Source organism: Alligator mississippiensis, chromosome 3 (assembly GCF_030867095.1).
Source record: "Alligator mississippiensis isolate rAllMis1 chromosome 3, rAllMis1, whole genome shotgun sequence".
Taxonomy (NCBI): domain Eukaryota; kingdom Metazoa; phylum Chordata; order Crocodylia; family Alligatoridae; genus Alligator; species Alligator mississippiensis.
In genome coordinates this window covers 2926641-2998729 of record NC_081826.1, presented here as the reverse complement: position 1 = coordinate 2998729, position 72089 = coordinate 2926641, and positions in this window count along the sequence as shown.

Below are 72089 nucleotides of genomic sequence, written 5' to 3'. Positions count from 1 at the left end.
GCATACACACCCCTCTGCGGAGGCATGCCCATGCCCACGTACACGGCGCATACGTTCCCACATACGGGCATGCAATAAAGTGATATGTGTGTTTGCTTCGGTCTTAAACAGAATAATCCAGCCCTAGTGTATTGGTCAAGCTTCTGGTTTCTTCTTGCTTGGAGAAAAATATATGTCTGTGCTAGGGGATGATCCGCACCAAAACCCTGGATCTGCCCATGCCGAGACACATAGGTGGGAGACGTTAATCTTTGGACAGACCACCCCGATGCCAGCCACTGCCTCTTGGCTTTAGGCTCGTCTCCTTACCGGAGTCACAGCCGAATCAGGGGACCTGCCGGAGGGCGCAGAGGAGGGCCCGGGGATGGCTGCTCGGGGCAGCGGGTGACCGCTGCGTGGACTGGCAACAAAGGGGAGCCCGTCTGCATGCTTCAGGGCACCTGCGGTGGTCAGGAAGGATGTCACTGGGAAGCTCACTGGCTGCTTTCTAGTCCAGCCTGGTCCAGTCCCGACTGGGCATGGCTGGGCTAGCAGTAACCCCGCAAGCATCCCTACCCATGAACTATGTCTTGCTTCCCATCGGAAAGGAAGACCCTCGCCGCGAACTCATGCATCTGCCCACACTCATCTTCCAGAGCTTGAGCCATCCCTTGCTGCCTTGCCATTAAACAACAGGTCTTTCCTACCAGCACCACCTGTGCATAGGTTCCTGGGGCCTGAGACGGACCTTGCATGATTGATAGATGGATGGAGAGACACCATAGATTGACAGATAAATGGCACAGAGAGGCTCAGATTAAATAGCGAGAGACAGAGGTAGAGGGAAGACGGGCATGGGTGGACGGACGGACGGATGCTTGCAACAAATACATGGTGGGGGGGGGGGAAGAGATTGATGGATGGGCCAACGAATAAATGTAACTACAACACTACAGTCTGTCTGTCTGTCTATCTATTGATCTCTCTATCCCTCCATCCATTATCTATCTGTCTATCCATCCATCCATCCATTATCCATCCACCCATTCATTATCTAGCTCCCTACCCGTTCCTCCGTCCTCCCTACCTGGAAGGGTGTTTTGACCCTGTTTCTCCCAGTCGGGGAAAAGTCCCCTGGCTTTTCCCACCGTCATTAAGGGGCTGCCTCCTCCGGAGCCCGGTCTTTAATGGAAGGGACAGATCAGAGCCGCAAGGAAATGGCTTCTGAATCTTTAATAAAGAAAACATCGGCTGGGCCATAAACATACGATGACAGCAGCCGAGGCTCTCAGCCTTATTACCTCGCCGCTAGTTCTTTACTTAACTCTGCCATAATGGCTTTAATAGCCCGAGAGGGAGCTGAGGTGAAAGTCCTATTAAAAAATGTATTTCCGAATTTAATTGAGGCTCCATCTGTGGGGAGAGATGGAGGAGAGGAGAGGTCACCCCACAGGAGAGCCATGAAAGCATCTCTCTCTCCTCCTTCCCCTCCTCCTGCCTGGGGAGGAGAATATCCTCCCCGGTAAAGCCAGGTCCAGTCCAGGCTGGGAGATGCTCAGCTTTTAGCCAAGGGCGCCCGAAGAACTGCTTGTTTCAAGGTGATAAAACAGTGCCACAAAAGGAAAGGGGAAATGCCCGTGTTGTTGAGATGGAGCAATGCTCTGGATATGGCCTGGCATTGCTCCTCGGACCCAGGGTAGGTGAGCGCCAGGTGCAATGGGTGTTGTTTGTGGCCAGGGACCAGCTTCTCTATCCATCCATCCATCATCCATCGTCCTATTCATGATACCCAGTCATTGTCTCTCCATCCGGCCACCCACGCACCCCGAGATCTGAAGCCCCCCATGTCTCTCCCCACCTGGGAAGAGGGCTCTGATCCTGTTTCTTCTGGAGTTTCCTAGTGCGAGGTAGGTGGATTGAGTGTTGGGGAGGGCTGGGGAGTTTTTCTGTAGAAGGAACCGCTCCAGCAATGTTCTTCAATACCCGATCTTGGTGTAATATGGTCCAGGCCAGTTGCAGAAGTAATTAGTCTTCTTGGGGCAGATTCTCAGCGTGTGCAAATCAATGTCGCTCCATTGATTCCAAGGGCATCGATCCATCACGCTCCAAATGGATGGGAAGTGATCTGTCTATCCACCAGCTCGGTGCCACCCTCAGTCTGCCTCTCCCAGCTCCAGTAAGGCCTGTCCCACTTCCAATGAGTTCCTGGCGGCACTGAAATCCCACTTCACCCACCACCCTCCAGCGGAGCAATTCACGGCAGGTCCTCGACGTCAACGAGACCCAAAGTGAAGTTCTCACAGACTGAAGTCACGCTCAGGAAAGCGGCTGTGGGTGCCAAGTGTCTGGCTGGGAAAAGTTGGCCCTGAATCAAGCTAGCAGGGTGGGGACTGAAGGTTAGATACTTCTTTTTGTGGCTGCAAGGTGGGGATGGATGCGTATGTAGGTAGGCAGATGGATGCATGCATGCATGCATGCACGTATGAGTAGGGAGGTGGATGGATGCATGCATGCATGTGTAGGTAGATAGGCAGATGGATGGATGTGTAGGTAGGTAGGCAGGTAGACAATGGATGCATGCATGCATGCATGCATGCATGTATGGGTAGGTAGGTAGGCAGGTACATGGATGGATGGATGGATGGATGGATGGATGGATGGATGTGTAGGTAGGTAGGCAGGTAGACAATGGATGCACGCATGCATGCATGCATGCATGTATGGGTAGGTTGGTAGGCAGGTACATGGATGGATGGATGGATGGATGGATGGATGGATGGATGGATGGATGTGTAGGTAGGTAGGCAGGTAGACAATGGATGCACGCATGCATGCATGCATGCATGTATGGGTAGGTAGGTAGGCAGGTACATGGATGGATGGATGGATGGATGTGTAGGTAGGTAGGCAGGTAGACAATGGATGCACGCATGCATGCATGCATGCATGTATGGGTAGGTAGGTAGGCAGGTAGATGGATGGATGGATGTGTAGGTAGGTAGGCAGGTAGACGATGGATGCATGCATGTATGGGTAAGTAGGTAGGCAGGTAGATGATGGATGCGTGCATGCAAGCATGTACATGTAGGTAGGTAGGCAGGTAGATGGATGCATGCATGCATGGGTAAAGAGAGAGAAAAATCCGTGTCTGGGTACGGAGATGAGAGACAGAGACAAAGGCACTGAGAGTAGCACGAGGGGAAGCAAGATCTCCTCTGAACCACTCGTACTCCTGTGCTGCTGACTATTACAGTCTGGTGGTGCGTGGGAGCCCCAGCAGCGGGCCAGGAGCCCTGGTGCAGGGTGCTGCTCACGTACACAGCAAACGCCCCGCCTCTGCCCCAGAGAGCTCACAAGCAAGCATGGAAGAGGTCGGACATGAACGCAAGCCGCCGGGCGAGCCCCAGGCCCAGCTCTGGGCAGCAGCGATAGCCACAGCTGCCCCAGCCTAGCAGAGGTGTCTGTAGCCGGCCCACAGGACAGGGCCCTGGTCCCAGCACCCATTGGCCCAGTTGAACTGGGAGAGTCCTGCACTCATGCGTGCACTCGCAGACACTGGCTGCTTTCCCAAGCGCCGGCTGCAGCGCGGTTGTGCAAGGCTGGACAGGCCCCCGAGGGGGGGAAGCGTGAGGGCTCCCGGGGGGCACACATGCGGGGGGGTTGTTTGTAAACAACCATTTTAATTAGCAGTAGGCGGGGGGGGGGGTGTGCACGGAGGAAGGAGCACACCCCCTCCCCGCACCCCTCCCTCCTGGCAAGATTCACCCTGAGTCAGCAGATCCGCCGAGGTCACGCCACCCGTTATATTAATTGGATTAATAAAGATGTACGTCATTGAGGTAATTACCCACTAATTGGGGATGACAAGGTTGTCAGGGTTTGTCCCTCCAAGGGACAATTTCCCGTCCCCAGCCCTCCCCTTTCCCAACACACGCGCGTCAATCGCATTAATTAAAAATCGGCGAGTACATAACCCGGCTCTGCTGGGACGCGGCGAAGCTGCTGGCTCCCAGCCGCACGCCGGAGGGGTGGGGAGGTGGGATCCCTCTCGCCGGCCCTCTGGACTCAGCCTCGCTCCAGGGGTGCTGAGGACCAGGCCTTCTCTATTCATCCCAGCGGTCATGCTCATGCCGGATGCCCAGATTGGTGCTGTGCAAGGCGCTGCACAGACACAGAGCCCCCTGCAAGGGAGGAAAGCAAATGCTATGCTTAAGACCCCAAGCCAGCTTTACCCCCCAGCAGTTAGACCCCCAGCTTCGCCCCATCGGGTGCAGGGATCCCAGGGCCCGCAGAGCTGAAGCCTTTGCAGGTGCTGGCTCTGCTGAGGTCCATAAAGGGCCTGGAGATCCTCCCAGGGGCAGGGTGCTCTGGGAGAGGCAGGGGATGCTAGTCATGCTCACGCCAAGCCCAGAGGGATGCATGGCTCAGCTGACTCCTGGGTCCCCTGGTGCCACCTTGCTCCTTTGCAACCACAGTGCCAGCCGTCCGAGGAGCCCCGCGGCCACCCACCTCCACCTGCGTTCCCGGGGCGGAGTGAGGCTCGCACCCACGTGTCAGCCCCCAGGACGTGGGAGCCAGGCAGAAGAGAGGGAGCGCGTCTTAACAGGCAGTGACAAGCCCCCCGCTGCAGCCGCACACCGGAGAGGGTGCTCCTCGCTTGTGCAAACTTCTGTGTCAGCAGGATCCCTGCCGCCGCGGGGAGGGAGGCGGTGGGGGGAGCTGGGCCCAGCACAGGGCATGTGACAGGGAGGGATGAGGAGAGAAGGTGGCATCTCTCCCACCAGCTCATCCTCACCTTGCACTCCTTCCCCTGCGAGACCACCCTCCCGCGTGCCCCCCAGAGCATCTCTGCACCCAAATCCCTCTCATCTCCCAACATCCAGGCTCTTCCTCCCACCCCGTCTGCCCTCAGGGTTCCCGGCTCCTTGGAGCATGAACTCAAGGCTGAATGCAAAGTGCTGTCGATGCAGAGACTGGCAGCACCGTGGGGTAGGGCTGGTCCTATGGGGGTGTACATGTGCATGTCTGCATGTGTGCGTATGTGGGTGTGCATGTGAGTATGTGTGTGTGCATGGCTCATGTTGGTGAGCATGTGAGTATGTGTGTATGTGTGTGTGCACGGCTGCATGTGTGTGTGCATGTGTGTATGTGGGTGTGTGTGTGTGTGCATGGCTGCATGTGTGTGTACATGTGGGTATGTGTGTGTGCATGGCTGCAGGGGTATGTGCATGTGAGTATATGTGTATGTGTGCGTGCATGGCTGCGTGTGTGTGTGTGTGTGTATGTGGGGGTGTGGGGGTGGGTGTGCATGGCTGCATGTGTGTGTGCATGTGAGTATGTGTGTATGTGTGTGTGCATGGCTGCATGTGGGTGAGTATGTGTGTATGTGTCTGTGCATGGCTGCATGTGTGTGTGCATGTGAGTATGTGTGTGTAGCCCCAGGAACACAGAAGCCAAGCAACAACCAACAGGAGTTGGAGTAGAAGGAGCCAGTTAGACACACGGTCCCCTTTGTGGGGACTCTGGCTCACGTGTTGCATGCTCCAGGCACACATGTTGCATACTCCAGGCCCACATGGCATTTGCACCTGCTGACCTGCATGCATTCAGCCCTGTGTGGCACTGGGTAGAGAAGAAGGTGCTGATTTTAACCGATAAAGACACACACTGCCTGTGACTTGGGACAGAAGACCTCCAGGACCTCCCTGGGCACAGGCAGCCACTGCCCAAAGTGTCCCGCCGCTGGTCCATGCCAGCCCCTCGGACCCAGCAGCCACGTAGCACCTTGCAGCACGCCACAGGTAAAGAGCAGGGCACTGCCAAGGCCCTGCCACCACAGCACCAGGGGACACACTGCGTTAAAGTGAGCTGAGCTGATCTAAGATCCAGGCAAATCGTAGCTCGATATAGAAGCTGACCCAATATGTGGACCAGAAAGAAAAATACCTACTCTGATTGCCGCCAGATGGATCTTTTTTCAGGGAAAAAATGTCTTGAGTGTTGTCCTGAAGTGTGTTGTTGGGCTGTTCTAGAGTCCTAGAGAAGTGGGGTTGGGAGGTCACATCTAGTCCAACCCCTGGGATCAACCCTGTCCAAACCAGCCCAGACAAACCCATCATCTAAACTTACATCAGACTAACATCAGACCTCAACACTAACCCTAAACTCTACGTCAGACCTCAACCCTAAGACAACACAGACCTAACACCCTGCCACAGGTAAAGCGGGGAGACCGTGGCAGCCCATGACTGTCCTGTTCCTATGCAATGCTGTCAATATAGGCTCAAGAAATCCCAAGTTATTTAAACTTTTTCTTTTTCCCCTTGGCCTTCTCCAAAATCAGGTCAGGTCTGAAACAAAAAACACCTTGGTCAGACTGGTGTAGACGGGGGGTTATTTTTTGCCCAACTCCGTAGCAGGTGCACGGCCCTCTGCCTTGGATCTCTCCAGCTGATTTTAATAACCTTTGCAGCAGCCAGGTATTGCCCCCTGTTTCCCCCCCTGCGGGTTTGGGTGTCATGTCAGGGCTGACTGGCATTTTGCTAAGAGATTGGACAATGGATTTGGACGGGATGGTTCACATAGGGATGCCTCGAGTCCAGAGGGTTGGACTAGACGTGACCTCTGGAGCTCCCTTCCAGCCTGACTTCTCCATGCTTTTGAAATATCAGTGCTGAAAACAATCCCCCCAAACAAAATGCCCCGGTTTTTCCCATTGCATTTAGAAAATGTCGATGCAAAATGTTCCAAAAATATCTTCCCTTGGGGTTTGTTTGTTTTTTTGGCTGAAGCAATTTGCTGAATTTTGTTCCAAATTCAAGACGAGGCTTGCCTCCTAAAACTGCCTTTTGGTGCTGAATTTGTGACTTGGCCCCCTCTGCTCACAAGGGCAGCCCGCTCTGTGCATCCTGCAAGCGGGACGGAGAGTCCCTAGGTAGGGATACAGCGGGATCGCCGCCCAAAGCTGAATCCTGGTCCACAAGCCACATGCAGGATTGTAGTAGGAGGGAGGTGGAGCATCCTGGCACCCCTCGCCAGCTCCCCTGCACGCACCCCAGCCCAGGCAGCTCCCTGCAGCGTCCGTCACCAAGGCAGGGCATGCTTGCAGCTGGGCGGCGTGGACCGCTCCTCTGTTCCCAGTGCCTGTTGCTGTCCGTGTGGTAGCAGAGCAGTGGTCATGTCGCCTGCAGACCAAGCTGGGATACAAAGCTGTAGTGACTGCAACTCAGACAACAGGGGTTTGATTCCTGGCCCTGCTACTGCATGCCCGTGCGACCTTGGGTGCTTTGCTTAACCCACCCTGTGCCTCCGTTTCCCATCTATAAAGCAGAAAGAGCAATCACCTCTCTAACCTCATGCGTGCCTGAGAGCATTATCCTCAAAACAAATGCAGCTGGGGGCTTCATTAATAGAGGCTTCGTAGATGTGGGAGGTGATAGTGCCGGAGTGAGTGGTGCGTGCCGTTCTGGGTTGTACACGTAAAGGATGTAGGGAAAGGATGCAGAGGGGAGTGACGAAGACTGTAAGGAGGTTGGATTTGTCAAGTCACAGAAAGAAAGGTTGAGAAAGCCAGGTGCATTCTGCTTAGAGAGAAACGAAGGGGGACATGTGAGCTGTTTGCAAATCTGAGAAGCGAGGTAGTGGGCATGACCTGCAGCAAATCTAGCGGAGATTGAATCTCAGGAAGAAACGTCCTGACTCCCAAAGCAGCAGGGCAGTGAACACCCTGGGCTGGGCTGGGCTGGGCTGGGCTGGGCTGGCGTCCACCTGGGATGGGTTAGGGACAGTGCATCCTGCATCCATGAAGGGGGCTGAACGAGTTGACCCCGAAGATCATTTCAACCCAACGACTCTACGATTAAATGACAAGGTGTTCAGATAGGAGCATAGTGGGAGACAGATCGATTCGCACGCTGAGCTCTGGCTGCCCACGCCCAGCCCTTGGACCTTGGCTGACCCGAAACATTGAACATAATGCAAAGAAATCGGTTAGGATTGCCCCCAAAATGGATTTTTTCCAGGAAAAATAAAACATCTTGTGCATTGGTCTAAAATACCTTGCTCCTTGGTTTTCTTGGTGGTTATTTAAACCTTGGCTGGGGATGGATCAGAACTGTCTGGCCAGCCGGCTTCACATACAACAAGACCCTAATCTTAGTCCCAAATCAGTCCACATGCAGCATTAACGCGCTTTAACACCTGCACATGTAGATGCCAGCCTATTTCCGCTTACTGCTCACTAAATTACTGTGTATTAAATTTAAGCTGGTGTAAATGCACATAAATGCATGTGTAGACATGCCCAGTGAGTCCCTGGGGTGAAGGATTAGGGTCTTAGATTCATAGATTCATATGAATTCATAGATATCTATGAGGGTCATATGTCATATCTATGATTCATATGAATTCATAGATATCTATGAATCTAAGACCCTAATCCTTCGCCCCAGGGACTCACTGGGCATGTCTACACATGCATTTACACCGGCTTAAATTTACTACACAGTAATTTAGTGAGCAGTAAGCGGAAATAGGCCGGCATCTACAAGTGCAGGTATTAAAGCGCATTAATGCTGCATGTGGACTGACTTGGGACTAAATTTAGTCCCAAGTTAGCCCACACACACAGCGTTACTGCACAGTAAGGTGTCCACATGTGCGTTACTGCGCAGTAACTCATCGGGCATAAATGTGATACCTGTATAATGCAGGTATCAAATTTACACTCAAGTCAGCCATATTTACTGTGCAGTATGTGTGTGCATGTGTAGATGCATGCCTGTACTGTGGCGTAACGTTGGTTTCTGTGCAGTAAATTTGCACATACAGATGCACCCACTGTCTACAAAAATAGTCCACAATCAATGAGATGAGCTTCAACAAGGACAAAGTCCTGCGCTCGGGACAGAATAGCTGCATGCACAAATACAGGTCGGGGAAAGCCTGGCCAGGCTGCAGGGCTGCAGGGAAGGAGCCTGGTGACAGTGGACTAGCAGCTGACGACGAACCAGCAGCGTGCTCTTGTTGGAGGTTTAGGCAGGGATGATCCTGCCTTGAGCAGGGTTGGACTCTGCAAGGTCCCTTCCAGCTCTATGATCCTACGGGGATGCAGCAGTTGAACGGCATGTGGTGACGGTGCTAACAAAAGACAGAGCCATTGCACTGCAAATGCAAGAGATACCTGGAGGCACAGCAGAGCCGGAGGGGTGGTTGGGAGCCAGAGCTGCTTTGCTCTTCTTTTGCTGGTGTCCATCCATGCTATGAAGGGGGCTAATGAAGGGTTGGACTGGCTGCAGTGTTTCCCACCTCCCTGAAGGCTGCACAGGGGTTTGCTGCCTTGGGCCAAAGGCGTGGGAGCTTGCAATGCATCTCTCGAAAGGGCGAGACACTGGGGCAAGGAAGGAGCTGCCGAGGAGCATCTCCTTGTTGCTTTGCGGTGCTCTGCTCCTGACAGGAGCTCCTGTATTGCACCTGTAGGATTTGGGAAAAGGCAGGTTTTCATGCTGAATGGCCCCTGCAAGAAGCCTTCGATCGGAGGGCAACGCTCCTCCCAATGCAGCGCAGGATGCCGGTAGCCTTCTTGGCACCAAGGGCACACTGCTGACCCTAATATACCCATTATGCCACTGCCATTAAAGCAGTCGTACTCTTTTTTTCCCCCAGAAAAATGGATGTCATCACCTACAAAACAGTCCCGAATGCCTCAAAAAAGGGAAATGACACTCCTTTAGAAAAGCAAAGAACTTCAAACTCATACGGCTCCTTTGTTTCCCGTTATGAACACCCCCCTCGAGTGCACATGCTTTGAGCAGACGTGTCCCACAGGCAGGGAGCGTCTCAAGCAGCTCCGCTAAGGTTTTTGCAAGCCTCTTTTGTGTAATTCGGCATCGTCTCCTCCTCAAAGTCGGGAGCCTGGGGGAGGATTCGGGAAGGGATCGGTTGTTCATACAGAAAATGAGGAGACTTAGAATGAAGTCTGCAAGGTTTCGAAGCACAGTTTGGAGGGATAAAAGCCTTCACGGTCCAGGGTGCAAACCAGCCTTGCTGGTTTAAGACGACATTTCCCCTTTGGGTGGTTTATGCCTTTGTTGCATCGTCTTTCCCCGTCATCTGGAGTAGCTGGTAGCTGGTCTGGCAATTCCTACGTGTTGCTCAGATGCAAAGAGAGGTGGAAGCTGAAAACATTTCCCAAGGCAGAGGCTCGTGGGCCTGCCTCCTCCCGGCCGACCCAACTTCCAAAGCCCTGAGCTCAGCGATAACACGTGGTGTACTTCCTTCAAGGGCGTCGCAGCGCTTTCTTCCCCAGATGGCTTTATTGGACGGGTGCCCTTGAGATGATGCACGGTGGCGGAAGGAAAAGAGCCTCGCGGGGAAAGAAACTGGGAAACTTGGGGGATGGCTAATGGAGCCAGGAACCCGTCTCCACCAGGTCCCTGCTTCCACACCCCACCGCAGAGGTGGCAAAAGTGGATGCTGGCTTGCGGGAAAGGGCTTGCAGTGCTGCTTTCTGAAAATCGAAGACTCTCGGGGATCTTGAGGGTCATCTAATCCAACCCATCCCAGACGGGCCCCCGTCCAGGGAAGGAGAAGCCACAAGTTTGCATTCAACATGTCCCACTGTCCTGCTGCAAGGAAAACGTCCCTGTGCTTTGAGCCAAATCTGCTTGGCTTTTCCGTCCTCTGGGAAATGAGGAATGCTTCTTCTCCCAGTTGCAGACAAGTAAGTTTAGACTGGATATCCAGGGCGAAAAAAACCCCTTCTTCCCTGTTAGTATAGCAAGGTAGATGCCTAAGGAAGGTGTGGACTCTCCATCACGGGAGGTGTTCATGAAGAGGTTGGACAGACATGGGACAGGGATGATCTCTCTCAGCCTTTCCTGCATTGACTCCCTTATCATCTTGGCCTCTGGACCTCCCTGTTTCCCTGCCAGAGGGATGTTCCCATTGCCTCCCAGCTGCTTTCCTTCTAAAGGACCATACAAAATAGGAGAGCGGTATCACCCCCGTGGCAATGCAGAGGAAACTCAAGCGACCTACTCAAGTCCGTGGGGCAAGAAGGGACACAACTCGATTGCTATTTCTGCAAAGCTCCTGAGATGTGGAGAATGAAAGAAAAATGCACGTGGCACCGAGCTGAGAATGAAAGAGCGGCGATCCGGCAATTGATGTCCCAAAATCTAACTTCCCTCCCACTTGTCACAACGATCCTTAAATGAACAGGAAATAAATGCTCCAGGTGCTGGTAGGGTAATGCACCGTGACCTGTGGGGCTAGATGGGACCTCCTGAGGTCCCTTCGCTCCCCCATGTCCTATGAACTATCAACAGCACTGAGGAGTTTGTGCAGAATAAATCTTACTAAACAGATCATCGCTTTGCTGTTGTTATTACTAAAGAAACAAAAAATGCATGCTTTATTTATTACTAAAGTAACAAAATCAGTGCCTGAATGGCGAGCGCTGCCTCTGATCTAGTCTCTTCCTATCTGACTGAAAACGCGATGTGGTACCCGACCGAACCTGATTCAGAGAAATGAATGACAGGTGTCCTGGACTGGTGGGACGCTATGCGGCTGAAAATAGACTCAAAGGCAAAATAAAGGGTCGTTTTTCACATAAATAGATCAGATGACAGACCTGCACCTGCACCTGTTCTGATTGCTCATCCATTTAGTTTCCTCTTTCAGGTCACTACGTCTTATATTAATGCAATCCAGAGACCGCGGTATTTGCAGCCCCTGCCCTGTTCCCGTGAGGAAGACGCCGTGTTTGGAAAATGGTGCAAAAGCTTTGAGGGCAGCGAGGAATATTTGGGGGGCGCAAGGGTTCAAGCGTGGATCCTGATGGAGACTTGGAGGGAGGCTAGGGAGGGCAGACAAAGTGCTTCTGCAAGGCACGGCGGGACTTGAAAAGCCAGGGCAATTTGGGGATGACATGGCAGAGTGCATGAACCCTCTTTGTGCGGTTGCGGTGTGTATTTGCAGCTTCACCACCCTCCAAGTGAGTTTTTCCTAATATCCAACCTCAACTTTCCTTGCTGCAGCTTGAGCCCATTGCTCCTTGTCCTGTATCTGCCCCCACTGAGACCAGCCCAGCTCCATCCTCTGTGCACCCCCCTGCACGGAGTTGGAGTCTGCAATTAAATCAGTGGCTCTCTCTTGCACCACGTGCGCCGGTCAAGCCGAGATGGGATGACTAGGTTGTGCTTTTCCCATCTTTCCTGCTACTGTTTGCTGGAATGAAGTGAGCCCAAATAACTAGCTGTGTGGTTCAGTCATGGTACAAGTACTGTTTGTCGCTACCTGAGCTTGAAGAGAGACCATTATAACCACCTCCACCAGTTCTGCAGGAGATGCACACAGCTACTGGCTGCAGAAATGTCCCCTCGTAGCCCTGGGAAGGTGCATGGGAGACAGGTCTGAGCCCCGAAACGACTGGGCGTGGTGGGGACCGGTGCTCCACGTCCGGTGAGGTTTGTTCAGTGCTTTTGGTCACAGTTTTGCCTTGATGAGAGGAGAGGTAACTTTTGAGTGCACTATAACTCAGGAGATCTGGGTCCAATCCCCTTCCCCACCTCCACCAGACCTGGGAGATCAGCCACGACTTTCTGAAGGGATTAGTGCATTTTGGAGGGCACGCATCTCTCTTCCAGGGGTGGTTTTAAACAGACAGGTGTCCAGCTCTGCCTGAAAACCAGGCCCTTTGAATGACTGTTTTGGACAGCAACAACCGTGACACTCCAGGTTGCTGGTGAACAACTCGGTCACTCGTGATCAATTTGGGCCTCAGTTTCCCCCGGGGAAATGGAGATAATGATATGCTTTTCTCCCACCTTGGGCCTGCCTGGTTGATTTGGCTTGTGATGCATCCATGCATTTTTTTCCTGTATGTTTGTGCAGTGCCCTGTTCACGATGGACCATTTCCCACCATGCGAGCAGTAATATCAGCCTGTCCTCCTTCCACCCCTTGCAGCTGAAGATCTCGATGCATTTGAGCAACGTCAGTGAATTATTTGCAGACAGGACCGGCGGATCGTGGTCGATAGCAGAACCCAGGGTCGACCTCAGGTGGATACGAGGCTTCATTTCTGGGACCGGGAGGAAGGAGGAGCGAGCTTCTGGGCTGCAGGCATGGGCGCAGCGCAGAGGTCAGGCCAATAAACCCGTCTCTGATTACTGTGCAATACTCTCTGCATAGTAACTCCACACAGGGGGGTCATTGATGGCTTTTGAGTGGATGTTTCTTTGGTTAATTATGTGGTATCAATATATCACTTAATCTCGGCTGTGTATTCAGTCTTGCTGAGTTAAAATGTACCATCTCCCTACCCAGACGTCCATAGGCTCCGCGTATTGTATATATTAAAGTGCGTGTTTAATTGCATAAGCAGTCATTAAAAATGCTAGACATGTGCAACGTTACCGAGCTAATGTTGCTACAGAGACTTGAACTTCTTAATTACCTGTGCAGCTTTACATTCACCCAACTTTCTTCGGGGGAAGTGGCAGTAGGTTGGATTTAAAGGGACACAGCGTCCAATTTGGCTGAAACCTGAAGATCCGGCGAAATATTTCCGCCATCCCATAGAGAAATCCAGCATGTCGTCTCAAGCAAAGGAAGGCTGTAGCCTAGGCATAGCATCGCTGTGCTCGTGCAGGGCATTGCCGTTCGTTAGGAAGTCAGGCTAAACAAGATAGGAAACGACAGAGCTCTTTCGACTCCCTCGGCTGAAATCCAGGGAGGAAAAAAGAGTCCGTGATTCCTGCTTTGGCCATTGAAAAGTCACGATTTGGGGATCGGGAGAGATAAGCTATAAGCCAGAGATTTAAAATAATAATACTAATAATAGAAAAACTAGCTGCTTGCTTTTATTCATCTTCTGAATTCTGGGTAGCATTTCCAAGCTCCTTTCCAAGCTTGTTCTTGAAAAGAAAACTGAAAACGCACATCATCGCAGGACTCACGCCGCTTCAGGACATGCACCAACGCGCAGAAGTCCTGCACTAAGATCACAAGCATTGCAAACCGGTACAAATAAGACTGTTTCGTGTGGCAGGCAAGGATGCTTGCATGCAAAGGGAGAGAGCTTGCTTTTTGCACCTGGTGTCATGAACCGGGAGCAAGTCAAGAGTTGGGTCCCGGTGGCGTCTAACCCAAGAGGTTTCCCTTTAAGAGAGACCATGTAAATACAGAAATAGATGCTGCGCTGGTGATAATGGATGCAGAAAGAGAGTAATTACCCAAGCTATAAATCAGCGGGAAAGACCTGATGATATAATAATGGTGATATGATGTCATCCGAACTCGGCCCATTGATTTTTTATTTTTTTTCCTTTCCTGTGATCTGGCTCTCCCCATCCATTATCCTTGCAGGGGCTCGTGGCGCCGCTGCGGGGGCTGTTCTTTATTTTCATATTTATTGATTAATGAACGCCACATCTCCAAGCCGTGCTGGGGATGGGGGGACCTGAGAGCACGTGGTGCAGTGAGCAAGTGTGGTCCCCCCCTCCCCTCCAGCAGCTGCAGAGATGGGCTCCCATTTTCATCTACCAATTGGGTGTCTAAGTGGATTTAGGTGCTTAAGTGCAATTCTTATTCACATCCTGAACATCCATAAATACATTGGTAGGTCACCTGGCTCTTTCACACCGAGTCATGGAAAAGCAGGGAGGAAGAGGAGGAGATGTCCACCTATTAAGTCAAGGAGGGTGGATTAGGATTGGACTTCAGTGCTTGATCCCAGCGCCAAGCCCACCGCCCCATGAGACAAAGGAGGAACTGTGATAAACCCCATTAGAGGCAGGCAGGATCGCATGCACAAAGCCAGCCCTAAGCTCCCCGTGCTCCCATGCACGGGTGTGCAAATCATGTATGATCCAACCTGACGTGGCTGCAATGAGGACCCCATCTAGTTAGGGTTGTCCACCCAAGAGAAAAGCCTAGTGACAAGTGCCTTTGTCCCCAGTGGTAGGATCACTTGTTTTATGGCACTTGAAGGTCCTTCTGGTCCCCTGGAGATGCTCCCAGCTGCGTGTCCAGGCATTTGTGGCCAATGCAGCACAAGTGAGGAGTGGTTCAGAAGTGTCTTGCAAAGCAGCAAAAACAGCTCAAGGTCCCCTTTAACTTGCATCCAGCTCTTGCCGGGCCTCGTCCCAGGTGAATTTGCATCCTCTGAAGAGCTGGTCCAGAGGGTAGCAATCAGCCAGCTGTTTGGGTGAGGGCTGGCTTGCTCAAGTGAGTGCAGCGACCAGCCCATTTCTCACCTATTCGAAGGCTTTTAATACTGTGCAGCTTCAAGGTCAGGGGTTGAACCCATCTGGGCTCTAGTAGTGAGGGAAAAAAAACCCATCCCATGGATGCCCTGTAGCCTCTAATAGCGTAGACAGAATTCACCCCCCGAATCTTCATGCATGCGGTGTCCCAAGGCGCACAGTGCAACAACGCCTGCAGGGCTGGATGAATTTTTTGGCATGCATTGCAGCTGGAGAGGCCCTAAAGGAAGCTCAAAGATCTGGGTCTGTTCCTCCCCACCTTCATGAGGCAGAAGGGGTTTCTTTGTGAGTCACCAAGCGGCATTAAACTTCAACACATCCGCTACTGCAGCCGGCAAGGACCACGAGGCCTCTTTCTCCCTCTGCCTTTGCAGAGTTTTCCTCCTCCTTGATGTGGCAGGGATGGAGATCTCCCACCTCGGGGATCAGGGAGAGGAGGTGTGAGTGCCTTGGGACTCGGTTTTGCTATGTGCACAATTGGCATCAATCTTGCACCCCAACAGCTGGTGTTTTGAGCAGCAGAGCTCAAAACCCAGGCTGGACCAAGGTTTAGCTTTCACCCTTTGGACACCCAAATCTTCTGTACTCGGACACCCGGCTCTGGAGCGTGGCAGACGGATGGATTCAGCCTTGCCCCACGGCAATGTGCAAGGGGTGCAGAGATGGGTCATTGCTGGGAGCTGCCTGCTGTCCCCCGAGCCCCTGAAAGGCCTGGGATGTCATTACCGAGACCTTAATTAGCAAGCGCAGCCCGAAGGGGTGCAAAAGTCCTCGACAGCTGCAAGGCTACAAGTCATTTCGGCCTCTCCCTCCACTGCATCCCACGTCCCGGACCCTGCCTGACTCCGCTCTGTCTCCAGCTGTCCCACCCCCACCCCCTTGCCTGAAGCCAAGTCTATTCGGCTCGGGAGTTCAAGTTCCTCGGAGCCATCCTATTAATTTCCGCGGCTCAGCCCATCTCCGCTCTGATTTTTCCCGGTCCCCGGCTGCCAATCTCAGCTCAGCTGGAATCAAGGGGAATCTTCACCGGCGGTGGGCTGGGGGGAGAGAGAGGAAGAAATTAAATAAATCAAGAGGCTGCCTGGGAAATGGAAATGGGATTTAGCCCGAGATGTGAAATGTATTGCAGGTACGAGCAAGGGAGAGCGTCTCTCTGAACGGAAGCTTATCCCCCCTAGGCATGGCCAATCGGGCCTCCCCGGGACTGTTTTTATCCACAAACGCCATGTCAGATGCAATGCAGAGAGGGGCTGCCGGAGGAGCTGAGCGAATCGGGGAGGCAGCCAGCCAGGTGCACGGCGCAGAGGGGAGCTGGGAGGGAGCTTTGGGGAATGTCACGCTGGCTCATCAGCCTGGTCACGCTCGCAGATGGTGGATACGCTCAAGACCCACCAGCAGCGCCTGGCCTGTTCGTCCCCCAAGCCTCCCTCCCCTCTTCTGCGGTGGCTGGGGTACCGGTGCCCTCCATCCCTGTACTCTGGGGTGTGTGTCGTGAGTCCCCACGGAGCTGATGTTGGATGCAACGATGCCTTCAGCGAGTGCCAAGCGAGCACGTGGTGGCACGAAGTGCACTAGCGACTCAAGCCATCCCAATGAAGTAAGGCACTGCCCTGCCTCTCTGGAAATGGTATTCGGTCATTGCAAGGGACCTTCTCGGGTTGTATCATAACCTCTGACTCTCACTAGAGAGCTGGTGCCTTCAATGCAGCCTGCACCTATTGAGGACAGCCCAGCTACCGGACCCCGGCTCCATCCACAGACCTCACTCAACCCCCGTGGCTCTATAGCTCTCTGCTGCCATCGTTGTCCATGTTGTCAGTGCGGATCTGCATTGTCTCCAGGCCAAAACCCTGCAGGCAGCGGGACTCTGTAGGATTCCAGCTTGGGCCGCAAACTTCCCATACTTCCCCACCCATCTGTTCCAACTCTGAGCAATGCATGTTTGCAGCATAGCTTGCTTGCAGCTAATGATTGAAAAGTGACTGGCACAAGCAGATGCCGTGCGTGTTTGTGGTATGTCGGTGTGCATGCATGTGCTTAGCGGCGATGAATGTTTGCAAGTGCACCGATGCGCCGTGAGCACGCGTGCAGACACGTTATATATGCTAAATGTATGTATGCGAGGAGGCACTGTAGTTTTACAGTGTGGACAGGTGCATACATGGAGATGCAATGTATGTTTGAAACACGTGTGCGTGCACATTGGGGAAGTGAATGTTTGCACGCGCGCGTCAGCACATTGTGTGCGTGCACATACCTGTCCGAAGACACGCTGCGTGATGCCAGAACGTATGTGTGTGAGGGTGCAATGCACATCTGTAGCACACGTGCTTTTGCATGCACGCATGTGAGTGTAGCACATGGTGCAGTGCGTGCAGGTGCAGCGTGTGCTTGCAGCATGTGTGCGCGGCCCTTTAAGAGAGAGCCGTGTTTTGCCGAGTTAGCACTTTGTAGCGTGCAATGTTAAGGCTGTTGTGGGAATTGCTCTCCAATATTGAACAGGTAAATAAAGTACGGCTTGGAAAAAGCCTGCGCAAATGGCCTGCGTGAAAGCTGGCCTTCCCCAGGGGGTCCTTAACCCAGGGCCCCTTTTGCCTTCCCGCTCCAGTCTGGAGACCCGGGCAGGGATGGAGCTGCATCCAGGGAGTCTGGGAGTCCACATCTCGGGAGCATGAACGATTAACCTCCTCCTCGCTGCCTGGTCCCCTGGTCCCTCCTAACAGAGTGAGTTGCTCCAGCTCACGCTCTGCGGACGGCAGCTAGGCCGGCTCTCTCTGCAGAGGGGCTGCGCCTGCAAGAAGGAAGACCAGGTGCAAAAGGTGGCAGGGGGCTCGGAGGTAGGCAGCACCGTGGCACGAAGCCCCGAGGCTGTGATGACCCGGGGCAGAGTGCACGTGGAGCAGTCGGGTCCCCGATGCTGAGCCACCCCTGCGTGTCCCTGGGGTGGAGCTCCTATTGACCAGGACCCTAGGGCTGAGACCCATTTCACAGACCCCTCCTCACCGAGGCTAGCTCCAAGGTGGGGCAAAGGAAGAAGAGTCTAGCACCCTCTTCTCCTGTCCTTGCTGAAGCAACTTAGGCTGCTTGTAACTAGAGGGCCCAGAGGCCTCCCCGGGACCCAACAGCCCGCAAAGTCATAGAAAGGGCCCGTGCTGGGTTCAAAGCACCGTGCAACTTATTTAAAACCCAAAGCACTTCAGTGCTCTCAGCCCTGGGAGGAAGCAGCAGCTCTTAGGGGCGGACGGATAACCCTGACATCAGTTGTATCTCAGTGTCCCCATCTTCTGGAATATGTCATGAAAGCTGCACGATCCCGGTTATGCCCCAAAAGACACTGCCAGATGCATCTAAAAAGAAACCAAACACAAAAACCCCCTCGCTGACTATAGATCCCTTAGCCCCATTTTATTGCAAGGTAAACTGAGGCACGGCACTGGGTTAAAAGCTCCATTTGGCAGTTCCTGGACTCGTGTCAAAGCGACGAGCACGACACAAAGTGATTCAACGCATTGAAGGGCGATTAGGCCTCCTGCTCTGATCTCCTGTCTGTATATCACCGGCGGTTTTTATCCCCGTAGCAAGACCAGAGCTTGCAGCAGGCATTTCCAGTTAGTTCCCAGTCCCGAACTGGTGCGAGCAAGGGATGTGTCAGGCCCCGATTCTCTCATCGAACCCGCTGAGTATTTATGCGGTGCCCGCGCTATCTCCCCGCGCTCATCATTTTCCAATTTGATTCCCCTCCCGTATCATCCGACTTGGTTATGAAGTGGCTACCTTTCCTGCTGAAGGGGATTCGCGGCTGATATTATATCTGTATTTTCACCCCACCTCGGGGATACATTTGCGGTGTTATTATTGCAAGCCAGACGGCCATTACCGGGCAATAGGAGGCCGTTACTCGTGGCATTTGGACAGCTTAACAGTATCTGCGCTGGGCAGACTTCCTTCAGAAATATTAAATGGAAAGATTATTATTTTAAAGAAAGAAAAAGGGAAAGTGCTCTCATGGCCCAGGCAAACCGCTGCCGTGAGGACTGGCTGCAGGGACTGTGTTTTCTTCCTGATGGAAACTTTGGAAAAACTGAAATTTTTCCTGTATGTGCACTGGGTAGATTTCCTGCAGAAATGTTAAATGGAAAGCTTATTATTTAAAGACAAAAGAAAAAGAAAAGTGCTCTCGTGGTCCAGGCAAACTACTGCCATGAGGCAAACTGGCTGGAGGGATGGTATTTTCTTTCTGATGGAAACTTTGGACAAAAATGAAAATTTTCCTGGAATTTTTCACGTGTGCAGTTTTTACAAAAACACCAAAAGGCAGCAAAAAATAAAATAAAATAAAATAAATTTTAAAATTACAAAAAAAATCAAGCTTTTATTTTATTTTAATTTTTTTTTAGTGGTGTTGTTTTCAACATCTGAAGATGAAAACGTTGGAGGTTTTCTTGTTGAAAGTTAAAAAAAAAAATTAGTTAGCCCTCCCCCCAAAAATGAGACTTACTTTCCCCACCCCCAAAAAAGTTAGATTTATTCCCCCGCCCCAAAAATGAGATTTATTTTTCCCCCCCACTTGATTCTATGAACTTGAGAAAGGAGCGTTAATAAAAAGCAAAATCTGAAGGATAAAAGATGTGATTTCATGTCAAACCCCCTTTCTCCCTGAAGAAAAAAGAAGTTTTGGCAACGGCAACAAAAAGACCCTGCGACAAAATGTCACCGGCTCTCCTTGGTCACATCCCCTCGGGGCCCGCTGGCCCACGGCCGAGGGAGGGTGACGGACTCGGAGATGCAGCTGTTTTGTGTGGGGTCTCCACTGGCCAGGGGTCAAGGGGCGGGCGGCGGTGCCGAGTTCGGGATGCGCGGGAGCGTTTGTACGTAGCAGACGCTTCACCCCAACCCAACGGGTGCGAGCCGTACTCGAGGCCTATGCAAGTGTGCAATGAGTTTGGTGGGTCTCACGTGTGCATCCCCGCCGGGCGCCTCAAATAGAGGCCTAACGTTGGGAGAGGCGAAGGAAGGAAGGAAGGGGCCGTGCCGGCCATATCCCCCCGCACGCCTGCAGGGCAGCTGTCTGGCTTGTCGGCGAGGGACCTCACGTCCCGTCTGGGTGATCGAGAAAGAGGCCCGAGGCCCTGAAAACTGTCCATCCGGAACGCTTCGCCATCACGAAACGCGCTTCATAACACAGAAAAATCAGCCGAGTCGGTGCAAAAAAACCTGCCAGGTGGCTGGCCGGCCCGCTGCCTGTGACGGGAACAATTGAGTTCCTTTAACCTTCCCCGGTCCCCGTATCAGTCAGTGTCTGTCACCTGCTTGCACACCGGGAGCACACTGCCTTTCCGGGTTTACAATTGCTTCCAAAGGCAGCGAAGGAGGGCACACGCAGGCGTGCACCAACCCAGATCTTCCCAGTACCGAAATCAGTGGGAGCGAAGCACCTAAGTCACTGCGAGGATCTGGGATCGAGCACGAAAGGAAAGGGGAGAATAGTGCTGCAGAAACAAAATGCCCTATGAATGTGTGCGTGTTGGTGTGGCTAAGTACGGTTATAGCACGGGTCTCAAACAGGGAGGTGGGGGAACCTTTTAAGGATGCCATGCAGTATTAGCACTGCAATCCCCTACATGATGCACTGCACACTCCTAGATGATTCCCCTGCAAACACCTGCATGATTCCCCTGCAAACACCTGCATGATTCACTGCAAACTCCCGCATGAGTCCCCTGCAAACACCTACACGATTCACTGCAAACATGTGCATGATTCACTGCAAACACCTACACGATTCACTGCAAACTCCTGCGTGATTCCCCTGCAAACACCTACACGATTCACTGCAAACATGTGCATGATTCACTGCAAACACCTGCATGATTCCCCTGCAAACACCTACACGATTCACTGCAAACATGTGCATGATTCACTGCAAACACCTACACAATTCACTGCAAACTCCTGCGTGATTCCCCTGCAAACACCTACACGATTCACTGCAAACATGTGCATGATTCACTGCAAACACCTGCACGATTCACTGCAAACTCCTGCGTGATTCCCCTGCAAACACCTACACGATTCACTGCAAACATGTGCATGATTCACTGCAAACACCTGCATGATTCCCCTGCAAACACCTACACGATTCACTGCAAACATGTGCATGATTCACTGCAAACACCTACACAATTCACTGCAAACTCCTGCGTGATTCCCCTGCAAACACCTACACGATTCACTGCAAACATGTGCATGATTCCCCCCGCAAACACCTGCATGATTCACTGCAAACTCCTGCGTCATTCCCCTGCAAACACCTACACAATTTACTGGAAACACCTGCATGATTCACTGCAAACTCCCGCATGAGACCCCTGCAAACACCTACATGATTCACTGCAAACATGTGCATGATTCACTGCAAACACCTGCATGATTCACTGCAAACTCCTGCATGAGTCACCTGCAAACACCTACACGATTCACTGCAAACATGTGCATGATTCACTGCAAACTCCTCCATGATTCCCCTGCAAACACCTACACGATTCACTGCAAACATGTGCATGATTCACTGCAAACACCTGCATGATTCCCCTACAAACACCTACATGGTTCACTATATGGATCCATCCAGAGATTTCATATAGGAAAAGCCATTCTGCTCTCTTGTTGGCTTGCTGAGTTCCTTGCAACAAAATCACTCTATTATTTTTTGCAGTCAAGAAACAAGTCCAAGCTACCAGCTGGCATTTCCCGAGAGGGGCCTTGAGTCTACTGATGGGTGCTTTAAGCCTAAGGACATTGAGACCTATTGGTTTGGAGGCCTGGTGCATGTGCCCACAGTTGCTTGCTGCGGCGTGTGCTTTTATCAGTGGTCTGGCCCGTGCGGTTGTGACATTTGTGATCATGGGAGTGACACGGTGTGTATGGTGGTGATGTGCGCTTTCCTGTCATGCCGGCCTACCTGGGAGGTGTGCATGCATTTATGCGGTGTCACGTGACACGAGCGTGTTTGCGGTCCTGACCCTTGCCGTGCATGTGTAGCCGGTGCGTGCGGGAGTGGGATGTACCGGAGGAGCATGTGTTGCCGATGCCTGGGCATGTTCCCCTTTGTTTGTTTGTCGCCTTTTGGCAATGCAGATATTACCCTGCAGAGCTGCTGTCGATACACAGCTGCAAATGTGAGCGGCTCAGCAGAATTACAGCGAATCCCCATCGGTCACCACGGTCACTCAGCTGCAGGTACGAGATAACAGGAGGTACAGAAGCACATCTTAAAGGACCGGGCTTTTCTATTCCCACTCAAAAGTGTCTGGCGATGAAAGACAGGCTACAGCTGGAATTGCACAAGTGCCATCGCACGTGTGTGCATGTGTGCGCAGCACATCCCCCATGCACTCCTTATATTGCTACGTGCATGCACGTATTACCACTTCTTGAGTGTGTCTTACAGGTTCGCTGTTGCACTGATCCACAGAGGGCCCACACGTATAGGGTCTTGCATCTCTCGCTCAAGCAGGAGCAGATCATGCTTTTTTTTTTGCTGGAGGGCTCCCCATTTCAAATGCCAGCGTAGCATCCGAAAGGATACCTCCCACCCAAGTATGTATTGGCCCGTGTATTACTGGATATGCGTGGGTCCTTTGCCAGTGTTCGCTCACCCGGTGTGATGCAGCGGATGCACCACACAAGTATCTACCTACCTGGTGCTCAGCAGCAATCTGCACCTGCAGCTCCCGCAGGCACACCTGAGCTAGCTTCCCACTAGTTGGCTGGGGTATTGCTAACAATTTAGCCAGGGCAGCAGGAGAGGGTCCCAACCCCCTGCTGCTCTTAGCACCCATTTAAGCCTAGCTCGGAGAGAGCTATCCCCGCCGCAGCTGTTGCAATGAGTGCTGTGCAGACATTGCCTCGTCAGCAGGCTGAGAAACGAGGCCAGGAAATGGCTGGGCTGCGGGACCGTTTCCTCTGCTCTCCCCTGGCGGCTGGTGCTGCGGCTCGGTGGCTGGACCGCAAGCGTGACAGCGGTGGCATGTTGTCATCATCGCACTGCAACTGGAACAGCTGGAAAAGGGTTGTTCTTTCCGTCAAAGAACTGCAAACTGCCCAAACCCCGTTCCCCTCACCCTCCCCACCTTCCTTGGGTGGTGTTTTCTGTTCTCTATTGGCTTTTCAGCCAGGAAAACTGTGTTTTTCCAAGGGAAGCAGACCCATTTTTGCTGGCTCAGAAGCCTGACTCCCCAAATGTAGCCCATTGAGGACTTGGCTTTGGTTTGGCTCGGCGTCCTGCTCAAGGAGGGTCAGCCTGGCTTTCACAGCATATTTGAGCAGCAGCTTTGGAGGTGGGAGTTGTTATACATCATGGTGTCTATGCTCTTATTGCTCTGCCACCAGTCCCATATGCTAAGGACAGAGACCGGGAGGCTTTGCTCCCAGCTGAGCATTTACTCGTTACCATATTTGCTGCCTCTCTAGCAGGGGAAACTAATAATCCTTAGTTAAGGGTGTTTCCTGCCTGACTTTCCAGTACGGCTGTAGTTTGGGCCCTGCATTCAGTCTCCCGGGGGTTGCGGGCAACTCCGGAGGCATCGTGCCAGCAAAACCCCACATCGCTGGCACTGGGGACCAAACCTGGAGACTCTTGCCCCAGAAAAAAGTAGCACCTAAGATGATGCAGAACCTCTCCTAGATGTTAATTATGGCTTAATGATGCCTGTTAGCACACTGTGCTCATGTCTGCCTCTAGGGGCTATATAACAACCTACTACTCCCAGCTTGGTGCTCCGGTATGAAGGGCTTGTGCTTGCAGGGGTATAGGCAAAACCTACTAGATATTTGACCCTGCAAAGCACGGTTAGTCTACAACACTGCTTTGGGGCAGCGCGTGTGACCAGGCAGGCGCTAAGGTGCTTTGTGGCTAAGGCCCGGAGAGCAAGGAAGACGCGGTTCTCTGTGCTGGCAGAGGAGAAGAAGAAGCATCTCTGCACCCCTGGAGCTGTGTCTTCTAGCCAAGCTAGGATAGGTAAGGGACCAACCCCCCCACCACGCTTTCTGGGGCAGTCCCAAATGTCCCGGCTATATCCCCAGAGTCCCTGCAATGCAAGTCGTGTCCTGAGTCTGGGGAATTGATCCCAGGAGGCAGCATGGGTAGCAAGATCCATGCAAGCATCCTGTGGGAACCATGCAACCCCATGCCCCCATGCTGTACCGGGGCTGATTGAACCAACACATGTGCTCGCAACACCTCCCTCGGGCAGCTACACCCCACTGCTTCTGCATCTGATGGTCTGAGCGAGGCTGAGATCTGCAGCGTCCCCAGTTTTAGCTCCCCAAAGTTGGCTGCTTTATTTCTGGGTCCCAGAGAGACCCGCTGCTAGCCGGAGGGTGCAGCACTGGGATGGGATAGAGCTGAGAAAGGAGCTGGTTGCTTGGCCAGCCTGGGCTATACCCTGTCAAGAGGAGTCAGATAAGGACTCTCCCGCACTGACCTATCAATCACCAGGGCCTGTCAATAAGCCTTGACGCGATCAATGGCCGGGGCCTGGTAATTACATTTTCGAGATCAAATGCATATATAAATGTTTCATTTGGGTAAATGTTTTTTTTGGGGGGGATAGCGGGCATCTGAGCAGATCCCATCGATCCAGTAAATGGCCATAGATAAGGTATGCGTGTTAAGGAACTGGAGAGATTTGCTTTGATGAATAGGAGAACTTCAGCCCAAAAGCTTGCATTATTTCATCTGTCACCATCCCTGCAGGCAATCAGACTTATTTCTTATTCCCTTTCCTTCCCTCAAAGTTGGCCTCTCTCTGCAGCGCAAGAGTGTTAATGCAGCCAGCGGCAGGGTGTGTCTACACTGCAATCCCCGCTGGGACTGCAGTCTAGCAAAGGCAAGACCCTTGCATGCTTGCGCGGAGCCGCCATTGACTTGCAGCAGACTGGCACGATATAAGGAGGTGGGAAGGCCGCACTGTTCCCACCCATGGCTATCTCCTGCTCCATGCACAGCAGACGGCTGTCCTTTTACCGAGCGGCTTTCCCTACCCGCACCCCAAGTGCTTTCTGACTATGGAGCTCAGGCGCCTGACCTCTTCCCACCATCTCTCTGGCTTTGTGCATTCCCTAGCTTGGCATTTCTGGCGTTCAAGAAAAGCAGCTGAAGCTTTCACAATGCAGCTGCTATGTTGGGTGCCATTCCCCCTTGGCATTCACCTCTGCTCGTTGTTTGGAGGCTCATACAGGCATAGAAAGTTCAGGTAGAAAGGGACCCTGGGAGGTCGCATCTAGTCCAACCCCTGCTCCAAGCAGGACCAGCCCCAACTACATCATCCCAGACAAGGCTTTGTCTTATAAACCTCCAAGGATGGAGAGTCCATCACTTCTCTGGGTAACCTGTCCCAGTGCTTTACTACCCTCCTGGTGAGAGTTTTCCCTAATATCCAGCCTCTGTGTCCAATATCCAATGCCCTGTGTCACATCACCTCTGGATCCAGCTACACCGAACAAGGTCACTCTTAGGATGCAATAAGAGCATCCCTATGGGGAGGAGCTATTTCTTCCCATCTAGACACGGCCCTAGGAAAACTTCTGCTTCATCTCTGCCTCACCCCACCATCCCCTGGCACGATTTCTAACACTGTTTCTTCTAACACTGAACAGGGAACTCGATGCAACTCGGTGTTATCTGTGTCTGCTTCACTGCAGCTCTGCCTCTGCCCCTCTTACCTGGCTTCCAGCTGTTGTTTTAAAGGGACAGTGCACTCATTCCCTTCCTGGTTGCCTGCAGCTGCCATCCCAAAGAAGTAATCCTCATGCTGGGATAGGATCTACAGACATAAAACAGAAGCTGTTTTATGGGGGGGGGGTTTAAGGATTAAGTTAGTTTCTGTGAAAATCACAGTAACCAAGCACTGAAAAGGTCCCCGGTTGGTGCAATCATTGGCTGTGTGTAGAAAGGACTTGATTTTGGGGAGGGATCTGCAAAAGGTCTTGATCTGGTTTGCTTTTTTTCTGGAAGGTGGCATGGGAAGCTAGCCGGATCATGACGTAGCAGGTAACCTGGTTGGGCTATCGGTTCAGTGGTTCGGTTCCTTGTCAAGGAACGAGGACAGAGGCTGTGTTTAGGAGTGGGTCAGCGATGGATGTCCGCTCTTGGGTCCCGATGAGGAGTCCTGCAAGAAAGCATTGCCCGGGGAGATGGGAGAGCAGGGTTCAGGCCCCAGGGCTGTCTGAGCATCTCTGTGAGAGCATCTTTGCTTCTCTACGCCTTGTCTGTAACTGTGTCCCTCCCAGCCAGCGTCTGCTTGGGTCGGGGCCCGTGTCTCTCTGTGTCTGGGCAGCACCTGGTGCAAGGCAGCCCCGATAGCCTGGCGCTGCTACAAATAACCCAAAGGAAGGGATAGTCTCTAAACTCTGGGGCTTTGCACATCTAGGGTCCTCAGGGGAGCAGAAGGAAGGATGCAATGGGCAAGATGGTGCTGAGCAACGAAATGCAGAAGGGCAGGGGTCTGGAGAGGGTCACCCCTTCCCTGAGGCATCACCGTGCGGGAGCTGCGGTACCTATGGGACCACCGTAGGTGTGCTCACCAAGAAGGCTGCATCCCCCAGGCTGTGTGGATTTTGGATGGTGATGTCTGCCGCCTCTTCCCCTCCATAAACCGGTGCCTCTCTCTCAGCTCACTTTTCTGCATTTCCAGTGCCAAGCTCCAGCTTCTCAGATGCCCTCATTCGCCTCCCCGCTCTGCCCTCCTCCCGCCCCAGGCACCCTGCGGCCGAGCCGCTCCGTCAAAGCCGTGACATCCATATGGCCTCCTCTGGTGTCTGTCCTTGAGACACCCCCGGGATCCTGCTGATGAACCAGTTCCTGGGGGGAGAGCTGCTGACGCGGCGCGTTAGCTCAACTCGCTTTGGGAGGCAGAGCGGCGCTGGCTTCCCCACCTGGTCCCTGGAGCTGAAATTCAAAACCTGGCTGACCCTCGGAAGGTGGCTGGGCGTCCTGTCCCCGCAGCACAAGTCTGCCGAGGGGAGCCGGGACGCCCGCGCGGGGTCTGCCACGGACCGTCTGTGCCCGGGATGGTGCTAAAGTGAAGCAAGATTCAGCGCCGACCTCCTTGGAGACCCAAGTCTCCTGCTGCTGCCAAAAGGAGGCAACTTGCACCCTCCTGCCCTCGTATCACCGGCCCACGCGGTCCTCGATCCCTATGTTTTGTTTCCAGCCCATCGCTCCAACAAAGGAGCTCGTGCCGGAGTTGGATGGAGTAAGCACAGCTGAACACCCGTGCCCTGCTCCACTTCGCCGCTTGGCTGGGGTTAGGGACCCCTACTCCATCCAAGACAGGGCTCATTGCACATGTCTAATGGTAGCTGTTCCTCACTCATAACCCAAGCTGAGCTCCCCTGTGTCCATGAGTGAGGTTCATGGTCCTACTGAGAAGCTGGGCAGGGGCCAGGAGGTGGTGTAGAGGACCTGATCTGTCCCCAAACTCCAGGGTGTTTGGACCTGGGAGACCCAAATGAAGTGCGGTATGCACCCAGGATTTGAACCCGCTCCTGGCATGTCCAAACATGGCTCCTGCTGTTCAGGGGAGGAGGATGCACGATGTCCCTTTGGCTGTCCGGGTTCCTCAGGGCGGTCGCTCTTGCTGAGACAGATGGCAAAGGTATCCCGACAGCGCCCATCAATGCACGAGGGATGCTCCCGAGCCTGCCAAGCTCCTCTTTGCCCGCCGTGGAGAGCAAACCTCTGCCAAAGCAGCTCAGCAAGCAATCCAGGGGGTCTGCAGCACAGGCCCGAGACCTGAGCACATGGTATTGCCATTGAGGCTCTTATAATCACCGGGAAGGGGTTATGCCCCTGTACCAGAGGGAGCTGTATCGTCGAGTGCCTTACGTCATGAAGGTAGATGAGAACCAGAGAGGCTGGTAGGTTAAGACTCCCCAGGGCGGCTTCTCTTTGCACTCTGGCCATTTATACAGGAGTTTTAAGGGTTTATGTAATAGCCGATAAATGCAGAGTACACGCAGCTTAGCGCAGAAAGCCCTGCATTGCATTACGGGGTGCGTGGCCGAGGCTAGAGCAAAAGCAGAGCCACTTTTAAAGGGATAGTGCACCGGGGCTTAGGGGGGCATCACGCCGTACCCCTGCGACCAAGAACCCACGTTTAATCGGGAGTGGAAAGGCTGCAAAGGGCCTCTGCCACCTTTTGTTTGAAACCTCCTCTCCTTCCAGGTCTGGGAATGGGGCAGAAGGTGCCCGACTCAAAGCGAGGAGCGCTGCAGGTGGACGTGGGAAAAGACGTGGGTCTGACAACCTGGTCGACTGACCCATCAAATACTACCAACTGACTGCTCAATTGACTGCATACTTTTTGACCAGTCAAAGATTATAGCTGTTTAGCTGTTTTACAGGGAGAGGCTTTTATTTATTTATTTATTTATTTATTTATTTATATTTTTGGCAGCTTTCTTGATAGAAATATGATTTTTTATTGTTTTTTGACACGTTTAATGGAAAAAATTGTGCCTTTTCTGTATATTATTTGACTGTACTGGCAATTTTTTTTGGACAATTTTTGACTAGTCAATTGACCAAACTTTATTTGACCCCTCAAATACCCAACCCGAGGTCTGCCAAGGTGTCCAGAAGCTCGGACACATGCTGAGAAGTTTCCAGGCAAAGCAGACCGAAGATGCTGCCGTTCCCAGGATGCTAATTCCCTCTGTGTTGGTTTCTGATGGGAGATGGGCAAGGCCCAACTGTGCTCTGCTTTCGTGATGTATCTAGCTATTACTCCATCTGCTCTCTATTTATCCTGCTTTGCATTCATCCGTCCAGCCAGAAACAACCAGAGCACGAGAAAATCCAAACCCAAGCTCCCTGTTAGCTGAACCGTCATGGTGTGAACACAGCTGATCCAAACAGGCACGTGCCTCCTCCCTTGCTATGTGCCCACAGGTCTCTATATCCTAGCGTGCCTGTTGTGAGACTGTAAATGCTTCTAGACCTGCATGGGGTCCTGGAGTCATCAGGACTTTGCCCAACAATTTTGATGGAGCCAGGTCTTAACACCATGTCTTTCTAGCCACGACAGGTGCCCAATCTGTCCAATAATAATTTGTGGTGATGGCACTGCTGCAAAATATCAATATGACTAAGAAAGAGATGCAGGTGTTTTATCAACCACTGGGCAGCAAAAGGCTTGGAAGGGGCTGAGAGCCCACCTACCTTCAATCCTATCTCAGCATGCACACAGTGGCTATGGAGGGATTTAACCCAGATTTCGCTCCATAGCAAATGTACCGTGTAGAAAGGAGCATCTGCCTTCAGCATGTGCTGGAGCAGCACCTGGCCATCAGGTGGCACGGAGCCAGTTTGCACAGAGCAAAGGGATACAGCAGGATGAGACCGGGGAAATGGTGCATTTTCTAGGTAGCAACTTTGCCACCTAGTAGAGCTCAGCACCTTCGACCAAGACTGACTTTAGCCTGGATTTGAGTGATTTCTGACATGGCAAGGCTGTTCACCCTATGCCCACCCCACCTTTACTACCTAGTATAGTCAGCTGGCTGGGTAGTACATGTGTTGTGTCTCGAGTATGCCTCCTACTTGGAGCTTCAGTGGGGTGTTCCTCCAAATGCATTTGGCTGCACAGGTGTATAGTGGGATGGTAGAGGGGGTCACACCTTCCTGCCGGCGATCGCTGGAAGTCTGGTGATTTAGCCTCCTGGCCTGTGTGACGATAGACCCCATCCACCTACATCTGCATTTCCAGGCCTGCCGGAGTCGTGCGTCCCTGCAGCAGGGAGTCCCACGGCTCACCTTCACTTTACAAAGCAATAATTAACACCTTCCTTTTTCTCTTGAGGGTGGCGGTAATTAGAAATCAGTTGCTCCAGCCAACCTTTTTTTTTTTCCCTTCATGGGCCACATTGCCAACGGTTGCAAACCAGTCTTGAAGCCAGATCATCGGCTGGTGCATTGCTTGGAAATCAGTGGAGCTACGCTGGCATTAGTGGAGCTGGCTGTATTATTTTAGATGCCTCGATTATTACATTTCTTTCTGGCCTTTCTCTATAGACCCGGTTCTGCGCATCTCACTCAGTCAGTCTTTTATGGCCCTTCCTATCTTTATGCCCCTCTCGAGAGGCAGTGCCCAGCACGCGTTATTCAGGGCAAGGCTGCTCATGAGACGAGACCGGTCTCCACCTGCGGTAATCGATGTGGCTCCATGAAGCCAGACTGATCTACAGCCCAATGCATCCAATTTCTCTTTCCCCTTCTTAGCACCGCCTGACGTCTAATTCACTTCTCTAAGCCACCACGGAGCACCGAGCAGATGTCTTCCCTGAGCGGTTTCCAGCCAGGCTTAGATCTGCTCCCAGGCTCCATCAGCCCGCCGGGGTAATTTAAAGTGCTCTTCCCGACACGCATTTCTGTGCGCTTGTCTCGGTCCTATCTCATCCACCGGCACATCGCCCAATTATTTGCTTCTCTTCGGTCTGTGTAGAGTTCCTCACAACCCTCCTTGCTCTTGACTAATGCCAACAATCTTGCCTCGTCAGCAGATTTTGCTACCTCATTCTCGAAACCATCTTCCCGATCATTAATAAGTGTACTGAATAACAGCACCTCTGGTTCACAGAGCAACAGATCTCACTTTTGCTATTAAGTTCCTTCGGCTGCTCATTCATCCTCGTGTCTTTACCGGGGTTTTCTTAGCTGTTCTAAACATGCCTGTAGCAAGTTTCCTTACTACCGTATTGAAAGGGTCCCAATCCCTCCTTCAACTCTAGTCATTATAACCCCCCGCCCTCTCCTTCGGATGTCAGCTTTCACGTTAACGCTGGAATCGCAGCTCCTTGCAGAGGAGTGGTTTACAAATAATCGCTTAGCATCCTGTGAGATGCAGAGCACAGAAGTGGCCTTTTTCTCCCATGAAAATTGTGGGGTGGGAAGAAACCCCCAAATATTTGGGCTTGGCCTTTTTTTCCTGTGGAAACTGGAAAATCTGAGACAAAAGCAGATGTTTGCCCGCCTGGAATATCTGTGTTGTCCAAAAGGTCGTATGCTGTTGCAATAATTGGAGCCAGCTCCACTTATACTATTTTAATATTAATATCTTTATATACATATATATACACACACATATACATACATACATATATATGCGTGTATGTGTGTGTGTGTGAATATATGTGTATATATATGTGTGTGTGTGTATGTATATATATATATGTGTGTGTGTCTGTGTGTATATATAGCTGAATACTAATATCTTAATAATATATATATATAATATAATAATATATATTATTATTAAGATATTAGTATTCATATATATATATATATAAGCTGAATACTAATATCTTAATATTGCAAAGCTACAAATGAAAACAGTCCCATTTTGCCACACACGCTGTGGGAGAGACGGGGGAGCTTGTCTTGTCTAGGGAGCTAACGAGCTGAGTAAACGAGCCGGACTGGGAAATGGATGCTCAGCTGGGGGAACTGGGGAGCAGAGCAGATCCACAGGTGGATCCCAGACCCCCCCGCCACGTTTCCTGAATGCCCTGTCACTCGAGCCCGCTCTGCCCCGTTAGCAGCCGAGGGAATCGAGGGAGAGAAAGTGCAACGGTGTCTTTTCTTGCGGTCCTGTAGTAAATCAGCGTCAGGATTAGACCCTTGGCACTCCTGGCTCCCACTCCTAAAAGCAGGCTGTAAGCTCACATCTCCCCTAATCGGTGTTGACTAAAGTGCAGGAGTTAGGCAGGTCAGCGTTTATCCGTGCTGAGTGCCCATCTTGCCGGCACGATGAAGTCATGCCCGTTCCTTTGTCCAGCTGTGCAAGAAGGAATGATGTTGCCGGCATCATGCCCTTGACTGTCCAGCTTAAGTGACCACTGGCATCATGCCCTTGACTGTCCAGCCTAAGTGACCGCTGGCCTCACTCCCTTGACTGTCCAACTTAAGTGACTGCTGGCCTCATGCCCTTGACTGTCCAGCCTAAGTGACCGCTGCCATCATGCTCTTGACTGTCCAGCCTAAGTGACTACCAGCACCACACCCTTGACTGTCCAGCCTAAGTGACCGCCGGCATCACGCCCTTGACTGTCCAGCCCAAGTGACTGCTAGCATCATGCCCTTCACTGTCCAGCTTAAGTGACCGCCGGCATCATGCCCTTCACTGTCCAGCTTAAGTGACCACTGGCATCATGCCCTTGACTGTCCAGCCTAAGTGACTGCTGGCCTCACTCCCTTGACTGTCCAGCTTAAGTGACTGCTGGCCTCATGCCCTTGACTGTCCAGCCTAAGTGACCGCTGCCATCATGCTTTTGACTGTCCAGCCTAAGTGACTGCCAGCATCACGCCCTTGACTGTCCAGCCTAAGTGACCGCCGGCATCATGCCCTTGACTGTCCATCCTAAGTGACCACTGGCATCACGCCCTTGACTGTCCAGCCCAAGTGACTGCTAGCATCATGCTCTTCACTGTCCAGCTTAAGTGACCGCTGGCATCACGCCCTTGACTGTCCAGCCAAAGTGACTGCTAGCATCACGCCCTTGACTGTCCAGCCTAAGTGACCGCCGGCATCATGCCCTTGACTGTCCATCTTAAGTGACTGCTGGCATCATGCCCTTGACTGCCCAGCCTAAGTGACCACTGGCATCATGCCCTTGACTGCCCAGCCTAAATGACTGTCGGCATCATGCTCTTGACTGCCCAGCTTAAGTGACCGCCGGCATCATGCCCTTGACTGTCCAGCCTAAGTGACTGCCGGCATCACGCCCCTGACTGTCCAGCCTAAGTGACCACCAGCATCACGCCCTTGACTGTCCAGCCTAAGTGACCGCCGGCATCACACCCTTGACTGTCCAGCCTAAGTGACTGCTGGCATCACGCCCTTGACTGTCCAGCCTAAGTGACCACCAGCATCACGCCCTTGACTGTCCAGCCTAAGTGACCGCCGGCATCACACCCTTGACTGTCCAGCCTAAGTGACTGCTGGCATCACGCCCTTGACTGTCCAGCCTAAGTGACCGCCGGCATCACACCCTTGACTGTCCAGCCTAAGTGACTGCTGGCATCACGCCCTTGACTGTCCAGCCTAAGTGACCACCAGCATCATGCCCTTGACTGTCCAGCCCAAGTGACTGCTAGCATCATGCCCTTGACTGTCCAGCCTAAGTGACCACCAGCATCATGCCCTTGTCTGTCCAACCTAAATGATTGCCAGCATCATGCCCTTGACTGTCCAGCCTAAGTGACCACCAGCATCACGCCCTTGACTGTCCAGCCTAAGTGACCGCTGGCATCATGCCCTTGACTGCCCAGCCTAAATGACTGCCGGCATCACGCCCTTGACCCTCCAGCTTAAGTGACTGCTGGCATCCCACCCCTGACTGTCCATCCTAAGTGACCGGGTACCATGTCCAGCTGGGAGGACAGAGGGGAGCTTCCAGCCTGAGTCCAATCAGTGCTCCAGTTGCAGAGAGAGGGAGCCGGAGCCCGCTTACCCCAGCTCTGGTGGGGGCAACCACATGTATTTGCTGTACAGCACCTAGGAGCCCCGGGCAAAGCCCAGCACCCCACTGCACAAACACAGCATGAATACAAATGCCACCAGCCTCCAAGACCCCCCGCTGCGGGCGAGGACGGAGAGAGAGGTGGGGGTTACAGGCACACAGTAAAAGACCACGACCATCCTTTAAAGGATCTCCAAAGAGACGTCTCACTGCAACACCCTGCCCGAGGCCATCCCAGCCCCGGCCCGCTGAAATCCCCTCCCAAATCATTACTTTTCATTTGTCAACTAGTTTTTCCAGAGCTCGGAAGGTCAAAGTTTAGTCTCGCCAACAAGGGAAGGGAAAAAAAAATCCTCTCTCTGCTTGGCTGGCAGAAAACCGCAGGGGTGAGGGGTAAGGGAAAAAAATCAATTTCAGCTTGGGTCAGCGGTGTGTGCGAGAGAGACCTTCGGAGCAATGGAGATTAATTTAGTAGGAGAGGGAAGGCAAAGTAGAAAAGCAGGAGGTGGAAGCAAAGAGAGAGCAGCCCTGGGGGAGCGGGGTGGGGGCGCTGGTTTGGGATATGCTGGCTCGCTCTTTAATAAGATCCCAGCGTGTCCTGGTGAAATTAATCACCGCGTCGTTAGTACACAGATGCGAAAGTGCCGAGTCAGTCGCAAGCCGGGAGAAAAAGCTGAAAGGGCTGCTGGACTCCTGCTCCGTCCTGACGCCCGCCGGTCCCCGGGAGCAGGGCCCGCACGCAAAGGTCCCCAGCTCCGAGTGCTGCCCTCCATCCCTTGGCACGGGGAGGGGATGGGGACCGGGGAGGGGGTGTGCATCCTCCTGTGAGCCCACGGCCCTGGGGAGACACGAGGCTGGAGCTGGAGCCACGGCCAGCGTGACTGTGGCCGTGTCCTCGAGAGGAATAGGGCAGCGATGCTCCATTGAAGTCAATGAGGTTTGCACCAGCTGGCCTCGCAGTCCTCTAGGTCCTATAGACAGTGTTTCCCTGCTCTCCTGGTGCACGTCCCATCTCTGCCCTTGTAGACCGATGGGGACCCTTGATACGGGCAGGAGCTCTGCCTCCTGCTGGGGTCTAGCTCATAGTGACAAAAGGGGACTACCCATGGTCCCAAAGAAGGCAGGTCTCAGGACAAAGAGACCCTATGGACAATGCCGGACACTTGGAATGATCCTTGATACAGATCTGTCTTGTTACAAGCCCTTCAGACACCACATCTAGTCTTTGCTATTTCTCAAAAATTTAGTTTTCGGCCGAAGCTGCTGTGACTCGGTTGCTTCAGTGGTTTCAATAAAGTCTCATCCCATTACTTGGGTGGTTTCTAGAAGACCCCCACCATGATATCACCCTTCCTGTTTTACCCTTTTACCTTAACCTAGAGACCTTCAGCAAATCTACCTTGCACTTTACTCTGCACCTCAGAGCAAGTAAATGCACCTACTATCTTTAGCAATCCCTCGCAGTCGAGGATGATTGTCTTCCATGATTGCCTTCTCTGTGGGCATGTCTACACGTGCATTTAGACCGATGGGGACCCTTGATACGGGCAGGAGGTCGTGTCGCACGCAGCTCCCAGCTGCCTTCATCTCAAGCAAGGGATCCACAGGCCAGAGAGGATTTGCTTTCCCACGACAGGGAGGAGAGAGCGGCCTGCATGCATGGCCTCTAAAGGCAAAGGCTTTGATGCAGAGCTGCATGGCCTCTTGCAGCCGATGGCCGTGCTCAGCACCTCTGACGGCCAGCTCTGAGCAGGTAACTTGCCCAAGTTACCTTCAAGTTATCCCTGCTTGATTCCCAGCTCTGAGCTGGGAAGTTATCCCTGCTTGATTCCCAGCTCTGAGCTGGGAAGTTATCCCTGCTTGATTCCCTGCATACGTTTGTTGAGGGCAACAGCATCACTTTGCATGGGAGTTAGGGGGGACTTGAAATGCAGAGTGTGGGCAGGTAGCAGCCCCTGCGCTGCACCCAGGGTCTTCCCCGTCCCCGGGAGACCAGTGCTTCTCAAACTGGGATGCGTGGCCACCTGAGGCCATGCATGAGCTCCTAGAGGGGACGGGAGAGACAGGAACGAGGCAGCAGAGGAAGGGAACAGGGAAACAGCAGGGAGGGAAGGGCTGGAAAGGCCAGTGGCTGTCCCTCCAGGGCTTACTTCTGGGGTCCAGGCGGACTAGATGACTGTGCAGTTGTGCAATGTCTGCCAAAAACCATCCAAAGAACCACAGCCAATTTGGACCTGTCTTTTCCCCTGTGGAAGTGCCGGATGCCAAACCCCGTCCCCCATCTGCAGCTGGAACGACTGCACGTGGCACAAGGCGCAGCGATGATCCTGCCTGGGAACATCCATCTCGTTAACCATCTGCCTGGCGCAGGAGGGGTCATTGGGCATTATTCCTCTCCCGTTTTTGGAGAAGGAAAACCCTGAGCCAGCCCATTTGGCTAGAGCTGAGCCACGTGAGCAGGCCTTTGCAGCCTCAGCCCAGTTATCAGGAGATGGTAGAGCCATGCTTGGGTGACATGTGAACTGCATGGCTCCAGCCCCTCTGCCCTCAGCTTAGTCACCTGTAAAATGGGGGTTGCAATACCCAGTTAAGGGGTTGTGTAGCTCACCTGGCTAATCAGTGCCTGGGAGGCTGGACAACAGAAAATGGCAAAAGAAAAGAGGGAAAAGGAAGTATAACATGTCTCCAGTTCTTATACAGCTGTTTCACCGGGGTCCAGAGGTGCTCTGTCCTTAGCATTAATCACTCATGTACAGACTTTCATCCAGAACATATACCCCATAGCACAGCAGGCCAAATCCCACTCTGAGTGGCCCTGGGGAGCCCAGGAGCAGAGGACAGCCAGTGTCATGCTATCAGCTAAGAGGGTCATGAGCTCCTGGTGTTAGCCTGAGGCTGATGCTCTGTGCATCTCTCTTCCTACATGATGCTCTGTGCATCGCTTTTCTTGCATGAAGTTCGGTGCATCACACTTCTTGCATGATGCTCAGTTGTATCACTCTTCCTGCAGGAAGCTCTGTGCATCACTCTTCTTGCATGAAGCTCGGTGCATCACTTTTCTTGCATGAAGCTCTGTGCATCACTCTTCTTGCATGAAGCCTGCCCTTTGGAAATGGTAGGCAGAGAGGATGGGGGGAGCCAGCCTCACCCGGTTGCTCCTTAGACTACATGTGTGGACACCTTTAGCACAGGGGCCCTTTAGCAAAGACACAGCACCTCTGGAGCAGGATGCTGTGGTTTATCAGAGATGTGGGTGAACAAACGGCTTGGTTGGATCTCGCTATAGCTTCTTCAGACAGGAAACATCCTCTCCTTTGTGCTGGAAGCAGGAGGGTGACCTTGCCTGGTCTGTGCTATGCAAGAGGTCACCCTACATGGTCACAGCGGTCCTTTCTGGCCTCCAGATGGATGTGAGTGTATAGTAGCCTTTGAAGAGCAGCCCTCTGGGGAGCTATTCCACCGGGACAGAGGCAAGGTGTAGTCCAGGGAACAGGTGACTGCAGAGCTGTATCCTGCAGTCTCCTTGGGAGCGACTGGGGACAAGGCAGGTGGTGGAGAAGGGGGTCCTACTGAAGGGACCTGGCAGAGAAGGGGGGCAAGACACAGGGGAGAAGACTAGGAGCCATATAGAAAAGAAGGGAGCCAGGAGTGAGCTAAGAGGAGGTGCAGGGAGAGGGCAAGGATTTTCACATGAGATGGTGATGCAGAAGGGAGGTGTGGGTGAAGGACGAGCTATTACCCTCGGTTCATAGTCTGGAATCAGTCTGTGATACCACCAGGCCAGAACTATGGAGCTTGAGGAGTGGGATTTGGGGTAGGGGCACAGTTGAACTTGTCTAGCATTGTAGATAGCCCTGGCAGGTTGGGATCAGGATCCAAAATGACCTGGATGAACTGGGAAAATGGTCTGGCTTATATCAGAGGAAATTCACTGAGGACAAGTGTGAAGTTCTGCCTGGAGGGCAGCAGTTGCATGCAGAGACACGTGGGGAAGGAGTGCCTGGGCTGCAGCTCTGCAGAAAAGCACCTGGCGTTATAGTAGGCTGCAAGCTGGGTGCAAGTCAGTGATGTAATATCGTTACAGACGAGCGAATAGCACGCTAGGTTGTATTAATAGGAGGGTCGAATGCAAGTTTTGGGAAGTCATTCTTCTACTGTACGTAGCAGCACTGTACTGTACAGTAGGAGTACTGCTTCCACATGAGCACTGCACTTCATAAGCATGTGGTAAATTGGAAACTGTGCTGGGCTAGGATTCGGAGAGATCTCAACAAATTGGAGAATTGAGACAAAAGGAATCTCATGGGGTTCAACAAGGACAAGTGCAAAGTCCTGCACTTGGGAGGAGCAATCCCATGCACCGGTGCAGGCTGGGGGTGACGGGCTGGGCAGCAGCTCTGCAGAAAAGGACCTGGGGGGACAGGGGGCAAGAAGCCGGACAGTACCCAGCAGTGTGCCCTGGGTGCCAGGAAGGCGACCGGCATCCTGGGCTGCATCGGTAGCCAGCAGATTGAAGGCAGCAATTCTTCCCTCTATTCAGCGCTGGGGAGGCCACATCTGGAGTCCTGTGTCCAGCTGTGGCCCCCACTACAGAAAGGATGTGGACACACTGGAGACAGTCCAGCGGAGGGCAATGGAAACGGTCTGGGGGCTGGGGGACAGGACTGGTGAGGAGAGGCTGAGGGACCTGGGCTGATTTTCTATGAAACCAAAGCAACAAACTAAGCAGCAAGGGAGGTGGTGCTTTCCCTGACCTTGGAGGTGTTCAAGAGGAGGTTAGACAGGCACCTGGGTGGGATCACTTGACCCCAGCACTGTTTCCTGCCCAGGACAGGGGTCAGACTCGATCCAATAGCTCCCTTCCAACCCTAGAAATCTATGAACTCTATGAAATCTAGCTAACTTACAGAAAAGCCTAGGCATCATGACATAAGATTGGAAGAACTGGGGATATTTAGTCAGGAGAAGACTGAGAGGGGATTTAATACCAGCCTTCAAGTACAAAAAGGGCTGGTGTAGAGGGAATGGTGATCTGAGTCCATGGGGACTGCAACAGGTTACCCAGAGCGGTGGGGGAGTCTCCATCCTTGGAGGTTTTTAAGGCCCAAGTTAGACAAACCCTTGTTCAGGATGGCTTAGACGGAGATGATCCTGCCTTGAGGAGGAGGTTGGACTGGTTGTGATTCCCTGAGGTCCCTGCCAGCTTTATTTTTCTATCATCAATTATCTGTGCCCTTATGTGTACACAGGGCAGGCTTCCAGATGCAAGGGGGTTACGATGCAGACGGACGGACCGTGTCTCTGACTTGCGTTCTCCCACCTCGCAAACCAACGATTGGGATTTGGTAAAGCCCAAAGCCATGCCATCTGCAGATTGAGGAAGCGGGCACTCAACTCATCCTCCAAGTTATGAATAGATATTGAAGAGCATCAGACCTAGGACAGACCCTCTGCTTGAGACCTCCTCCCCGTAGTGCACCCAGCCATTAATCACTAGGCTTTGAACATGATTATGCAACCCGTTATGCTTCTACCTTACAGCAGCTTCATCAGGACTGTTTCCTTAGCTTACAAGAATGGCATGGGAAAGCCTTGTTAATGCTGAAGTATATCACGTTTTCTGCTTGCTCCCCATCCACAAAACCCTTCACCTTTTTGCAGAAGGAAATCAGGTTGGTCAGGCATAACTGGCTCTTGATGAATCCATGCTGACTGTTCCTGATCGCCTTGTTTTCCGCCAGGTGCTTGGAAATAGCTTCCTTGATGACTTGCTCCAGTGTCTTTCCAGATATTGAGGTCAGGCCGAGTCGTCTGTAATTCCCCATGTCTTCCTTGTCCCCCTTTCAAGAGATGACCGCTATATCTTTGCTTTTTGTCAGTTTGCAGAAACCTCACCAGACCTCCGTGAGTTTTCAGAAATCCCCACAAATCCCTCTGTCAATTCGTGGGCTACTCCAGAACGACTCTCATCTGCCCCTGCTGATTTGAAAATGTCCAGCTCGTCTAAGTCATCCCCCACCTGTTCGTTCCCTCGACAAGGCTGATGGCCCACTCTCCTAATCTTGCTGCCAAAACAGCTCTTTTTTTATGAAGACTGGAGTAAAAAAAAAAGGTATTGAACACATCCCTTTTCTCAGCAGAGTGCATGAATAGAGCCCTTCCCCAACCAGTCGGCAACAACATTTGTCTTGGTCTTTCTTTTGCTTCTCCCACACTTGCAACCCCCTTTGTGTTGCCCTTGGGGCCTTCGCCTTCTGCACCTCACTTCTTGCCTCGACCTCCGGATTTCCTCCCTGCATGACCGTAGGAGACTGAGTTTCATCCCAAGCAACACAGTCAAGTTTGCATGGTTTGTGAGATTCAATTTCTTGCAGAGCTCGTCGTCTAGCCAGACTGGTCTCTTGCCGCTGTTCCAGTCTTTTCTTTGCTCCGGATAGCCTGCTCTTATGTCCTTAGTCGTCTCCTTTTAAGAAACAACCAGCTCTCCTGGACTTCTTTTCCCCTTGGACCTGCTCCACATTTGTTCAGTCTGCTTTTCTGAAAGCCAGTGTCTTTATTCTGCTGTTCTCTTTTCTCCCTTTCCTTAGCATCATGAGCTCTATCATGTCATGGTCGTTGTTGCCCAAGTTACTTTCTTCCTCCAGATTCGTGACCCATTCCTCCCTGTTTGTAAGTGGCAAATCTCCAAGAGCTGCCCCCCCATTGCTTTCTTCGTGATCAGTCCCAAACGGTGTCCCCAAAATGCTCCCAGACGATGTGGGTCTGTTTGAGCACTGCTGAATTACCCTCCTAGCAGATGTCCCAGGTATTAAAGATTTAATAAACACCAGGTCCTGTGATTTGGTTGCTTCAGTGGTTTCAATAAAGTCTCAACCCATTACTTGGGTGGTTTATAGAAGACCCCCACCATGATATCACCCTTCCTGTTTTACCCTTTTACCTTAACCTAGAGACCTCCAGCAAATCTACCTTGCACTTTACTCTGCACCTCAGAGCAGGTAAATGCACCTACTATCTTTAGCAATCCCTCGCAGTCGAGGATGATTGTCTTCCATGATTGCCTTCTCTGTGGGCATGTCTACACGTGCATTTACACCAGCTTAAATTTACTGTGCAGTAAATTACTGCGCATTAAAATACTGCTCGGTAAACAGGAATAGGCCGGTGTCTACACATGCTGGTGTTAAAGCGCATTAATGCTGTGTGTGGCCTGACTTGGGACTAAAGTCCTGGGTTTCCAGCTCTGCCGCAGACCCCCCTGGGTGACTTGTGCGGGTCACTTAAGCTCTCAGACCCCCGCTTCTCCCGTCTAGAAAATGGCAATAACATTTTCCTAGATTGCAGAAGTCACCTGCAGACAAATTCATTAATGCTTGGATAATAGAGCAAGGGAAAATATATACATAGCTAATTAAACAGGCATCAAGCATTCGTAGCGCTGTGTTGTAGGAGCGTGCTCAAAGCAGAGGTTTGGGACCCCAACCCCGGTTACAACAGGTACAGCTTCCCCCTAGGTAGAAGCTGTAACCCCAATATTAATATGCTGGAGAAGCCTCTATAGGAAACATGGCAATTAAAACTTGGGTCCAGCAGGATTAACGACTCACAAAGCACTGGGTGACCCTGTGCTTTCAGCATGCTCTGCCAGTCCCGCCAGCAGAAATGAATACAACTTCATCTAATGGTATTTAAAATGCTTCAAGAAGGGAAAACCCTTTAATTGAGTAAAAACTGCATTTAAATGCTTGACTGCTCAGCAATGACGTCCAAATTACTTTGGAGGCAACAGAGCCCCTTCCTAGCGTGACCTGGGTCATCAGGCACTTGTCAGCGGTCCCCGAGGGCTCCTAGCCATTTCCATGTCACTGCAATATCCTCATTGCACGTGTGTTTCCAACCCTGGCACTGACTTCTTCTGCCTTGGGCATGTCATTTAGTGTGTCTGTGCCTTGGTTTGCCCGTCTGTAAATTGAGGCTAATGATGCTGACCCAGCTCAGAACGGAGGTGGTTTAGGTTAAAGATTAATATTTGGAAAGGGAGAAGCGCTCCATTAAGTCTCTGATATATGCATTTTCTTCTCATATTCCAGCCCAGCATGAAAGCAGCCTGGGTGAAGCGTAGTTTGTGCCTAAAGGACTTTGTTCATGACTTCACCTCATAAGAACGTGGAAATGTATTAAATCTAAAGGGGGAAAAAAATCATCTTTCTCTCTTTTTTTTTTTAAAAGACCCAACTTTATGGTACTGATTTGACTTTCATGAGACACCCATTACATTTTTTTTTTCCTTAAGCTTCCACACAAAATGGCAAATCTTCTAAAATTAGATCTAGGGAATTATTTTATCTACACAGGTAAAAAGGCTGTTTGATACAGCGCCTGTGTAATGGGTGACTTCCGAGCTTCCCAAACACACTAGGAATGGCTTTTGATATTTTTTTTCCCCTGCTCCTTTTGTCTTGGCAAGCTCTCAACATATTATTTAAAGACAAATGAAGGGGCACTCAGGTTAAGCTAAGCCCCGATGTAGATTTTATTTTAAAATGAAAGAAGCGTTTTACATAACCCCGAAGAGCAATAAAAGCCTGCTTCGGGATCACCGGTGTTTCTAAGGGAAACATTACTGATAAATAGCCCTGGCAGGGCTTTGCAACCCACAACAGCACGGCTTTGTGCAAATGTGTTGGGGTTTTAGCCGCGACTTTATTTTGCCCCCCATCGATGGGTTTGGGGTCAGCCTCTGAGAGTGGATAGAAGCAATTGTCTAGAAATCAAAGTGAAGCGGGTGAGAGTCCATATCTGTTATGTAGCTGTTAGCAGGGGCCCAATTCTGCCAAACTGATAATGGGATGCTCATGCGAGTGGCAGGACTACTCAGGCTTGCACCACTTTGCTGCATCCATCCTTTAAGGGGCTCCAGAGAGGGAAAATCTCTGCATCGGTGCAGCCCCCGGCGGGTGTCATACAACAGGTTGCAATAATGGGGTCTTCACACAATCCTTCAGCTCCCTGCAAAGAGGATGGAGCCGGACTGTTCTCAGTGGGCACAGATGACAGAAGGCGCAATGGGCTCAAGCTGCAGCAAGGTTGGATATTAGGGAAAACTTTCCCACGAGGAGGGTTGTAAAACACTGGGACAGGTTACCCAGAGGTGGGGGAGTCTCCGTCCTTGGAGGTGTTTAAGACTCAGGTAGAGCCAAGTTTTGTCTGGGATGATGGAGTTGGGGCTGGTCCTGCTTGAAGCAGGGGTTGGACTAGATGTGACCTCCTGAGGTCCCTTCAACCCTCATTTTCTAGGATACTATAAGGGATCTGATCTTGGTTGGGGCCTCTGGGTGCTTTTGAAAACATCTTATCAATGATAGCTGGATAGACCCAGCCCAGGTGGGACACTTGAGATCTAGTGTGACCTGCTGCATGACACATGCTGAAAGGAGATGCACCGAGCGAAGGATGAAAATGGAAATGAGTGCCCGACGGGCCCCAAATGCAAAATAACTAATGGCAGCAGTAGATGTGAGGAAAAGCACACACATGTATATATATTTAAAGCATTTCTTTCATTCTGAACAACTAAGCTGAAATTGATAAGGAATTTCTTCTTTAAAAAAAAACGATTTTTAACACAGCCAGTTGCTTTATGTATGGGTGGGCAATGTCATGAAAAAAACTAAATTATTTTATCCCGTGGAAACTACCGCAGGAATTTAGATCAGCAGAAAGTATGGCAGAAACCTTGACTATCTTTGTTGCTGCCCCAAATTCAGGTATTTGTGGTGTGAGCAATGGTACAGACACCTGTTTGCTTTCTCTTGATGCCACCATAAAACCGGTTAGAGTAACACACAGGTGACATCTATTTACACCCACCGACTGTAAGGCTTGACGGGACCTTGAGGGCTTATCTAGTCTCTGAGGCAGGGACAAGTATACCCAGACCATCCTCGATGGATGCTTGTCTGGTGCGGTCTCAGAAACCTCCAATGATGAGTCTGAGTCTGACTTAGGTTTTTTAGAAACTATCCTAATTTTTTTTATTTTTTTTTAGTAACTATCCTAAATTTTGAGTTTTTGAGTAGCTATCGTAAATTTTTTTTTTTTGAGTAACTACCCCAAATTTTCTGTGTTTGTTTCTTCATGGTCTGCCCTCCCTATCCCTGTCTTCTATATGACACATATATATGGGAAGGCCACTATCCTAATCTTTATTTGTCGTCTTTGTTCTATACAAAAAATTCAACATTTCCTATATTTTTCTAGACGTATTGTTCTCATTGCTCTCTTACGAATAACTCTTCCCTTAAATTCACAAACTAATCATGGTAGTGTTGAAATGATGTTGTAATGGTGATGGTCCAGAAAATATGCGAGAGGCAAGCGTTTCTGTGGGTGATATCTTTTATTGGACCATCTACCTGGTTGGGCTAGATTGAGATAAGGATACTGTGGTACTCAAAAACTTACCTAAATCTACCCCAGCCATTCAGTTGGTCCAATAAAAGATATTGCCCACAAAAACTCTTGGCTCTTGTCAATTATTTGTCCCATGCCATAAGCTGTAAGGGTGTGCACCAGATGCACCAATGTTAGTGTCCTCTTGCAGGCAAACACCATGAGTATGGAGGTGATGATCACCCGACATCAACTTTGCTGGGCCGGCCGAGTCGTCTGGATGTTCGACTCTTCCAGACTCTCAAAGCAGGTTTCATTCTCCCAGCTCAGTCAAGACAAACACGGAAGAGGAGGGCAAGGAAAGCACTTAAAGGACATCCCAAAGATCAACTTGAAAAAATGCAACATTGGCATCAACTCATGGGAGACTGTCGCCCAGGACTGCCCCAAATGGAGGAAGAGTTCGCTGCAAGGATCTCGGTACTTTGAAACATTAAAAATGACACCAGAAGACAGAAAAGCAGGAGCAGAGAAGCAGCATATCATGGACTGAATCAAGACTCCAGATCCACCCACCCCACATGGAAACACATGTCTGAGTTGCATTGGAGTCTGTCGATCCCGGATCGGACTCACCAGCCGTCTTTGCACCCACACACAAAGCACCCGTAGGAGACAATCATCCTTGACCGCATGGGACTGCCGATGTATAAAACATGGCTGTTTCATATGGACGGTATCACAAAGGACCTCGTATGGAGACTCACCCCCTGCTGAACCCCATGCAACACTTCTGGTAGCTCTGACGTACCTCTCGAAAATGCATGGCCTTATACAAGTAGGGCTAAGAAGGGACCCGCAGCGGTCATCCAGCCCAAACCCCTGCTTGAGGCAGGGTCAGCCTTGTCCAAACCCCAGAGGGCAAGATGCTCTCGCCGGGGACCTCCAGCTTTAAGTCCCAGCAGGAGCATTGGCACAGCCCAGTCAAAATCCCCAACCTTGGCTGCAGACAGCACCCAATGCCTCTGATGCACCCTCAAGCCCAGCTGTGTTAGAGCCGATGAGCGGGTTGTCGCACCATTGGTGGAAACGTGCAGCTGTTCACTAAAACCCAAGTGGAAAGGCTCCCATTGAGCCCCATGCACTCTGGACCCCACAAAGACCATTAGGAGCCAAGTGCTGGTGCAGCGCTCTCAGAAGACGCCAACTTCTACAACCATCCTCCTAGAGACCCATGCCCAATTTCAGCCGGATGAGGGCAAAAGACCACTGCCCTCTCCAGCCTCTGGTGTCGTAGTGACAGGCAGGATCATTTCAGCTTGGATAAAATCCACAACTTAATTATTTTTTTTTTTTTTTTTTGGTGGTGGCGCTTGTCGCTGCCGCCTGTTCCAGATGATGAATGATTGTGTTCCAGGCCGATCCGCTCGTTTGAGCACCGCGGTGGTTTCGAGACTTCATGCAAAAGAGGAGCCCTGGCCATTTTTCACTCCGAGCGATGAGCGACTCAGGAATAAATTTTCCTGCTTAAAATTTGCTGGGCCCAGGGTTTCTCGGAGAGGCGGCTTTGACAACCTGTCACTTTGCTAGATGCTTGGGGCTTTGAGGATTCTGGGCTCTTTTATTGCTTTTTAAAAGATTTAAAGGAAACAAAACCCTGGTGCATTATGACATTTAGCAGGGTCGGGATAGGGAGGTGACTCTACCGTGACGTCCTGTCTAAGCGCGCCGGGTCCCGATCCTGAACTCGTGCGAGTACACCGAGCTGCAAGCAGCACGCATGCTATCGGGATACGGCATCCTGACCAAGCCACAGCATCCCAGCTTTTACCACTTTATTTATTGCTGCCTTTTATATGGCTTAGGGTTGTTGGGACCCAGAGGCCCATGGGCCTGGATTTACCTTCTCTTAAATTGGCCTGCTCGAAGACTCATGCCCACATCAGAAAGTCTTACAGTCCACCCGGAGGATGTCCAGACTCAAGTTTTGGCAGCCTAAAGGGAGAGGGATGAGAAGCAACTGCCAAGAATGACTTTTTGCATGGTTTCGTCAAGCAGACTTGATGTATCGATGGTACATACAGGAGATTGCTTTAGGGGGACCTTGGCAGTCGCAGGGGGTGTAAGGGAGAAGGCAGTCCCTTAGGTGGGTAGGGCCCAAGGTATTTAGGCCCACATAGGTCAAAACCAGGACGTTGAATTGCGCTTACAATTACGGTGACATTAGGCTGAGCTGAATTTTGGCGTGTCACTAGCTCTGCCTGTCGTGAGCAGGACAGACCCCGCTTCAGCTGCACCGTGCACAGGGTCACAGATGCACACCTACCTGCAGATTTGGGGTTGTGCACACTCAGAGGCAGTGTTTAGATACCCTATGGCTGATCCAGTTTTCACTGCAACCAATGGAAAGACTCCCTGCCCACTTAACTGAGCCCTAAGTGAGTAGGACACCTTCTTGCATTGTCTGGTCCGACCCTAGTTTCATTGATGCCAGATTAAAATGGGAGTAGGTGTACTGAAGTGGATGCAACTGCAGTCTGAAACACATCCCAAAGACTAGAGCCAGTAGAAAGTCTGTTTTGTGTATGCTGCTCATTTTTGCAAGCCCAACCGGGATGCTGAGCTGTGGTTGAGGGAGCTGGAGGTCCCCCAACACCAGTACGGAGACGAAGCTCACCCAGTTTAGGAGCAAATCCCTTGTTAATGGTTCAGGATACAAGTTTGAACCCAGAACCACAGTCTTCCTAGAGAAGCAGCTTACCCAGGCCTGCCACCCCTACTACAGCTGCCAGTGATATACCCCAACCCCAGCTCCATGGGGATCCTACAGCCCTCCAGTCTGGTAACCCCAACCCCTGACCGCCTGGCCACCCGCATCCCTGATATCATGTCGATGAGTCCAAGAGACTCTAAAACATGGTCTTCCCCACATGTTACTGAGCAGAACTGGGCTCAGAGGAGCTAAATCCAGGCTTGGACACCTGGAATAGGTAAAGAAGATGTAACATCGTGTTAGCAGTGTCCCCTCTCCTCTCGGCCCAAAGGATGGTCATTCAGTGAGTACCCAAAGGAGATCAGCATAGCCCTAAGCTACATGAATCCTCTAGACAGGTGGCATCTAGTGAGAGCCCTTTCAACCCTACAAAAAGACCTATTGAGGGATGATTGGGAATTTAAGGGTATATATCCCTGATTTCTCTGCTGCAACTGCAAGGTTTGACCTGGGATCCTCCGGCTTGCTCCACACAGATTGCCAGCCACGTGGTGGGTCAGCTGCAATAGTTAGCAAGATGCATCCAGAGTACAGGGAGGGCATGGGACTGGCATAGCTGGGTTTTCTGCACATCTGGACCGGAGCATGCAAGCAGAGCTGGGTGAGCAGCTGGGGAGGCAGTATGGCAATGCTGTTTGGGGAGCCAGACCGGGATGCTCTGGGATAGTAAAAGACATTGGCAGAGCTACTTGTGGGAACAGCAGGACGCTGTTGGGAACATCCTCCCCGGGCTGGTAGACATCCAGCTTGGGAGGAGGCCGACCAGCAGGTCCCGGGACCAGGTGGGACCGTGGACTGGGATCCAAAGGGAGCATCTGAGTTTGGGGTGGTGTGATCAGGAGCTGGAGCCACATCTGCAGCCCAAACCTGCAGCGGTCGGTGGTTCGCGGTGCGGGGGGAAGGAGCCGATCGACGTGGAGTCCAGCCGGGAGACGCGGCCCCGCGGTGCTGCGGCGAGGCCTGCGGGGACGGGGCTCGGTGTCATTTGCAAAAGTAAACATGCGCAGCCTAATGAATGAGTTATATCCCAGACGCTCCCTTCCAGGAGAGGTCTTTAACAGGCACTATTGAATTCTGCGGTATCTCTCGATCTGTAACCAGTGCATTATGACCATTAATGGATTTTTGAGGCCGGATTGATTTTTCATTAATTTGGTAAAAATCTTTTCCCTCTCCCATATAATTCTGTCTTAAAACGCTCCCCCTGACAGCTCGATAAGTCACTCTCCTCATAATGCAGGGCTGGCTCGTAAATCTCGGCGGGGCGCTGGGGTGGGGTGCGGCGCAGCGGCTCGGGCTGGGGGAGAAGGGAAAAGGGGAAAACCTCTGTAGACCGCACCGGGGCTGCCAGTCATCTTTCATTGCAGACGGAGTTTGAAAGGCTGCCGGTGAATTATTCATGGAGCGAAGTTGGAGGGTGTAGAAAGGGTCGGCTTGCAGGCTTGTGTGGGCAGAGCCCAGTGTTACTGATGTCTATCGCAGGCATCCTTCCAGCGATGACTGTCTCACGGGGCCTGGGTGGCAAGGGTGGTAGCCAATGCTTTCAAAAATGCATGCCAAAAATTAGGGACCAGCATCCCCAGCTGGGATCCCAGAGAGTCCCATCACAGCTAGCAGCTCAGAGGACCTCAACCCTAAATGCACCGTTGAAAAAGCAGGAGCTGGATTTTCACTGCCGCTGTCATTATTGTCTCCAAACACCACGAAATCAGGCCTCTCTTGACTTCCTAATGATAGATTTAGGGTCCTCTGGACACACAGCTATGGTAGCAGGTCACAGGGGAGAAGACGGCAGGAGCAGGGTTGGGAAGAAGCTTGTTCGGGTCTCTGTGGGCTCCAGCAGAGAGATTTAAAGCTGGGGTTCAGCTAGATCTATATGGCAGGCAAGTCAGGGAAGGGTCCTCATTGCAGGCAATTACTTCTGCAGACAAACCAAAGGGAACAAGCCTTTCCAGGCCACTAGTCACATGCAGGGCAATGGCAGCAAAGGCGAGCCTTACGGATAAGGCTCTAGATTGAGTTGGGGAGACATAGGTGAGAGATATGGGGGTGTATTCAATCTGCATGTGCAAACGTAAAGTGAGTTTATTGCTGTTGAATCTGCAAATGACAATGCATATATAGTTTTACTTTAAATAAAGGTATAATCTGTGCCTATCAGCACTCTTTCCCACACTTGTGGCTAAAATCATTTATTTGTGAAGGCCCTGAGATGAGCACAACAGGAGGTTGTGCCCGGGCTGGGCTTTTCTGTAGACTCCCTGAGCAAGGCACTTTGTCACTGCACTGTAAAATGGATATGTGGGATATAGCAGTGTAGCATGGCTATATGGGATATAGCATATATGGGATACAGCAGTGTAACATGGTTATATGGGATGTAGCGTATATGCAGTATAGCATGAATGTACAGGGTATAGCATATAAGGGATATAGCAGTGCAACACTGATATACGAGGCATAGCATATATGGGATACAGCACTGTAACATGGATATATGGGGTATAGCATATATATGGGATATAGCAGTGTAGCATGGATATGTGGATCATAGCATATAAGGGATATAGCAGTGCAACATGAATATATGGGATACAGCACTGTAACATGGATATATGGGGAATAGCATCTATGGGACATAGTAGTGTAGCACGCATATGTGGGACATAGCATATATGGGATAGAGGAGTGCAACATGGATATATGGAGTATAGCATATATGGGACGTAGCAGTGTAGCATGGATATATGGAAGCCTGAATTTAACCCCAGCAGGTGGGCTGTTGGTAGCAGCCTTGCAATGCATCAGTTGCAAAACTGCCCAGGAAACTGCATAGATAATTTGGACATTTAGCTCACGCTGTGCTTCATACGGCTGTAGATAGACGGCCATGAGCGCCCAAGCCAGTGTGCGTGTGTGCACACCACGCTCACAGCATGTAGACATGCCTTTCATCTCCACCTACGGTGAGTAAGTGGTCCTTTCCTGGCTAAAATTAGACACACTTTGGGCCACTGGCTTATATTTTACATGCAAAAGAAATCTACAGGATCTTCGTTATCCTGTGCCGTCTTTTATTTGCATTATTCATGATTTATTATGCGTTATTTTATTATGCATTATTTTATTGCATTATTTTATTTGCAGGTGGGACTAATCAAATGCATGCAACTAAAAACCAAACATTATCTGTCTTTGCTAACATTTTCTGGGAAGAGTCGCAGCTGAGCAGTTGAAGAACAACTTGCAGCTTGGGGGCCATGGTCTCAGGGTCACCACACGGCTCCATCTCATTGATTAAATACCAATATTGCCAGCATAACACCTTTCATAAGACCTTCTCAGAGCACTTTGCAGGGCTGGGCCTCAGGATCTCACCTGGATCTGAGGTTGTAGCCTTCCCTGGACTGGACCGGGAGGATGCAGCAAAAGATCAGGGCTTAGCTTGGATGGGAAGTGACAGCAGCAGTTTCCTATTCCCATTTCAGTTGGCACAGCCGGTCTGAGCCCACAGCAGCAAATCTTCCCAGAAAATGTTAGCAAAGATGGATAATGTTTGTTTTTTAGTTGCATGCCTTGCTCTGGCATTGCTTTCCTCTGAGTCCCATCCCACCACTTTCTCTCCAGCAGATCTGAATGAAGGGGACCCTGCTGTGGTCCTATCACCCGGCTTTGAGGCCAGAGCAAGCCGGTTCTCGCTGAAGTCAGCCCATGGGTAGGTAGTTTCTCCTGGCTGAAGCAGGAGATTAGGCTGACAATGGCTGCCATAAAATTCCTGAGTACCGTGGGGAAGGCAGAAGCAATCAGGACTTGTGGTAGAGATGATATCCTTTATTAGACCAACTAGATTTTTGCAAAAAAAAAAACCCAAAAATCTTTAATTGCAAGCTTTCAGGCACAAACTCCCTTCATCAGGCATCAGAGAGAAGATTGTAAAAGTTCTCCTGGGTAGAAATGAAAGCTCACATTTCATAGGAGAGTTGAAGGTGTGGGAAAGGCAGGCATGAGTCCACCTTAGCCCCATCTCTCTCTATCCTGCCCTGGGTGAGATCCGTGGATGCTTCAGGCTAGCATGCTTTGCTACAGGTGGCATTGGCTGCTCGTGCTTTTATAGAGCCAGGATTGAGCCATCCATCCTCGTGTGAGAATGGCCTTGAACGCCCCACTATTGTCCTCAGATGTTCAAATTCTCCCTATCACTATGGCATCTGAGCCCTTCTCAAGGGAGGCAAAGGGCAGGGACTCACAGGGGTGCCCAGAAATGGGGGCTCACTTGCACACACATAGAGGCACCCTCACACACTGCACACACACACTGCCATGCATGTGCTAGAACATGAATCATGTTAAATCTAAAGTGGGGGAGACCTCCCAGGCTCCCGCATCCTTGTGAACAGCCCCCTCCCGTGCAAATGAACAGGGGAGGGAGGAAGATGCGAAGGCCCCTCGCTAGCCAGCATGATAGTCGTTGCTCTGTAACCCGTTCATTATGGCCATTAATGGATTTTTGAGGCTGGATTGATTTTTCATTAATTTGGTAAAAAATCTTTTTTCCGTCTCCCACATAATTCTGCCATGAAATGTTTCCCCCGACAGCTCGATAAGTCACCGCTGTCCCACACAGTCCACTAGTGAAATAAAAGGAGGGAATAGGTGTTGTCTGGCCATGCCTGGCCTGTGCAAAATATACCCCCGGATGTCATGAGAGGGGTCATCGTTCAGCCCCCCGGGGCAGTGTTCGCCCTAGCCGTGTTCTCAGTCCCTCCCTCGCATGCATGTACGTGCTTGTCCACACAGGCTGCATCCCAGGCCCATGTGTGCACATGTCAGTGCGTGTTGTCTCCTGTGTGTGCTCACACTTCCCCACTCTCCCGGCCTCACAGACACACCCCACTCACACCCCCACTCCTTGTCATGTGTGCAAGCACACACACTCACACACATGTACCTGCTGTAGCCTATGCACCCGCAGACATCTCTGACACATGCACACACCTTCATCTGCTTTATTGCTCTCCCTCTGTCTCTGTCTGTGCCTCACACACACACACACTTTACCTTACACCCACACAGACACCTCCTGTGTGTGTGTGTGTGTGTATATATATATATACACACACACACACACATATATATATATGCACTTATCCCATCTTATACACTTGCCTGCACCCACTTGCACTCATCCCTTCTTCCACACTTGCTTGCACACACATGCACACACACATGCACTCTCTCCTTCCCTAGCACATGCATGCACAAACCCCACTTTCAGTGCAATGAGTCTTGATTGGCAGGCCAGGCCAGAGAGGTGTTGCCCAGGGTCCCCTTAGGTTGCAAAGAGATGCTGATGGACCAGGGGTCAGCAACAAGGGTTGCTTTGATTTGCCGTGTGTTACCCAGGTCCTAGGCAGGGAAAGGGATGGATGACCGAGGGGGATTGAAGAGCAGCCTTCACCTCCCTGCAGGGGGGCTGCAAAGAGGGTGGAGCTGGGCTGGTCTCAGTGGGGGCAGATGGCAGGACAAGGAGCAATGGGCTCAAGCTGCAGCCAGGGAAGTTGAGGTTGGATATTAGGAAGAATTTTCTCATGAGGAGGGTGGTAAAGCACTGGTACAGGTTACCCAGAGAGATGGGGGAGACTCCATCCTTGGAGGATTTGAAGACCCAGATAGACAAAGCCTCATCTGGGATGATGTAGCTGGAGCTGGTCCTGCTTGGAGCAGAGGGTTGAACGAGATGTGGCCTCCTGAGCTCCCTTTGCACCCTCATTTTCTATGATCCTTTGCAGAGAGGAGAGGCTGAACGGCAGAGAAGACCCTGGGTTCAAAGGGGAGAAGGTCTTGAGGGGTCCAAGGGGGAGCCAAGGGGAAGAAGGGGATCCTGGGTGGCCAGAGGGGCAGGAAAGCCAAGGCTGGGAGCTGGATGCACGTTATGAGAGGAGGGAGAGGGAGTCAGGAGGCCAGGAGAGAGGACGCTCGGGTGTGTGGGGACACTGAGGCATGGAGGAAGTAGGGGTGAGATGCCGCTGGAGCGAGTACCGGGGTGAAGATTGCAGCAAAGAAGGGTGCTGGGCACTACACAGGCACCTCATGCCCCTGCCTGCAAGGAGACAAGGCGTGGGTCAGGGGCAGAAGGGAAGGAACAGACCCAGCTCCTCGGTCCCAGGCTGCTAACCACTGAGCCAGGCTGCCTCTGCTCCTCCCAGCAGAGGGTTGCATAGCCCTGGCTAATCCAGAGCACCCCTCTGCAGACCTCCAGGTGGGGAAACTGAGGCACGGAGCCTTTCATGTGCGACTGTCCACATGCCAGCGTGCGGTCTCAGCACCAGGCCTAACCCCTGTTTCATATCCTGGAGCAGCGCCGGGGGCAAAGGTGCCTCAGAGCTGACTTATTGCACCCTGCTTGAGTCCCTTCAAAACAGCACAAAGCAGCTGGATTCATCTCCTCCTCACCGCTGCTTTGTGACTCTGCCTGCAGAGTGAGAGGATGGCGTGGTGCAGGAGCAGGGGTATTAATGACTCTCAGGGACTTGAGCAGAGTGGGTAGGGTTGCATTTCGGGGCCTGAGTTCACTTAGATGCCTTGCTGGAGGACTAGGTAAATACAGCGGAGCATCTGACCCTACGCTAGTCGAATAGGACGCCACAGTATCATTTATAATAGAAGGTGGCTATAGGGTGCAGGACAAACACAGGAGTAATTTTCCTTGAGTAGGGGCTAGGAGGGTAGACGCCCTTCAAGCTGCTCATCCTGCCCTCGTGCTTAATGTCTCTTCTAAAAGAGGCTGATTGCTTGTTGATTATCTGCCAATTGCTTATTAAAACTATATTTAATGAGGGCTAAAAAGCAAATAATCAATAGATACTTGGGTCACCCCAGAGCAGATAAGCCTCAATAAATGCTCTTATAATCAACTTAGTTACTCACCAGACAATCACCGGTGTAGCGACGATAGGTGTGATTTAAAATGAATGATATTCAATTGTATCCAGAGTAAATACAACCTGATTAGCAGAGTCACATGCTGAGATGTGCAGATTATAGCACAGGAGTGCACCTGCCTATTTCAGACCATGGGAAAAACAAGGATAGTTTATCTGGGTTTGGTTTAAAGATGGGTACCTAACTTCAGGGTTGAAGTTTAGGTTGGGTTTGAATGTTGTTCTGCTGCAGAAGAGAAACCTATTGATGGTGTGATGTGACCGTGCTGAGGAATGACAGATGCACTTTCTTCCAGCACTGAACAAGGAATTGGATTAGAGGAGTTATCACTAAACCGTTCCTATTTCTGCTTCATGGAAATACTTCGGCCCAGGGCCTTTCCTCCCCTTCATCCAGCTTCCCAGTCTGCTATGGAGTGAGGGAAACGGCATATTTTTACAGGGCTGCTTTAAGAGCCACTCCCTGGTCATCAAGTCAAACCCTCTTCTTATATAAGCCAGTCCAGCTCCATCTGAAAACTAATGAGGCATTTCTGTGACCCCATGATTTCATGTTGCAGGTCCTTTTGCATTCAGGGATGGTGATGACCCCTTCCTCCTGACTTGAAGGTATTGAGCTCTGCTTTGTTGAAATGATAACTTTTCCCCCTTACATGCCAGAACTTGCTGGTACAGGTCACACGGATCTCAAAAAGAAATGGAGAGGTGTGCCATGGGAATGTCCCCTTATCTATGAATGGGGCATCTCCCGTAATGCATGAAGAATATGCAGCCTCCAAGGATCGCCCGCTTCCTCTGACCTTATTCACTTTGGATCCTGGCTCCCTGGGGCCAGGGGTGTGCTTGCATCTGGACTCACAAGTGATGTGCAAGCTGGCGGCTCATTGCAAACAGGGGTGATGGCAGCGATCAAACCAGCGTGGATGGCGTCACATCGCTAGGGGACCCAGGCATGCAGCTGAAGAGACGTCACTGAAAGCTGAGCTCTGTCATATCTGGAGAAGCCCAGGCTTTGATAGACTCTATTTAATTGACTGCGGCTGTATATTGTGCACATCTTCCTGCCTATATTTGAGAGCCAGCGAGACTGCCATGCACATGCGGAGCCACATACCTGCTGGAGGCACCGTGAAGAATGGGCTGCAAACAAGGGCTTCTCTGTAGGCAGCGACCTCAGAGCTGCTTCTTGCACATCCCCATGCCTCTTTGCTCCATGGGCTCTTGTGTTATTTTTGCTTCCACACAGGGGTCCAGTTTGGTTTCTGAAATCCTCCCCCCTCTCCTCCCCATTACTGGTTTCCAGGAACAAGGGAAGAGGGAACAACTTCTGGCCTCGCTGGGCTTCCTGCCGTCATCTCTCTAGAGAAGCAGAACTTCAAAAAGAGCTTGAGTGATAGGTTTTTGTCACCGCGAGATGGCAAACCTCCTTTGTGTGTCCCTTTCCTCCCAGCGGATGGCTCGTTAAATGGGACCCCTAACGGGGCTACAGGGAGGTGATGGGTGATCGGGCGTGACTCCGGCTTTGATCGGTAGCCATCAAAAGGCAAAGTGGTGTGAAGGGGAGTCGGGCGGCTGCGACCTAGGGGGTGAATTGAGGTACATGCAGCCTGTGCCCTATGGACATGAGTCTGCATTGCTCAAAAGATGCCAGGGTCCAAAAGCTCTTCCCTGAGCCGTGAAGACTAACTACAGTCCCATTTTAATCCCACTGATAGTCTGTCTGAACCAGGCCAGGGAGTCTGCACCCAAGCCCTCAGTTGATCTGCTTAGCACTGTCCTCCATTGCAGCGATAGCCACCAGATACAGACTTCCTCCCATGCAACCCAGACCCATGCTTTGTGACACTTTCATCCTTTCCCTGCACTCTGACAGTGCAAAGTTTTATTATCCATCTTTGGAAGAAAACCATTTTTGTGATCATCATCTTGGCTGTAATGAAACACTAGGATAAGTGAGATCATGCTAGTTGGGTCTAAATGGAGAGAGCTAGAAGGGAGAGAAATCCCGGCATTTGCAATGGAAAAACATTGGCATTGTTGTAATTCTGGGGTGTTGCTCCCAAGACAGCCTTGCCCCTGAGTCCTGCAAGGGTTGTCCATTGCAACTATGACTCACGAGCAGGGAAAAATCCATGCGGCTAAAATAATGCCCAATCAATGTGCATTTCCTCTCCTGGAGGATGTCAGAAAGTTCCCGGCGTGAGATGATAATTCACAAGTTCCCCTGGCAGCTGGTTGTGTAGCTCCCCATTCGTTTTATGGCCGCGAGCGTTAACATTTCTGCAGAACGCTGTGGTAATCTTCTGCAAAGAATGATCATTTTTTTAGTGACTCACAACCATTAATTATCTGCCTCTTAGCAGTTTGCTTGAGATGAGTGATGGCTGGGTAGTGGCCACTGGGCTCTTAAGGAAGCTCATCAGCTAATGGGAGAAACAGCGGAGGGGTGAACCTTGTTGCTTTTGATGGTGAGCAATGATATGGTTTCAAATGCTGCGTTGCGCTGGGTTGATAGCAGGCCTGGTGGGACTCGTGGCATCTGTGGCCCTGGCAGCCTTCCCAAGCTAAGCAAAACCAAGTCCAGGTTGGTGTGTGGTTTTTCAATGCCAGGACCTTTTCTTGTGCTCTTGGATGTCTTGCTACAGCCCTGGCGTAGGCTTGCTTTGGACATGTGCCCAAGGCAGCCCTAAGTTGACCTGGTTGTAGATGGGTACTTGGGCTGCAGAGGTTATGCAAGCCATCCCCTGTAGATACCCCATGGAGCAATGGATATAGGGTGACCTTGGACTTTATTATTCCTGTTTGTCTTTGCACCCATTGAAGTCCAAGGAAATGCTCCCGTCGGCTTCTGTGGGGGGAGATCAACGTGTTTGCATCAAACCTCTCAGGGGTGGATCTGTAGATGGCAATGGCCACGTCCTCACCTCTTGTCAGTTGATTTCCCCCTCGCCCCCATCTCCAGCATTCAGTTGATTTTGGAGACCAGGATGTGGTCCTTAATCACAGGATGGGGAGAAGAAGTGGAGAGATGCGAGGCTGTGAAGGGAGCCCCCGGGGTTGGGTCCCCACAGCTGGCTTTGGGGGGTGCATTAGGACACGCAGAAATGTGGGGGATCCTCAAGGTCCAGCTTCTTGTGATCACTGGCCAGCTCCTCTTCCCCTCGCTGCCTCCCTGCTCTTGTCTCTTCTTGCAACATCCTCATGCTGCTCCTGGCACCCGGTGCCCGTGGGGTCCTGCTGTCTTCCATGTCCTTGCCTGTCCCTGGTTGTTAGCCTGTGCCTGGGCCTTGGACTCCTTTTTCCCCCTGTCTCAGACTCAGCGAGCCTGCAGCCTTGCAAGACCTGGAAGGACATTCCCAAGCAAGCCCCTCTCAATGGCACTGCCACGAATCCCCGTGCAGGCCTGTGTGAGCACAGTTTCTTGCAGCGAAGCAGGTGGCTTCTGCTAAAGATCACAGGACAGATGCATTTAATGACATCCTCTCTGTGCAGTCTCCTTACCTCAACTCAAAGCCTCATTGCCTCTTCATTGCCTTGTTAGTGCCCCCATAGCATTCCCAGGGGTATCAAGAGCTGCCCCACTATTGCACAGGATAGGAAGCCAATGGTTTCCACACCTGAGGATTTAGCGGGGCTGAGCAACAACCTTCAAAGACCTGCCCAAAGTGTAAGCTGACCCCCGCTGCCTCTGCTTCCCAAGGCAGAGCGTTTTTACAGCAAGCATCAGCTGGCCCTTGCATGGTGCATCCTTGGCCTCTGAAGTTGCATCTCCCAAAATGCAAAGTTACCTATGCAAACTTACCTATGCAAAGTTACCTATGCAAACTTACCTAGCACAGTTACCCATGCAATCTTACCTATGCAAAGTTACCTATGCAAAGTTACCTAGCAAAGTAACCAGGGATTAGTACAGGGTTTGCAACAGCCACCTAGCAAAGTTACCTATGAGGAGCCCCACCAGCTGTCTTCACCCACATCACCCCCGGTGTTATGAAGGATTTGTAGTGCCAAAAGGCAGGACCCAGCCCTGCTGGGTGCTTTACAACCAGAGCCACAGCAGCGTCTCATCCAAGCCATGTTCCACTCCAGGACATCTCAGCACTGCCCAGTCCCGGCTGCAACTTGAAAGATGCTACAGGTCACTACAAACCCATGTGCCAGGTCACTCCCTGCAGTCAAAGCAAGAAGCCCATTGGTTTTGTGTCCTTCGCCCCAAACAAAAGGTAGCATATAGTCCCACTTCTGCACGGCTCCGTGCCACCACCAGACTCCCAAAGCACAACTTTGGATGACTGCACAGTCCGGTGGGTGGCGAATTGGCTGGAGGGTCGCACCCAGAGAGTCGTGGTGGATGGGTCGGCTTCGACCTGGAAGGGTGTGGGCAGTGGGGTCCCGCAGGGCTCGGTCCTTGGACCGATACTCTTCAATGTCTTCATCAGCGACTTGGACGAGGGAGTGAAATGTACTCTGTCCAAGTTTGCAGATGACACAAAGCTATGGGGAGAAGTGGACACGCCGGAGGGCAGGGAACAGCTGCAGGCAGACCTGGACAGGGTGGACAAGTGGGCAGAAAACAACAGGATGCAGTTCAACAAGGAGAAATGCAAAGTGCTGCACCTAGGGAGGAAAAATGTCCAGCACACCTACAGCCTAGGGAATGACCTGCTGGGTGGCACAGAGGTGGAAAGGGATCTTGGAGTCCTAGTGGACTCCAAGTTGAACATGAGTCGGCAGTGTGACGAAGCCATCAGAAAAGCCAATGGCACTTTATCGTGCATCAGCAGATGCATGACGAATAGGTCCAGGGAGGTGATACTTCCCCTCTATCGGGCGCTGGTCAGACCGCAGTTGGAGTACTGCGTGCAATTCTGGGCGCCGCACTTCAAGAGGGATGCGGATAACCTGGAGAGGGTCCAGAGAAGGGCAACTCGTATGGTCAAGGGCCTGCAGACCAAGCCCTACGAGGAGAGACTAGAGAAACTGGACCTTTTCAGCCTCCGCAAGAGAAGGTTGAGAGGCGACCTTGTGGCTGCCTATAAGTTCATCACGGGGGCACAGAAGGGAATTGGTGAGGATTTATTCACCAAGGCGCCCCCGGGGGTTACAAGAAACAATGGCCACAAGCTAGCAGAGAGCAGATTTAGACTGGACATTAGGAAGAACTTCACTGTTCGAGTGGCCAAGGTCTGGAACGGGCTCCCAAGGGAGGTGGTGCTCTCCCCTACCCTGGGGGTCTTCAAGAGGAGGTTAGATGAGTATCTAGCTGGGCTCATCTAGACCCAGCACTCTTTCCTGCTTATGCAGGGGGTCGGACTCGATGATCTATTGAGGTCCCTTCCGACCCTAACGTCTATGAATCTATGAATCTATGAAACTTTGCAGGATTGCTGGGTGCCTGCGAGGTGAACGAGATACTTCCCAGATGCCTGCGTGCGGGGCCGGCAGCTGGGGAGGCAGCTCAGCGTGGCTGCCAGCTGTCCAGACCTGCTTACAGACTCAATCTGCCGGGCCCGGCACGTTTCTGCAGACCAAGCAAGTTTACCAATAAGACCCTCTCATAATCTACTACTAAGAGAGAGAGGCTGGGCCGTGGCGCCCGCGTGTAATAAATGCTGGAGATTTAAGTGGGAAAAAATTACCTTAAATATATACCTATACAGGGAGGAAATGTATAGGTATATTTAAAAAAAAAAAAAAAAAAAAACCCCAACCCTGAACTACTGGAGAGGAGTAGAACCAATTTCCCAATTTCAATCTCCGGCTCGCTGGGATTCAACCTCTCAGATGTTGCCTGCTTTGCTAAATTGGCTGGGCTGAGGGCCGCGACGGTGCTTATTTAGGCTGATTGTGGTGCATTTATGAAGGGCTGTCACACAGGCCTGACAGGGTGATGAATTGGCCTGGCTCACCGGAGCTGCAGGATCGGGGGGTGGAAGAGAGGGGAAGGGGGGAAAGCGCTTTCCAGAAAGCAAAGGAGCACGGGGGAAAGGGAGCATGCGTTGGGAGGAAGCCAGTGGGAAGGGTCTCACTCAGGAATCGATCCTGCTGCCAATAATTGACGGGCCCCGGGGGGAGTTTCATGCCGGTGTTGCAAGGGGAGGAGAGGAGGATGGAGCAGGAAGCAGCGAGTCAAGCAGTTTGTTGCTGAATCCCAAGGGAGCCTGCTATTGAGGTCTTACGGAAATGCAACCGGGCAGGTCATGGGAAACATTGCGGGTCCCACGTCTTAAAACTCCCCCAATGCGCCCGGGTGTAAATCTGGAAGGTCGTGTGGGTTCCAGTGGAAAGACGGCAGTGGGGTAACAGAGAGCGGTCCCCAAGCGTACAAGCCCATCTCTCTGTCCGCGGTGCAGGGCCCATATCGTAGAGCTTGCACAGGCATCCATCACTCTACTATCCCTTACTGTTTCCCTGAATTGTGTCTTGGATATATATATATATGTATGTGTGGGTGTGTATAATGAATGATGCAGATAGATATAGGTGATATAGCTATAGATATAATGTGGATATAGATATATAGATCTATATTTGGGACAGATAATACCTGTCTATATTTCTCTCAAGTATATTTATCGTGACCTCAAATCTCTCTCTAGCCATTTGCTTGTCTTAGCCATATATCTCTATCAATCTCTCCATCAAATTTTATGTCTATCAATCCATCTCCCTGCCTCCTGTCCTACACATAGGCTTTTCCAGGGCATAGCTTCATGCCGAGGGAATGGGATTGTGGGTAGGGTTCAAAGGTTTGATCAGCATTTATTTGGGGCTCTGTTCAGCAATGAAGTCTTTATTCGCGTATTGTGCTATGTTCTGCTCCCGTTGTCGCCTTCGTGGTATTGTCACCTGCGGTTTCCAAAGGTGTTCATGGATATCTGAGTCTCAACAGGTGCTTTTACAGATCTGGGAATAATATGGAAGACTTGGGATGGAGATAATACAGAAAATTTGGGATCTTTTATGGTCTGGATCTCGTCTTTTAGTTCTTGGTGATCCACACGTGGGGGTGAACTCATTTCTGGCAATGCTGCCAGTAGAAACCACTGTGCTCAAGACCCCTCAACCGGCCCCTTGTCCCCATTGCAATGACACACCAAACTTCTCCTGAACTGGTTTGCAAACTTGGGTCAGAGTCAGATCTTACCCATTGCAAAACTCCTCTTGTCTTTGGTTCCAAGATTTTGCTTTGGTTCATTGAGCAAACAAAGAAAAACTGGTGAATCTGGCTTGGACGCCTGTAGTTTAGTCCATCCAGCTCAGGTGGAAGGCAATCCCCATCAAGTCCCAGGAAGGGCCCAGGTTGTATTAATTAACTAAACGGAGAACCGACCAAACCGCGAGGTCCCTGGGGATGGCGTCTGTCCACAATCGCCGCACCCATCCCTTCGCTCCTGCAAGGTCCCACAGACGTGGATGCACATCGTTGACGTTGGTTCAAGGGTTTGATTTTGTGATCCTTTCTGATTCTGGCCCCTGCAAACATATTGGCCATGCCACAGTTACTGCAGAAAGGGAATGGTTAGCATCTGAAATGGGCTATTTAAAATCTAAACCAAAATTATATACGTAGATATAATGTCATCAAATATACCACATATTATTTCCATAGTACATCCAACATTTCTTAGGGTGGGTGGCGGGCTGGACTCGATCTTGCAAGGTCCCTTCGAGCCCCTAATGCCTATTATAATAGTCAGTATACTCATCGATATAAACATTGTCATTTCTAATGTCTAATATATTGTTTTCTTCCTCTGGAACAGCCCCTCGTTCCCCAGCCCCTTCCCATCCGACAGATATAATTATAATTATGCCTTTTTGTCCATTTGAAATCCAGTAAAAAATGTGCAAACCCAGTCAATTTTCACACTGTAGGTTTGTATGATATAAGGCCCTGGTGTCTTCGACGGCGAAGAGCCCCCCTTCCCCATCTCTTCTCCTCCAGATCCTGACATTAAACTACTTCACTCAGAACGGGTACCGGGTGCCACGCCGGCTGACCTCATTAAAATAGATTGCTGTAGAAGTAAAATCTAAAAGGCTATAAAAATTGCCAATATTTTTACCGGGACACTATTTTCTCTCTCTCTTTTGTACCTCACAGGATAACTACTCCCTTTTGGAAAGCTCGAAGCAAAAAAAAAAAATTTTTTTTTAATCCCCTTTGCACTTTAAACCTGTGTTTGAAACTTTAGCTGCCAGTGAGACGTGAAAGGAGATCAGGACAAGACAAAGAAATTGTCTTCTCCTTGGGTTTTGTGCTGGGTTTTTTTAGTCTTGATGACATATAAGAAAGAACAATAGAGCCGTGGGAGGGTTTCCTTTCCCCTCTTCTTTGGTCTGTTATGTTAGACATGTGCCGTGCCTCTGTTTTCCCCTCGAATGTTGCTAAGCGGCTGATGACATCATAAGGGGCTCAGCGGGACATTGATGACATCACAAAGCAGAGGTGGGAGCGGGAGTCTCGCCCGGTCTCGGTGCATCTCTGCGGCTACGAGAACAGACGCGACAGCTGTGCTTAGCGATGTGGTTTCACGGCGTCCTTCAAACACAGCATCCCCACGCGCTCCCTGGAAAGGGCGGGCGTCTCAAGGGAAGGAAACGCTTGTTTCTGTAGGCCGTTTTGGGGAAAAGGAGGTGAAATGCCAAGAGCAAGGGAAGCCCAGACGGGAGAGAGATACCTCCATCCTCCAGAGAAGCGGAGAGTCAGGAGTTGGAGGCAGAGATCCCTTATAGGATGCCTCATTGCTTTTGTTCCTTTTATCCGTAAACGTGGCCGCTGTTGCTCACAACCTTGGTGCAATCACGTGGCAGACCTCCACGGTCCCTTATGCATTCGGGGGGGAAAAATCCTTTAATCAATCTTAAATCTTTATTCACTGTTCTCTAGCTCCTGTTATACTGAACCAGGATGAACAGATGCACCCAGACTCCCTTTGCTACACCAGGCATCGCTCTGTCTGGTCCTCCATCACCTGTAGGAAAAGGGGATTATAGGCAAGACACAAGCTATGCAACTTCTCTGGACTAGGGCTGACTTTGGAGGATATAGGACTGGAGCTGTTTGCAGTGTGGATTTGCACGACTACTTCCCATCTTTGCAGAGGCAGAACCCCCCGAGTGACTCTAATTTCTTGACAAACTGAAAGGTTGATGAGAAAAATTATAGCAGGTCAGATGAATGATTCCGTCCCATTCTCTGCCTTTTGAAAGCATTTGACATTTTAAAAAGAAAATGGAAGTACATGTCATAGACTCATAGAGAAGTGGGGCTGGATGGACCTTCAGAGGTCATCTAGTCCAACCCCCTGCCCGAGGCACGGTCATCCCTAGCCAAGCCATCCTATACAAATCCATAATTGAACCTCTTAATAAAACTACTGTCAACACCATCAGACATAGCACCCAAACCTACTGTAGGTAAAACAGGGGGACCGTGGCATCCAGCATCCTGCTTCTATAAAAAGGTTGGCAATATATACTCAAGAGATCCCAGGTAGAGAGCCAGGCCCCCCACCACGGTCCCCACGATTGGGCCCCAAAAGCAAAGACCACCCCAAACTTAAATGTGTCCATAATATCCTACAATGTGTCATTGCAAATGGAAATAATTTGAGGAGCTTTGCAAGATATTTTGGTCAATATTTAGGACAAAAAAAAAGTTCCTACAAAAAAATGTCACCCATCCCAAGTGGAGCTAGACAGACATCTCAGCCATCCCATGTAGATGGTATAGGATGGAAGGAGGTGGGTTTCTAGCATCCTGGTGATGGTCTAGATGGACCCTGACTAATCCGGGGGGCAAACCCTGCCCTGGGAGACTTGCTGGCCTGCAGGTCCTTGAAGGGAATTGGAAAGTGCAACCTCTGCGGGGAGTGATTTACTTTGCACAGGGGAGGTGGATTTATCAGTTCTTGGAACCGGTGTTTATGAATATTCCTAAAGAGGAAAATCAATCTGTTCTATCATAACATTGCCATTTTTCTAAATGATAGAACAAGCAGTTTTATACACCTCGCACGGGCTGCTTGGGAATCGATGGGTATTATGAGCTTCTCTCTTGATTTACTAATGCTTGGGCAGTGTCCCCTTCCCCGCCTGGCGCCGTGCAGGACTGGGCGCCTGGGTATCCTGGGGAAAGCAGGCCTCAGCTTTGGGTACTCGGTCCACCGGGGTCCCGTTGTGATCAAGGTCACTACTGATTGACCGTCTGCTCCATTCATAATCCCTTATTTCACACGGAAGCCTCCCCCTGCCTGTGTGTTCGCCCGGCGCTCTTGCAAGCTGAGCGGGTCCCGACTGTGTTGGTGTTTGGAGGGGAGACCACAAGCAATGGCGGGCTTGTCTTGAGACCACCAAGGACTGAATGTGCTCGGGGTCCCATTTTGCAGGGCAGGGTGGGTGGAAGCATGCACCCTAATGATGCATTTTTGGAGCGCTGGGACAGTGGGAGGGGATAGCACAACAGGACTGGAAGGAGCCGTCGTTGAGTCCAATCCCCGGTGCAACTCAGCTTCCTCGTCCTAGCCTCCCCCTTGTAGACTGAAGCACTGCAGAGGGGCTCACGTGTTTGCTTGGCATGCACGAGGCATTTCTAGAGGGGAAAATGAGCCGTTTCAACACTTCCAGCAATATGCCCTTCTCCCATTCCCTGGGCATGGTTTTCCTACAGCCTCCTCCAGTGTCAGGGCTTTGCAGAAAAGAGATCCCTGCAGAAATAAATGCATTCTGCGCTGGCCCCTCGACTGGTACCAATAGTCCGAGCGGGGTTCCCTTCAAGGGACGTGCTCCAAGGATCAGGCCGGCGTAGCTCTGTATTACCATCTAGGATGCAGCTCCTCATTCAGAAAAGGTCCCGGAGAGCTCAGCCACGTTCCTCTTTGTGTCCCTCCCCAGACCCGTGCATGCCTTCCCAGGCCTGCTCTTCAGAGGGAGAGGATCAGCTGCTTGCTGGCTTCCCCCTCGCCACTCACAGCCCATGAAATGCTCCGTGTACCTAGCATCTATCTACAAACCTCCCGGTGCTTGCAAATTTTAAATCGACATAGGTTGTTTTCCCTTCCTTTGCTTCCCTATAAGAGCTGGCCTCCTTCAAACAAGACCGAGGCATGTCCTGTCACCTGCTGGGTCAGACGGGTTCATCACAACGGTCCTCTCTTATGGCATGTCTCCCATCACCTTGGTGTGCAAGCACTTCGCCGCCTCCCCCCGGGACCCCCCTGCAAGGCAGGGCTAAGCCCCATCATCCAGCTGGGGAGCCCAAGGAGGGTGCGGGGCAGAGCAGAGCCGAACCGTGGTTTTATAAACCCTACACCACAGCACCGGGCCCCGTGGCCCCCATCTCCCCTCCCGAGGGTTTCCAGACCTCCGTTCAGCAGATCGTTCTGGTTCGGGGTTGCTTTCTCTTCTGGAGAGACATGAATCTTTGCAATAAGAAGGAGCAGGAGAGCGATAAATCCCACTAAAGGTAAAAGTGATTGATTTTAGAATACACTGGTTAAGAATTTGTTTTTCTAATGGATCCTAAAGTCTTGTCATCAATTTTGCCCAGCTCAGCGGTGCCAGGATGCTTCTGTATCCTGTCCGGAGAGGAGGAGGGGCGGAGGAGGAGGAGGAGGAGGAGAGCTGGGGAGGGCTGGGGGGGAGGCGGTGGATAATATGTCCATTCCAGATACAGTCTCCTAAAACGGAGCTTCTGCTCTACCATAAATACTAATCCATTAGTTGCTCTTTCACACACTGCTGGCTCTAGCGCTCCCTCCATTTGCCTGCATGATAATCTATTTGAATATCAATGCAGCTTCATGTTAAACTGCTTCCCTTGGAGTTTCAGATGAAGGGCAGGCGCGCGGGGCCTGCGCTTTGGGGATAGGCAACGGTATCGGGGAGGAATCGCAAGGCAATTATCGAAGTCCTCTCTGTTCAGAGAGCTTCCTCTCAGCCGGCCGGAGAAGGGCCGCTGGGCACTGCTCCGCCAGCCGCCGCCACCCCTAATGGGACGGGGAAACTGGACCTCTCTTTTATTTTTAATTCCTCCACCCGGCGCCATTGATTTGTTCTGTTTCCAATGCCGGGAAGGCCAGCATGCCCATGCAATGCAATAATTACACCTGGGAGGAGGGTTCCCAGAAGGAGCAGGTGCCCTGCAAGATATAAGGGGCGCGGGGTTTGCTACAGCCGCGGTGTGGGGCAGCGGTAAAGCACGTCGAAGCCTTGGGCATGCGGGGCTGCTATGGGGAGTTTGGGACCCAATTGTAGCCTAGTAAGGCACGGGCCAGCTAGCCATGTGCTGGGATGTGAGAGTATGTTTTCTTGCCATGTAAAGTAGATGAGAACTGCAAACATCTCTAAAACCAATATGGTTGGAGGAGCGGGGGTATGGTTGGGGTATTGACTCTCCCATGGCAATGTATGTGGGTGGATGCAGGAGAGAGAAAGGGCTTATTGACCTCAGCAAACCCCCAGCTTCTCCACCATGCCCTGATGCAACACCAGGTCTGCCCCAGTTCAGGTCCCATCCATCCCAGTTCAGGTCCCGTCCATCCCAGTTCAGGTCCCGTCCTTCCCGCCCCTGTAAATGCTGAAGTGGTGGGAGATATGAGGCTTTGGGCCCAGCTACAGGATCGCAAAACAGAGCTGCTTGTGGTTTCTGCACATCCCTGGTGTCGGGGCGTATATCACACGATCATAGAAAACGCGGGTGGGAAGGGACCTCAGGAGGTCACATCCAGTCCAACCCCCTGCTCCAAGCAGGACCAGCCCCAACTCCATCATCCCAGCCAAGGCTTTGTCTACCCTACTCCTGGTTTTTAGCGATTTTAAACATTTCCAAGAAATAAATGCCTTCCCCTGGCAGTGCTAATCAGATGCTCCTTTCCTGCCACGATCCCAGCCTGAAAAGGCGGCCTGGGGTGATCCTCAGTAGAGCATGAAACATGTCCCCTGAGTCCTTTGCAAAGTGCATCGGCAAGGGTTGGGGTGGCACCAGGAGCTCAGCACCGTTATCCCTCATGTGTCTTGAGTAGGAAGGTCTGTGCACCAGCCTTCGAGCCTAGGAGGAGCTCCTTTCCCGTGTGCACCTCATCCATCATGCCAGACAGGGTCGTTGTGTGCCCGTACCATCCTCACCAGCCTGTCAGCGCCCAGAGAAAACAGTGATAAATAAGCGGGCACTGAAGACGCTGCCACCGGCCGCCCTCCTATCCCTCAATCGATTGCATTGCTTGATTGATCTCTTAGTTTTACTGGAATCAGAGCCCTGGCCCTGCTCCCCCACACACCTCAATGGTTAACTCTTCCTCTTCCTCCTCTACCGCTGACCACGTTTGAACGTGGACCCCTCTCGTGGACCCCTCTCTCAGGGACGGGCTCAGATAGACCCCTCGGCTCTAGGACCGGATTGGGCTCTCTTGGCTGGGGGGGAGAAGAAATCCCTCTGACTGCACCTGGTGTCCAGCCAGGTTGTGCATAGCCAAGAGACTCAGGATCCCTTGGGCAAGAGTTTGGAAAGCAATCAAAGCATGGAGCTTGCTTCGCCGACTGGAAACCAAACTCCAAAGCAATTCATATGCCTCAAGCTGAGTCACTCCAGTAATTTTTACACAGTGTATACTCATCCCAGGCATTTATTCTACCCTGCCATCCATCCCTGTGGTCTCAGAGCATCCTCTACGTGGTACCCAGCCAGAGGCAGATGCATCACTGTGTCTGGCAGCCCCCTGGCAATGCTGTTACCCTTCTTAAAAGCAAGCCCCAATCCAGATTTGAGACTCACCGAAGGGTTTGGATCTGGGCTCTCTGACTTGTGAAGAGAGGGGAAAGTTTTGGGGTCTATACACTGGATTCCAGCATTGAGAAGTGCTTGGAGCCAGGATTTCAGACAGGCTGTATCTGGTTGTTCCCAGGTTGGTGGCAAGGACCCCCCATTACCATCCAGGGATGGACTGCTTTGCTGCTTGACAGTCATTTTCTGCTCTCCGTGTGAACGTGATACTGTGGCAGTGGCACGGGGGAGAGTGCCAGTGCTTTTTCCTGCACCTTCATTCAGCAAACTGGGAAGCAGTCGAAAAGAGCAGCTGGTTAGACCATGCCTGCATGGGCCACGAGTGACAATCTTTGCTGCAGCTGCGACAGGCCTTTCCTTTGCTTTGCCTTTTCCATACACAATGCTGGCATCAAATAGCAGAGGGGGGAGAAAGCACCAAGCATTGCCAGTCTCTGAGCCATCACAGGGAAGCTCACCGTGAAACCCAACAGCCAGAGCTCCCACCCCATACACACCTCAGTCCCCTGCAGATGAGCACGTCACTTCTGAAGCCTCTGACGGACACTTGCTGATGTGCGAATAGGAGCGCATAGCTTAGGGCAGCTGCGGGGTTTGCGAGCAGATTTAGCTGGGGCGTGCAAATGGCCATCAGCTGATATTTCAGCAAGACGCACTTTTTCCCCAGGGCTGCTGCAATGCATTGACCTTGCTTCCTTGTGTACCTTGCCATACCCACCAAACAGGCCAGACCTTCAGCTGGTGTCCATCCATGCAGCTCCAGCGCCCCAAAGGCAATGGAGTCGTGCCCTACGTTACCCAAGCATTAGGTTCCCCATATTATCTCAGCACAAGCAAGGCGGGATTCACTGAGAACCAAGTTGTTCATTGCTAATCGGCAAGGATCCTGGTCTTCTCTGATTAAAAACTGCAAATTCGCTGATAAAAATTGCAAATTCTCTGATAAAAAAACCCCCAATCTGTGATTTAAATGAGACACTACTATAGATATAGATATAGATATAGGTAGGTTTTGCATATTATCTCAGCACAAGCAAGGTGGGATTTACTGAGAACCAAGTTGTTCATTGCTAATCGGCAAGGATCCTGGTTTTCTCTGATTAAAAACTGCAAGTTCACTGATAAAAACCCCAAATCTGTGATTTAAATGAGACACCACTATATAGATATAGATATAGATAGGTTTCCCATATTATTTCAGCACAAGCAAGTTGGGATTCACTGAGAATCAAGTTATTCATTGCTAATCGGCAAGGATCCTTGTTTTCTCTGATTAAAAACTGCAAATTTGCTCATAAAAATTGCAAATTCGCTGATAAAAAACCCCAGATCTGTGATTTAAATGAGACATCACTATATATACATAGAGAGAGATATAGATATAGATATAGATAGGTTTCCCATATTATCTCAGCACAAGCACAGCAGGATTCACTGAGAACCAAGTTGTTCATTGCTAATCGGCAAGGATCCTTGTTTTCTCTGATTAAAAACTGCAAATTTGCTGATAAAAATTGCAAATTCGCTGATAAAAAACCCCATATCTGTGATTTAAATGAGACATCACTATATATACATAGAGAGAGATATAGATATAGATATAAATAGGTTTCCCATATTATCTCAGCACAAGCACAGCAGGATTCACTGAGAATCAAGTTGTTCATTGCTAATCGGCAAGGATCCTTGCTTTCTCTGATTAAAAACTGCAAATTCACTGATAAAAATTGCAAATTCACTGATAAAAAAACCCAAAATCTGTGATTAAAATGAGATGCCACTATATATATATATATATATATATATATATATATATATGTGCGTGTGTGTGTGTGTGTGTGTATATACATTTATGTGTGTGTGTGTATATATATATATATATATATAGGTATCAACTGAACACAATGTAATATTGATATATTTACAATTTTAAAGCAATTTGCAAGCCTACCAGTGCCTCAGTCTCTATAATCAAATACATTCTAAGTACCTATAATACTAAGTACCTAAATTCTAAGTACCTAAACTTTGGTATTTGATTTTGGGTTATTTTTATCATGGGAAATCAGAGCTCTCCCTGCCCCCTAGCTCACCAGGATGCAGGTCCAGGCCTCTCACTCCCTGCCCGCAGCCCCTCAGCCTTGCTGGTGCCACTTGCCCCCTGCGAGGGGTGCAGATCCAGGGACCTGGGACCACAGCCCCTTGCCCCCACTGTGCCCTGGGTGCCACGCATGGGGGTACAGCCAGAGTGGAGCCTATGGGGGGGGCAGGTGTGGGCTGCCTGCTGCAAGCTTGGTGGAGGGGGCAGCTCTCCACCACTGCCTGCACTCCCAGGGCATAGGGGGGACCCAGGCCCCACAGATCTGTGCACGGGGTGGGGGTGGGCTGCCCGCTCAGGAGTGCACACTGTGGTGGGGAACCAGCCTCACCCTCCCACTCGCTGGATGAGTCGCCAGCGGCCCCATCCCATTCCCCGCTGGGGCCTTGCGGCTGCACGTTGCACCCCTGGCGCCAAGCCCCACGTGCCGCCCAGCTGGGCAGCATCCCCAGTCCTGCCGACTCCCTCCCTCCCTAGGGGGTCCTGCGTTTCCACCCGCCATGTACATGCACATGGTGGCCCTGCCTGACCACCCTCCTCCTGTTCCCCCAGCTCCTTCCAGACTGAACCCTGCCAGGCTGCAAAAAGCATTTTGCAAAAGGGTAAAATCCTTGGTTTCTCCATTACAATGAAAAATCTGAATTTTCTCTAGTAAAAGGGAAAATCCACAAGTTGTTTGGTTTTTTTTCCCCGTTTTATGAAAACCCGGCTCCCTGATAATCAGTTGCCTGAATAGCCAAGTTCTGACCCAAGTCCAAGCTTCAGCACCGTTCAGCCCAGAAGCTCCCATTCAGCCCCATGGCTTTCACTTGTGCAATCCTAAGACAGGGTCAGTTGCCAGCAGTACATTTTCTAGGACAGATCACACAAAAGCCAGGTGCTTTTCAGAGCTGATGCCTGGTGTGGAGTTGCACTGGTTTATGTGACTGTGAGTGGACTATAGAGCTAGGCTGGGGATGCAAATCCAGGCCAAACTGGGCTTAAGAGTAACCCAAAGTCATTGCAGTGATGCTGAAGGTTGAATGAACCTTAGAGACTCTGTTATTTCCTCTGGACTGGGCACGAGGGCTGAATTTGCCAGTGTTTGAAGCAGCCTCAATTCTGGCCTTGCTTCGGTTTTTGCTCATGGTAGGTTCCAGCTGGGGCTTTTGGGATGGGGAGCAGCAAGGCAACACTTGGGACCCTTTCATAGGCAGTGTCCCCCCATGGGGATGTCATGTCTCAGCTGTCTTTTTGCACCCAGCTTTAAAAGAAAGGGCTGGAGAAGGCCTAGCACCCCAGCCCACCCCTATCTCAGGCACCAAGGTAGGTTTGTTGCCCCTAGAGCCTTTCTTTCTGCTTTGCCCTGTCTCATTTTAAAGGTGCCCCTGGGGAAGACTGCTCTGCCGTCCAGCCCTGGGGGACCCGCAGTCTGGAGAGCTTCCCCAGCTCACGTTGTTCCTCTTACTTCTCCCCTCTGGCTTACTGCTGCATCCCCTGCTTCATGCTTTTGCTCATTTGATGTCTGTAATCTGCTCTTCTGCCCTGCCTGGGGGCCTGAAAAGAGCCTGGCGAAGTCCCTTGAGTTTTTGCATCGCTTGTGGTTAGGACACCAGGCGCCTCCCACTGCAGGCTCTGAAGCACAACGCTTCAAAGCACCTGCTCTCTTGCCATTTCATCTTGTTGGGAACAAGAGCCCACAGGGACCTTCATTTTTAGCATCCACCGGTGCCTAAAACCCTGCTTCTGCACAGCTCAGGGCTGAGCGACATGGCATCCATCTCACCCCCAAGCCCCATTGAGTCTATCCATTGCTGGCCTTCCACCTGGGTCTCCAAAAGTACTTTTTCCAAGAGATCCTCATGGACCACACCTGACAGGTGATGCTTCTTGCATGACATCTGCAGAGGAGGAGATGGAGAAGGTGCCCCTTGCATTCAGTAGCCCAGTGGGATCTGGGGGTTTCATTCCCTCCGCAAGCCACCAACGTCCTTCTGTGGATTTAGCCCTTGGCTCTGTCCCTGTGTTATTGCTGAGTCTGGTGATAAGAGAGCAGGTGCTTTTAAGTATTCCTCATAAATTGGCCTCCAGTCAATTCTTCCCTCCACCCTGGTCTCCTTCCCCACTGCCCACCCACCCTGACTCCCTGCTCGCACTTGTTGTCTATTAGGATGATGCTGTTGCCTCTCTTATCAATAACCTGATACGTATCATTTCATAACGCATAGGGTGATAAAATGTATTGAATGCTCAATTAAACATTTCCCCTCCTTTATTTGCCTTTTGATTGCTGGTTATTACATCACCCCGGTTTTCTTAGGTGCCGTAAAATTATCCCTGGCTCTTGC